Source organism: Staurois parvus, unplaced genomic scaffold (assembly GCF_062004578.1).
Source record: "Staurois parvus isolate SC_StPar_1 unplaced genomic scaffold, SC_StPar_1.0 ptg000756l, whole genome shotgun sequence".
Taxonomy (NCBI): domain Eukaryota; kingdom Metazoa; phylum Chordata; class Amphibia; order Anura; family Ranidae; genus Staurois; species Staurois parvus.
The window spans coordinates 263,548-335,636 of record NW_028318552.1 but is presented as its reverse complement, the minus strand read 5'-3'; the positions used below and the strand labels follow the sequence as shown (position 1 = coordinate 335,636).

Here is a 72,089-nt window from a genome sequence, read left to right as displayed (position 1 = left end):
ATGATGTGTACTAAAAGAAAGCTCTATTTGTGTGTAAAAAAAGGACATACATTTTATTTATGTACCGTATTGCATGACCGCGCAATTGTCAGTTAAACTAGCGCAGCGCTGTATAGCAAAAAATGGCGTAAATTGCAGTATCTATACCAGGGGTAGGCAACCTGAGGCTCTCTAGCTGTTGTGGAACTACATTTCCCATGAGGCATTGCAACATTACAAAACTGACAGTTACAGCTATGATTTGCAAAGGCATGATGGAACTTGTAGTCCTGCAACAGCTGGAGAGCCACAGGTTGCCTACCCCTGATCTATACCATAGTTTGTAGACGCTATAACTGTCACACAAAGCTATCAATATACACTTATTGGGATTTTTTTACCAAAAACATGGAGCAGAATACATTTTGGCCTAAATTTATAACTAACTTTGAGATTACTATATATTTTTTTTTATAGTCAAAATTAGAAAATATTGTTTGTGATCAAATACCACCAAAAGAAAGCTATATTTGTGTGAAACAAAGGACATAATTTTGTTTGGGTACAGCATTGCATGACCGCGCAATTATCAGTTGAATTAGTGCAGCGCTGAGTAGCAAAAAGAGGCGTGGTCATTAACCATTAGCCGCCCGGCCTATAGCCGTTTGGCGGCTGCAAAAATGCATCAGCTTTTTGGGTGCACGCCATTTGGCGTGCTCCCGCACATGCGCAGTTCACGCGGTTGCAGAGCCACGCATCGGCGCGATCTGTCACCGGCCGTGTACCTCGGACACGGCCGATGACAGATCTGAGTACCGGTCCCCGTTGCCGGTACCATGTGACCTGCTGTGACCAATCAGGTCACATGACAGTTGTATACAATGGATGGCTTCATTCATGCCATCCATTGTATACTAGTGTCTAGCTGTGGTCACAGCAGGTCACATGCACATGTCATGTGATTAGCTGTGGCCAAATCACAGCTAAGCACAAAAAAAAAAAAAAAGAAAAAAACCCTGAATGAATCGATTTCATTCAGGTAAATGCTTGCTTATAGCAAAGTAATTCTTTGCTATAAGCAAATTGTGTAAAAAAATAAAAAATACTGATCACTTCCCCAAAGTAGTACAATGTTGCTATGGTACTATGTTACTATGGTAACATTGTACTACTTTGGTCATAGTAAAATATGAAAAAAAAATCTTAAATTTTTTTTTTAAAAATGTAATAAAAAATTAAAAATAATAAAAAAATAAAAAAAAAAATATTTTTTTTTTTCATACTGTCACCAGTCAGTGTCCCTGTTCATTGCCATGCCAGTTATATGATGACGCTGTACTGCACTGGTGACAGTATGTAAAAAAAATATAGTGAAAATAATTTTTTTAATTTTTTAATTTTCCAAAAAATTATGATAAAAAAAATACAACTTCAAAAAACTCGCCATGCCTCTTATGAAGTACGTTGGACTGTCTACTCTGCAAAAAGGGGTCATTTGGGGGATATCTGTCCTGTCCTGACATTTGGGGGATATCTGTACTGTCCTGACATTTGGGGGATATCTGTACTGTCCTGACATTTGGGGGATATCTGTACTGTCCTGACATTTGGGGGATATCTGCACTGTCCTGACATTTGGGGGATATCTGTACTGTTCTGACATTTGGGGGATATCTGTACTGTCCTGACATTTGGGGGATATCTGTACTGTCCTGACATTTGGGGGATATCTGTACTGTTCTGACATTTGGGGGATATCTGTACTGTCCTGACATTTGGGGGATATCTGTCCTGTTCTGACATTTGGGGGATATCTGTACTGTCCTGACATTTGGGGGATATCTGTACCGTCCTGACATTTGGGGGATATCTGCACTGTCCTGACATTTGGGGGATATCTGTACCGTCCTGACATTTGGGGGATATCTGTACCGTCCTGACATTTGGGGGGATATCTGTACTTTTCTGACATTTGGGGGATATCTGTACTGTCCTGACATTTGGGGGATATCTGTACCGTCCTGACATTTGGGGGGATATCTGTACTTTTCTGACATTTGGGGGATATCTGTACTGTCCTGACATTTGGGGGATATCTGTACCGTCCTGACATTTGGGGGATATCTGTACCGTTCTGACATTTGGGGGATATCTGTACTGTCCTGACATTTGGGGGATATCTGTACTGTCCTGACATTTGGGGGATATCTGTACTGTTCTGACATTTGGGGGATATCTGTACTGTTCTGACATTTGGGGGATATCTGTACTGTTCTGACATTTGGGGGATATCTGTACTGTTCTGACATTCTTGGACCTCAAGAAATTAGATTGGCTGTCAGTACTTCAGGACTGATCAATATTCAGATATATCCCATAGTTTGTGAACTCTATAACTTTCCTACAGACCTAATAATACATCCTAATTTGGGTTATTTTCCCCAAAGACATGTAGCAGAATACATCTCGGCCTAAATTTATGAAGAACAATTATTTATTTGTAAACTTTTATAACAGAAACAAAGAAAAACGTGTTTTTTTTTTCAAAATTTTTGGAATTTTTTGTTAATTTAGCAAAAAATAAAAACCCCAGCGGTGATTAAATACCACCAAAAGAAAACTCTAGTTGTGTGAAGAAAATGATAAAATTTTAGTTTGGGTACAATGTTGTATGACCGTGCAATTGTCATTCAAAGTGTGAGAGCGCTGAAACGTGAAAAATGGCCTGGGCAGGAAGGGGGAAAATTGCCCGATATTGAAATGGTTAAGGGGGGTAAATCCTCTGGAGGTCAAGTGGGTAATATTATTATTATTATAATTTAAAAATATAATCCTTTTGATAGAAAATTTAAATATCAGTAATAATAAATAACTATATAATATTATTTTTTTACAGGCTGCTTATAAATTATAAGCATCATTATATAAAATTAAAGTAATTAATTAGGCAAAAATAAAAATATTAAACTTAACAAAGGAAAATAAAATTATAAGAAGAATAGAAGGATTTCATGTGCCTGCTTAAATTTTTTTAAAAATTGCAAAAATATCATTAAATTCTATTGTAATGCATGTGTTTTTTGTAATCATACACTGAATGAAAATGGAACATGATATGTTTAATAGGTTTTTGTATTTTGTAACTGTCTCTGTATTGTTGTTAATGTTTTGTAATAGGATGATTCATTTATTTTATTCAAACATCAGCAAACACAAGTATCATATAACATGTTAATTGATAGTAGACATTTTCTGAAGAGCGGCTGACCAAGCCCCAGGTTTATTGTCTTTCCTCGGGGGCTTTACCTAAACTTTCTTTGGAGGAGATCTGTTATTATTTGGTTTGTTTATAACCTTCATTGAAGAAATACCGCCTCTGCATCATAATTACACGTCTGACTGGCATTTCCTAAGGGAGGCTTGGATAGGTATCATGTTATTTAACAGAAAGCAGCGTCTGCGTTTCCCTGAAAAGCGATCACAAGAGACAGTGAGAATTGGATGACATCATCTGCCAAAAGTTAAAGCATTACAAAATACACTTTGATTTGCAGTACAAACTATGAGCTTTAACCTCCCTGGCGGTCTGATTATTTCAGATTTTTGGTGCTGAAAGCGGTACCATTATTTTGTATGGAAATATGTCGTTTTTTTATTGTAGGCTGTAATATTTAGGAATAACTCACTGAAATCTGTCCGAACAAGAGTCTAGTAAACATCCCGGGGAGGATAAAATTTGAAACACGAAATCATAAATTATAATTTAATAAATAATCATAAAAAATAAAAATAATACATTTAATTCAATAATATAATCAAACCAAAAACACTGAAATGTGAAATATAGCGCCAAGTTCGCACATCACTGAGCAAAGTCGCAGAATCGTTTTCAGTGTCTGATGAGGAATTTTCCCCACGAATCATTATCACTCAATTCTGCAAGTGGTTCTGATTTACTATCGCTGTTCTCTAGCCGGTCTAAAACCGCTTTTGACCTAAAGGGACGCTTTTTGGACGCCATGGACGTTTCTCAGTTACCAGGCAGAAAGAACAGTAAAAATGCAGGCAGGGCGCCGGACAAAGTACTCGGGACAAAATGTATGTGAAATGGGTTGAAACAGCAATGTTTTACTATGTAAAATCGTTTTGAAAAAAATGACATTTTTTAAAAATTTTCAAATTTCCCGCCGCCGCCGCCGCCCGTACGTCCCGACGTCACAGGAACCGGAACACAGGAGCAGGATGCCGGCATCAGCCGGAGGAGATGGCCGGGGACGCTGCAGGGGACACATCGCGGGAGCAAAGTGCTGCAGGGACCCCATGAGCAGCGCCGCATGGTAAGCCCGAGTGTAGCTCGGGGTTACCGCTTTTGGTACAGACATTTTACCCCGAGCTACACTCGGGAATACCGCCAGGGAGGTTAATGTAAATGACATAAAGACAGAATAAAAGAGTCACAAAATGATCATTTTCATAATTTTCAAAAGAAGTGTTGACACACGTTGATGATAATTTAATACATTTAATAATAATTTAATCTAACATTTTGATTTACAAAAAAATAATAATCAGTATTCATCTAATCCAAAATATATTTGTATATATATACAGTGTAACACCTTAAAGGTATTATAATTGTCTAGAGAGTCATCAATCCAGTATGTGCTTGTGCCGGGATATGCTTTGCTTCCTCACTAGGAGGGATACGCTGAATATTCCTGGGTTTGGGTCAATGAATTGTGCCAAAGTTCTGAACATTTATCCAATCCATATTGAAGTCAATGGGAGTCAAATCTTTAAAATTAGTTCTGGACATTTTCAAGAATACGAAAGAGATTATCAAACAAATCCCATGAGGGTCGGGGCTGGGCACTGCCATGGAGGGCATTACTATACAGCACTGTTTGGTGGGAAATAGAGACTTAATAATGATTAAAGTGAAAAAGGCTGAATTCCTTTATATAACATATTTGGAGGAAGCCCTAAACCTGCCTGGGAAGTGGCACACCTCTCTGATGTCTGTATATAATAATGTATAGAATTTACATTGCCATTAAATGACATTTCCCTGCAAGCTTGGTTTTCTTTGTCAAAATGCCATTGGGACCAATAAAAGAGCATACCAGGCCCTTAAAGGTCCGTCATGTGTTTTGGGGAACATTTGGGTGGGTTCTCGTGTTGTTTTTGCAAAAGGAGAATCTGGCAAGAAAATGTAATTCACTAGGAAATTATTTTTCTTTCTAAAATGTCTATTTTGCTGTAGTACATCATACAGCAAGAATGACAAAACAACGGCATCCCCTCCAATATGCACGCCAGAACCCTTTGCCTTGATGAGAGTCTGTTATAAATTCTAGGGGTGAGCCCCTCACAGAAACATAAAAAAGATGCCCCCCCCCCCCAAATATATAACAAAATCCCATTCAAGCATGCAGCCTGGCTGGACAGGAATGGGCAGCGGCACTAACATGCACCCCCTCTTGAATCGCACCAGGTCACATGTCCTCAAAGTGTAGCCACATGCCCCTCTATGGGAATGAGAAAGGGGTACCTAATACCCCTACTCATTCACAAAATATGTGAACAATAAATAAACTCACCACATATTTTTATTTTTCTATAATAATAAAACAACTACATTTAGCTTTGCTTTAAAAGAACAGCAACATGCCTATCTGATAATCGTGAATGGAGGAAGAAACAGCCACAACATATCTAAATGCTATAGGTTTACTTAAAAAAAAAAAAAAAAAAGCTGAAGCCCTCAACTTTGTACAGATTGGCCAGTGGCCAACCAATGTACTAGTATAATTTGTGAGCTTGCGTCACGTCCCTGGTGGAGGAGACTGACGTAATGAGGATGGCATGTCTTACACCTCCTGCTCAGGGCTTCTGGTAAAGCCAACTGGTGGCTCAATGGCACCCTAGTTCTTGCCAGCAGCTGGTACAGGTAGACAGGTGTATACAAACTGGTCATCACTGAGTAGCTTCCCCACATTCGGTGAAAGACTGAAGACGGGACACAAGGAGACCAGGCCATAACCAACAGCAATAAGTGATAATCACAGCAACAGTGGACAAGTGGTAGGCCGTCACGTAGACTGAGACCTGGAGGCAGGAATGTCCACTGAGAGACTGCAATATGGAGATGATTAAAGCATAGTAGCTCAGAGTTGTTCTGAGTCAGGCAAGCTGGGTTGGTAAGTAACGATCAGATCAAATATGATTCAATGCGATCAAATTTTGTAGAAGGGGACTGTAGAGAGTGAGACAGATGGAATGTCCTACATACAAGATGGATGGACTGTCCTACATATGAGATGGATTGACTGTCCTACATATGAGATGGGTGGACTGTCTTGCACAGGTGGACTATGCTACATATGAGATGGATGGACTGTCCTACATTTGAGACGGGTGGACTGTCTTGCACTGGTTTACTGTGCTACATATGAGACAGATGGACTGTCCTACATATGAGACAGGTGGACTGTCTTGCATGGGTGGACTGTCCTACATATGATACGGATGGACTGTCCTACATATGAGACGGGTGGACCGTCTTACATATGAGACAGGTGGACTGTCTTGCACGGGTAGACTGTCCTACATATGAGACAGATGAACTGTCCTACATATGAGATGGGTGGACTTTCTTGCACGGGTGGACTGTCCTACATATGAGAAGGATGGACTGTCTTGCACGGGTGGACTGTCCTACATATGAGATGGGTGGACTGCCCTACATATGAGATGGATGGATTGTCCTACATATGAGAAGGGTGGACTGTCCTACATATGAGATGGATGGACTGTCCTACATATGAGACGGATGGACTGTCCAACATATGAGATGGGTGGACTGTCCTACATATGAGATGGATGGACTGTCCTGCATATGAGATGGGTGGACTGTTCTACAAATGAGATGGATGGACTGTCCTACATATGAGACAGGTGGATGGTCTTACATATGAGACGGGTGGACTGTCTTGCACGGGTGGACTGTCCTACATATGAGACGGATTGACTGTCCTACATATAAGACGGGTGGACTGTCTTGCACAGGTGGACTGTCCTACATATGAGACGGCTGGACTGTCCTACATATGAGACGGGTGGACTGTTTTGCACGGGTGCACTGTCCTAAATATGGGACGGATGGACTGTCCTACATACGAGACAGGTGGACTGTTCTACATATGAGACAGGTGGACTGTCCTACATATGAGACGGGTGGATGGTCTTACATTTGGGATGGGTGGACTATCTTGCACGGGTGGACTGTCCTACATATGAGACGGATGGACTGTCTTACATATGAGACAGGTGGACTGTCTTACATATGAGACAGGTGGACTGTCTTGCACGGGTGGACTGTCCTACATATGAGATGGATGGACTGTCCTACATAGGAGATGAATTGACTGTCCTACATATGAGATGGGTGGACTGTCTTGCACAGGTGGACTGTGCTACATATGAGACGGGTGGACTTTCCTACATATGAGACGGCTGGACTGTCCTACATATGAGACGGGTGGACTGTCTTGCACGTCTGCACTGTCCTACATATGAGACGATTGGACTGTCCTACATACGAGACGGGTGGACTGTCCTACATACGAGACGGGTGGACTGTTCTACATATGAGACGGGTGGACTGTCCTACATATGAGACGGGTGGACTGTCCTGCATAGGAGACGGGTGGACTGTCCTACCTATGAGACGGATGGACTGTCCTGCATATGAGACGGATGGACTGTCCTGCATATGAGACGGATGGACTGTCCTACATAGGAGACGGATGGACTGTCCTGCATATGAGACGGATGGACTGTCCTACCTATGAGACGGATGGACTGTCCTACATATGAGACGGATGGACTGTCCTACCTATGAGACGGATGGACTGTCCTACCTATGAGACGGATGGACTGTCCTACCTATGAGACGGATGGACTGTCCTACCTATGAGACGGATGGACTGTCCTACCTATGAGACGGATGGACTGTCCTACCTATGAGACGGATGGACTGTCCTACCTATGAGACGGCTGGACTGTCCTACCTATGAGACGGATGGACTGTCCTACCTATGAGACGGATGGACTGTCCTACCTATGAGACGGATGGACTGTCCTACCTATGAGACGGATGGACTGTCCTACCTATGAGACGGATGGACTGTCCTACCTATGAGACGGCTGGACTGTCCTACATATGAGACGGATGTTGAGTACTTTTTGTGATACACTTCCAAATCACCCAAATTATCTCCAAATATCCCATAATCAAATAAAACCGCACATAATCTCAAATCAATAAAATAATAAGTATATCTAAATATTATTGAACCCCCAAAAAAATATTGAATAAAATAAAAATAATAAATAAAAGTTAAAATGTCCAAGTCCCAAAAATTATTTCCAAAGTATTTCTTTATACGTCCAGTGAAGCAAAACGATTCAAAATATTCCTTGATACCCTCAAAGAAAAAGAAAAATTCATAGTGTATTACCCTAAAATATAAATATATACTTCACTCTGTGCACACCTCAAATCACATCAAATAAGTGCAAATCCAATTAATTAAAAATTATATTAAAATAAAAATTAAAACGTGAAAAATCGTGATCACTCCAACCACAAGTGAATGGTGATACTAGGTACCAGTACCCTTTACACTCCAGCCAAAAATGATGCTAAATACCATTACCCTCTTTCAATATATTCAGGCATACACTGATATAAAGGAAAGGTATTTCTCCATCCTTCTTATCCAGGGGTGTTCCTCATATAGATAAAGAAAGGCTCTTTTAGGCAGATTTCCATATTTATTTTTATTTTAATATAATTTTTAATTAATTGGATTTGCACTTATTTGATGTGATTTGAGGTGTGCACAGAGTGAAGTATATATTTATATTTTAGGGTAATACACTATGAATTTTTCTTTTTCTTTGAGGGTATCAAGGAATATTTTGAATCATTTTGCTTCACTGGACGTATAAAGAAATACTTTGGAAATAATTTTTGGGACTTGGACATTTTAACTTTTATTTATTATTTTTATTTTATTCAATATATTTTTGGGCGTTCAATAATATTTAGATATACTTATTATTTTATTGATTTGAGATTATGTGCGGTTTTATTTGATTATGGGATATTTGGAGATAATTTGGGTGATTTGGAAGTGTATCACAAAAAGTACTCAATAGACTATATACTTTCTAGGGAGAAAGTAGTGATTTGTGGTAAGGGTGTAATCTAGGAGTTTTGATTGATATGAGACGGATGGACTGTCCTACCTATGAGACGGATGGACTGTCCCACATATGAGACGGGTGGACGGTCTTACATATGAGACGGGTGGACTGTCCCACATATGAGACGGTTGGACTGTCCTACCTATGAGACGGACATTACTGTATATCATTTTAAAAATGATTTTGCCCTGTATTTGAGTTGTTATTATTTTGCACAATGTAACTGGATGTTATATGATGCCGATATTTTGCAATATGTGTATATGTTGTACTTTATTTACATTTGCACATTAACCGCTTCCCCTCAGTCCTATAGCAGAAATACTGCTACAGGGCAGCAGGGGTGCTCAAAATCATGTATATATGGGTGACTTTGCAGTACCAATAGGGGGCGCACGTGTAGCCATTCGCGGCCTCGGCTGTCAATCACTGGGTCCCGGCCAGTGATTACTAGCTGGCACCCGGTGATCGCCGAGTATTACCGATGGGGGAGAGAACTGTACGTAAACAATACAGATCTCTCCCCTGTCAGCTCCTGCACACTGCTTTGTATGGCTCTGCATTGTGTATTTATAGTAATTTATGTAATCAAATAATGGTGTGCAGATTACAGGTGCCAAAAAATGTATGCACAAAAAATGCTACAGACAGTGTCTTGATTTGTGTCCAAAATGCATCCAACCGCAATGTAGCATGAATGGCAACCAAGTGACATAATAGGAAGGTGGAATGGTAAGACCTCTTCGGCCCGCCTGCTTGAATAAGACTTGCTTCTATTTATCATAGTGTCTGTTTATATGGGCAGCTACAGTATATACAGTATGTGTGTTACCTATACATGTCATGGTCACTGCACAGGGATTACAGGGGACGTATTCTGGCATTGCTCAGGAATGGTGGAAACTACAGTTTCTGGACAATTAAATAGCCAAGAGAAGGAGAATTTACAAATATTGATGTGACACATTTTACAAATGAAATGGCTGAGTAATGCAGAAGAAAGAAATCCCCCTCAGGTTATCCTTTATATCAATTACAACTGAAAGCCGAACTCCAGGCTTGGGTCCGCCCTCCCTCCATTTGTAAACCATCCCATGTTGCATCTCTGTCCCATGAAAACAAATCCCTGTGTATACCTTTTTTTCAAATGTGTTTGGCCGGGTCCAATGGACTCACAGGTCTTCTTCATCCTCTTCTTCCTATGGCGGTCTACATATCCTCATCGCTGTAGAGAGAGGCACCATGTAACGATGTGGTGTTGCTCTCTGCAGCATCCCTGATGTGAGTCCAGGGTGAGGGGAGGAGCCATGACACCCAGAGCTTCCAGACAGCTGCACAGTGTCACTGGATCAAAGAGTCTGTGGGAAAAGGCTCTGCAGTGCAGGTGAGAATAGCAGCTGGAGATGCCTTTTTATTATTAGGAGCTGCCAGGGACTGATAACATTACATTTTTGACCAGGCTGGAGTTGAGCTTTAAACTTAGAAATCACGAAATACACAACATCTTTTTCCTTTAACTTTTCTTCTTTATTTTTTTTAAACTGCAGAAACTAATTAGAATGGAGCAAAGCAATCCAAATTTATCAAGGAACCCTTATTCATCAATTCATAAACCAACATGCAGTAAACTTAAAGTGGAACCCCAGATATTTGTTTAAATATATTTGTTTAAATATATTCCTCAATAATGACCCTCCTAGGCTAGTGTAGGCCGGAAGGGAAATTGATTTTGCTCCCCTGTACTCAGAAGCACAGGGGTTGATTATTTAGGGCTGCTCAGAGTTTCACAGGCTGCTGCTCTGCTGCTTCTCCCTGTCTTCTGGAGGATTCTAGAAGTACAGTGAGAGAAAGAGCAGAACAGGCAGCCTGAATATTTCTGGGACTCCAGCCAATCCCTGGAGAGGTGTGCCCAGAAGTTGGAAAGGGGGCCAATTAATAGTCAGAGGCTGGGCAGCAGTGTACGGGCTCTGCCCCGGGGTGTAGGATCCTTGAGAAGGCTTTAAGGAAGACACTGAGGTCAGTGCTAGGCTTAGCTGGTGGGCCTATTCGCAGATCTAGGTCCAGGATCAAGTTGCGTCAAGAGGAGACCACTGGAGAGAGCCAGGAAGAAGTTGGTGAGAAAGAGTCCAACTATCCTGTGGTGGTGTGAGTCTACATCTCCATCACTAGGAATTGCCTTTACATTCTAGAATGTAGGGGGCTGGAAGGGGCAGACCCATAGCCTAAGTATTTTTGTGGTCTTGGCCAATCCCTGGGGGAGGAAGCCCAGTAGGCAGATGGGGTGTGCATAAATAGTCTGAGGCATGGAGCTGCAGGGTCCTGTCCAGGAGAAGTTTCCTGCCTGAAGGGCTGCTGACCTTCTGGGCTTTACAGCTGAGGTTTCACAAGTGCCTACTGAGCCCCCAGCTTAGCTAGAGGAAGCCATCACTGTCCCAGCTCTGCCAATGGGGGGGCTGTTCTACTGGGTCTTGCTGGAACTGATTGAGGGATTTTCAGTAAATATCTAGTCACAGGAGAAATGTCTGGCTGATAGTGGAAGGAGGCATCCGGGTATCCAGGGACAATTTTGAGTACAGACCTACTTGTAGGATCCTAGTGACTGTGTGCTGTTTTTATCCCGTGTGCAGTGCCAGAGCTTGCCTAAAGTGGGACATTTCCTATGATGTCTCTGTATCGCTCTGTCTCTTAGTTGCTGCTGGAGGAACTATATTAAGATGTTTGAGACACAGTGAAAGTGAAGTATCTCCCCAGCCTCCCAGCACCCTATCCAAGTTCAACTTACAAAAAAGCATCAAAAAGATACCCCTAGACTGTACATTGTGCCAGACGTGTGACTGTTACTGGGTGCCTGGCTGATACTATATTAGTGTGGGAAAAGGACCCGGGACAAAAAATCAGAGGGCCCTTTCGGGGATGAGCGCTACATTTACAAAGTGATTTTTTTTGCCACATTTCACTCCATTCCCTTGCAAGGTAAAATTTCACTTTGCTAAGTAAACAACCTAAATCAGCCCCATTGTTTGTGGTATGGAAAGTTACAGGAACTACAGTTTCATTTTAGTTGTCATAGAGATAGAAGGTAGGGGTACATTTTCCAATCATGAAACCTGCTTTTGGTGACCACTGTCCAAGAGGAGATTTGTCCTTAAATTAGAGAGATACCTTTTCACTTTCTGTCATGTTTCTGGAATAGGAAGTCAAGGGAAATCACACAGATAGGATATAGACAGTAAAAAAAAGAGATGTGGTCTTAGCCATTGCATTAAGAAGTTTTGGCTTTACATAGACTAGCAAGACTCATATGTGTATACACAGGACTCACACCCAGGGGTGGACTAACCATTTGGAAACTCGGGCACTGCCAGAGGGCCCGATGTCAGTAGGGGGCCCCATGAGATGCCCCTGGTTTTCATAGACTTTTTTGAGTTTGGGCAAGGACACAGGGGCCCCATGATCCCCTATTGCCCGGGGGCCCCATGAGTTGTCAGTCCGCCCCTGCTCACACCCATACCTTACAATTCAAATTTAAAGTTGAGATTTTTGAAAGACAGGTAGGACTATAGAACCTTGAAAAGTTAAGCTACTTATTAATGCTTATGCTTCTGTTCACACGCGTTATTTTGTTTAGATTTATGTCGTACAATATACTGCATACTGCAACTATTTTGTTCTGCCACCAAGTAAACCTGTTTTTGTATTGAGGTCAGGTCTAAACAGAAGTATGTAACATTTTGGGAAAAATATACAGCCAAGAAGTCCAATACTTGATGCCATAATAGCAAAAATCTGCACAGCCACCATGTCTTTCCCTTTAGTGCTCAGATAGGCCGGGATCATGGCAATCCAGACACTGCAGAACACCAGCATGCTGAAGGTGATGTACTTGGCCTCATTAAAACTGTCCGGTAATGTCCTGGCTAAAAAAGCTATAATGAAGCTCACAGCTGCCAGAAGCCCCATATATCCCAGGACAGAGTAGAAGCCGATAACTGAACCCTCATTACACTGAATGATGATCTTTCCCTGATAAGAGTGAGTGTCTTCATCCTGGAAGGGAGGAGAGATAGACAACCAAGTGACACAGATTATGACTTGAACCAGTGAACACACAGACATTGTAAAATTGGGCAGCTTGGCTCCCATCCATTTCCTCCAGGGACTCCCAGGTTTGGTGGCTTTAAATGCAATACACACCATCATACTTTTTCCAAGTAGAGAAGAGACGGCAACTGAGAAGATGACACCAAAAGAGGTGACACGCAGCATGCAGGTTATATCTACTGGATGTCCGAGGAACAAGAAGATGCAGAGGAAGCTCAGCATGATGGAGACCAGGAGAAGGTAGCTCAGGTTCTGGTTATTAGCTTTAACAATGGGGGTGTCCTTGTAATGTATAAATATCCCCAATATTAAACCAGCCAAAAGGCAAAAAAATATGGAAACAAATGAAAATACCACAGAAATTGTATCTTCATTATAGGACAAGAATTCGAGCAGTTTGGGAATACACCGATCCTTATCTTCATTTGGCCATTCTTCATCAGGACATTTCATACAATTTTCACTGTCTGTGTGCAAAGAGAAAGAAATACAAAGTACTTACAGATCACTACAGGGATGATTTACAACAACTGGAAAGTGCAATATCTGGTGCAGCTCTGCAGAGAAACCAATCAGCTTCCAGGATTTATTGTCAAAGCTTCATTGAACAAACTGAAGTTAGAAGCTGATAATATGCACAGCTGCACCAGAGTTTGCATTCTCAAAGTTTAGTCAATCAACCCCCACGCAGGGGCGGACTGACAACTCATGGGGCCCCTGGGGAATAGAGGATCATGGGGCCCCTGTGTCCTTGCCCAAACTCAAAAAAGCCTATGAAAAAAGGTACCAGGGGCATCTCATGGGGCCCCCTACTGACCCCGGGCCCTCGGGCAGTGCCCGAGTTTCCAAATGGTCAGTCTGCCCCTGCCCCTGCATGTCTACTAGTTCTTTTATAGACTTAACCCCTTCACGCCTGAGGGTCAAACAAATCTTAATGCCTAAGCACAATTTTGCAACATTGACACGTGTTAGTAAAACCGTACTTATCATCACAGCAACCTTGTACATCCAGGTACATCATACCTTTTTTTTCAAATTATACCTTTTTTTTTCAGGACAAATTGGGCTTTCGTTTAGTGGTAAATGGTAATAGATATCTCCTAATTTTTTTTTATTATCAAAGGAAAAGTGGCCCAAAATAATTTATTATTATTATTATTATTAATAAATAATTTTTTTTTATTTAGCTGTGTGTTTCTTCTTACTACCATAACCTACCACCAAAGAACAACCCAAAATAAATTCTCCAGCTCTTGACGATCGCAGCGATACCATATATGTGTATGTTATTTGTTGTTTGTACCCGGAGTACAGCCCAGAAACATTAGTGCGCATTTTGTTTTTTATTGTTTTTTTTTTGTACCTAAAACACACTGACACTGACACTAACTGACACTGATGCCAATTTACCAACACACTGCATTTGAGTATGAGGTAAGATACAGCTTTTTTCCCAAAAAACCTACAAAAATACCGCATGAGTCAGTAGTGAAAGCATTCTTTAATATTTCATGAATGTAAAAAGAATTGCCGACAATTACAAAATTAGCAAAAAAAAGTTGTGCCCCCTCCCCCCCCCATTCATACCAAGCCCTGCGGGTCTTGTATGAATTTTGAGAGGAACCCCAATGCCAAAATTTAAAAAAAGTGGTGTGAGGGTCCCCTCCAAAATTCACAGCAGACCCTTATCCGAGCATGCAGCCTGGCAGGTCAAGAAAGGGAGGGGTGTCTTTCCCACAAACGGGGCTGGTGGTTATGGGGGTCTGCTGTAGGGGGGCTTATTTTAACAAGGGGGTCCCCAGATCCTGCCCACCCCCCATATGAATGATTATGGGGTACGTGGTGCCTCTACTCATTCACAAAAAAAAGAAGTGTAGTATAAACAATGACAGGAGACAGTCTTTGTCAAGTTCTTTATTAAAAACAAAAATAAAAAAAAGTCCCCCCGAAGTAGATCCAACATCAATCACAATGCCCGCCGGTGACCCAAAAAAAATAAAAAAACACCCTGCTCTCGATGCTGGCTCTGGCAGCTGCTCCAGCCTGACAGTTCTTAAATATCTAAGGGGTGGGGCCACTTGGTGATGTCATCATGCTCTGTGATCGGCCAAAGCATGGCACCTGATCTGTGGCCAATTACATTGCACAGTGCATTGTGGAGCACAGAGGGTGAAAAGCCCGCTGAATATCCCTTACCGTTCATGTGTTCCTCTCCTATCCTGCCCTGCCCTGCCTTGCCTTGCCCTGTTCTATCCTGTCCTGCCTTGCCCTGTTCTATCCTGCCCTGCCTTGCCCTGTTCTATCCTGTCCTGCCCTGCCTTTCCTTTCTCTGTTCTATCCTGCCCTGCCTTGCCTTGCGTTGCTCTGTTCTATCCTGCCCTGCCTTGCCGTGTTCTATCCTGCCCTGCCTTGCCTTGCCCTGTTCTATCCTGCCTTGCCTTGCCTTGCCCTGTTCTATCCTGCCCTGCCCTGCCTTGCCTTGCCCTGTTCTATCCTGCCCTGCCTTGCCTTGCCCTGTTCTATCCTGCCCTGCCTTGCCTTGCCCTGTTCTATCCTGCCTTGCCTTGCCCTGTTCTATCCTGCCCTGCCTTGCCCTGTTCTATCCTGCCCTGCCTTGCCCTGTTCTATCCTGCCCTGCCTTGCCCTGTTCTATCCTGCCCTGCCTTGCCTTGCCCTGTTCTATCCTGCCTTGCCTTGCCCTGTTCTATCCTGCCCTGCCTTGCCCTGTTCTATCCTGTCCTGCCCTGCCCCGTGCTATCCTGCCCTGCCTTGCCTTGCCCTGCTGTTCTTTGCCCTGTCCTATCCTGCCCTGCCTTTCCTTGCTCTGCCCTGCCCTGCCCTGCTTTGCCTTGCCTTTCCTTTCCCCTCTTCATGTTGAAGCTTCATGGGATTTGCTCATGCTTGATAATGCTGCTTTAGTTTTCTTTTAAAGGATAAGTTCACCTTTGGAATATGTTACATGTTCCACCCGTTTTCAGAGTGGAACATGTAACATTCTCCCATAACCACAGCTGCACCGGCTGCCCCCCTTCTCCCTCTGAGAGATAGTACAGGGAGAACTTTCCCCGTACTATCTGTCAGATTTGAAAACAGCGCGGCCGTGCGGGGCTCCGCCTACATGGTCGATTCACTCATTCACAGTGTTCTGTGAATGAGTGCCTACAAGTCCCGACAGCCTTAGTGGCTGTGGGTTTGTAGTGTTCAATGTTCTACCACGGCGCTGAGGAGTACCATGGTAGTTCATTGAAGCTTCCTGTCAGTATATCTGCTTGCTTGTATATCCCATATATCCCATACACCCCATACATCCTGTACTTCCCTTACACCCTGTATACACCGTAAATCCCATAATCCCATACACCCCGTACACCCCATACATCCCGTACATCCCATAATCCCATACACCCGTACATCCAGTACACCCCGTACACCCCGTACATCCCCATAAATCCCGTACATTCCGTACATCCCATACATCCCGTACATTCCGTACATCCCATTCATCCCGTACACTTCGTATATCCCATACATCCTGTACATCCTGTACACCCTCTACACCCTGTACACCCCATACATCCCATATACCCTGTACACCCCATACATCCCGTACATCCCATACACCCTATACATCCTGTATACCACATACATCCTCTATACCCTATACACCCCGTATACCCCGCACATCTCCTACATCCTATACATCCCGTACATCTTGTACATCTTGTACATCCTGTACACCCCATACATCCTGTACATCCCTTACACCCTGTATACACCGTACATCCCATAATCCCATACACCCTGTACATCCCGTACACCCCGTACATCCCGTATATCCCGTACATCCCATAATCCCATACACCCGTACATCCAGTACACCCCGTACACCCCGTACATCCCCATAAATCCCGTACATTCCGTACATCCCATACATCCCGTACACCCCGTACATTCCATACATCCCATTCATCCTGTACACTTCGTATATCCCATACATTCTGTACACCCTCTACACCCTGTACACCCCATACATCCCATATACCCTGTACACTCCATACATCCCGTACATCCCATACACCCTATACATCCTGTATACCACATACATCCTCTACACCCTATACACCCTGTATACCCCGCACATCTCCTACATCCCATACATCCCATACACCCCGTACATCCCGTACATCCCTTATGGCCAAGCAGATATTCTGACAGATCTACAGGAGACCTGCATGACAGCCAGCGAGGAGGGAGCTGGGGAGTGGGGCCAAGCCATGCTGTGTGTGTCCTATGGACAAACAGCAAGGTCCAGGAGCGAGCATGCACGAGTGCAAGGGGTCAGGCCAGGAGGGCCAGTGGGGGGGCCCAAGAAGAGGAGGATTGGGGCTGCTCTTTGCAAAACCATTGCAAAGAACAGGTAAGTATGACATGTTTGTTATTTTTAAAAAATAAACACTGTGTCTTACAATCACTTTAACTGTAACAGCTACAAAACTCAAGAAGAAATATAAACTCACTGGATGTGTTGGATATCTCTCCTTGTGGACACGTGACACACTCATAGCAGCAAATGTGCATTGACATTCCAAACTTTTTTCTGCTACCAGGCAAGCATGGACCTGAGCATCGAGACACTGGAATCTAAAAGTGAGAACAAGTGCAATTCATCAAAAAGTAAATGACTAAAGGAATATTTTTATGCTGATCCAATAAACCTATGAAAGCTCCTCATTTTATTGGCTTGCCAGTTCACATTTTTTCACATACAAGTTAAAATCTGCATTTTGTTGCTAGAAAATTACTTAGAACCAATAAACATTATTATTTTTAAACAGTATTTATAAAGTGCCAACAGTTTGCTCAGCGCTGTACATTACAATGGGAGACAATACATGCGACAGTACAGTAACAATACAATACAATACACGAGGGGTTCGAGGGCCCTGCTCCTTGGAGCTTACAATCTAGGAGGGAGGGGATAGTGGTATGGGAGGAAAAGCTGTGGGGGATGGAGTGGTAGGAAGAGTGGAGGAGATCGGCAATTAGCAGGGGGCAGGGTAGGCTTCCCTGATTATACATTTCCTGAAAGGAGAGGCCCTGGAGAATAAAGCTGCTTATTAAATACGTTTTTTTAAGGAAAAAAATACAAATATGTCATTTTTATTGAAATGATTTTTGGTGCACAAAAAAAAGACAATATAATACTAAATTGTTTGGTAACATATATAAAAGATGTTGAATTGAAGCTATGCTTTAAAAACTTCTAATTTCTTTTTTTAATTCAACTTTATTGCTAACAGAAGGGATGAACAACACCCCTTTTGATGGGCACAGCCAGGTACTCCATATGGAGAGATCTGATGTATATTAGACCCCTGATCCCTCCTCTGACCTGCAAGACAGCCGGTCAAACAAAAATCTGTCAGCTGCTTCCATGGCCAGTACTGCACTAAAACCAGGAAAGACAAAGTCCTCCTCACATCCAACTTAATTAGTGACAGAGGAAGTGGAAGAATAGATGTTCCTCCTTCCCTGCTGCCAACTCGACCACTTACAGCAGTCGGCGCCGGGGGAGTACTGTAAATGTGATCCAGCGGCTGTAAAGCCATTTGGATCACTTTTCCAGTAAAGCTGATCTCTGGCTGCAGCTGTAGTCATGATTCTGATAAAACCACATGCTCCCAGGGCCATATATACTGTATACAGCCTCTAGGCTGGAAGAAGTAAAGGGTAGATTTTTCTGCGCTACAACCGTATTGCTGTTCATATTTGGAAAAATTCCAAATGCTTCCCGGACACGACAAATAAAGTTTTAAAAATCTAGAACCAAATATTTATTTATTTATTAATTCGTAAGCTTTATTGGGTTTTGAGTGTATACACCATAGAAAATTACAGAAGGGTAGATAGGTGTATATAACATACATAATCATTCCAAATGCAATATAATCAACGCTATAAGTACAGATACAGACAAAGTGCGTTATACGGGACCTTTAAAGCAGCAGTTAACAGAGGATCTCAAATCATAAGAAATAAAAGTAAGAAGAAAATAAAAAGGATGACTTAGATATAAATAAATGAGCCAACACGATAATTATTGCACATGCCACTTATGGATATATTACCATTCCTATATCTTCAGTCTACTGGTACCAGTTAACCCATGGTTTCCAATTCTTGCCAAATGATGCACAAGATGCTGACCTAAAAGCTATGAGTCTTTCATACTGATAATTGAGGTTGACTTGTACCAGGACCGCCAAAGGGTTTGGAGTGAGATTGTTCCTCCAGTGTCTGCCAATGACCAGTTTGGCAGCCATTACTATATGAGTGACTACTATCCTACATGTGGGGGGAGACTTGTCTATGCCTATACAGTATGTAAAGTTGCAAGAGCAGGTTCTGGAGGTAATAGAATTCCAGTAATGTCTGCAATAATACTAAATATTTTTCTCCAGTAACTGGTAAGCTTTTTACAAGTCCACAAAATATGAAGAATGGTACCAGAGTGGCCACATTCTCTCCAACATAGGGGAGATAGTGAGGGGTAGAATTTTGCCAATTGATAAGGAGTTCAATACCACCTAGCTACTATTTTTGGGTTGGTTCCCAACGATTTATACAGTGGGAGGCTATCTACAGTTGCAAGAAAAAGTATGTGAACCCCTTGGGATTACGTGGAGTTTTGCATGAATTGGGCATAAAATGTGCTCTGAACGTCATCTAAGTCACAACAATAGAAGAACACAGTCTGCTGAACATAATACTACACAAACATTAGATGTTGCCATGGTTTAATTGCACATAACATGTAAACATTCACAGTGCAGGGAGGAAAAAGTATGTGAACCTTTGGACTTAATACCTGGTTGACCCTCCTTTGGCAGCAATAACCTCAACCAAACATTTCCTGTAGTTGCAGATCAGACCTGCACAATGATCTGGAGTCATTTTGGACCACTCCTCTTCATAAAAACTGTTTCAGTGTAGCAATATTCTTGGGATGTCGGTGTGAATCGCTCTTAAGGTCATGCCACAGCATTTCAATGGGGTTGAGGTCAGGACTCTGACTGGGCCACTCCAGAAGGCGTATTCTGTGCTGTTGCAGCCATTGTTTTGTTGAATGACTTGTATGCTTTGGGTCATTGTCCTGTTGCATCACCCATCCTCTGCGGAGCTTCAGTTGGCGAACAGACAGTTGTACGTTTTCCTGCAAAATGTCTTGATAAACTCTGGAATTCATTTTCCCATCAATGACAACAATCCGTCCAGGCCCTGAGGCAGCAAAGCAGCCCCAAACCATGATGCTCCCTCCGCCATGTTTCACAGTGGGGATGAGGTTTTGATGTTGGTGTGCTGTGCCTTTTTTTCTCCACACATAGTGTTGTGTGTTCTTCCCAAACAACTCAATCTTGGTTTCATCTGTCCACAGGATATTTTGCCAGTAGTGCTGTGGAACATCCAGGTGCTCTTTTGCAAACTTCAAACGTGCTGCAATATTCTTTTTGGACAGCAATGGCTTCCTCCGTGGTGTCCTCCCATGTACTCCATTCTTGTTTCATGTTTTCCTTATTGTAGATGTGTCAACAAAAATGTTAGCATGTGCCAGAGATTTCTGTAGGTCTTTAGCTGACACTCTGGGATTCTTCTTTACCTCATGCAGCATTCTGCGCTGTGCTCTTGCAGTCATTTTTACAGGACGACCTCGCCTAGGGAGAGTAGCAACAGTGCTAAACTTTCTCCATTTGTAGACAGTCTGTCTTACTGTGGACACATGAACATCAAGGCTTTTGGAGATACTTTTGTAACCCTTTCCAGCTTCATGCAAGTCAACAATTCTTGATGGTAGGTCTTCTGAGAGCTCTTTTCTGCGAGGCATGGTTCACATCAGACAGTGCTTCTTGAAACCAGTAAACCCAAAACAGGTGTGTGTTTTTTAAGGGCAGGACAGCTGTCAGCAACACATCCAATATCATCACACTGATTGGAGTCAAGGTTGGCTCACTCCTGGCTCCAATTAGCTCTGGGAGAAGTCATTAAGCTAGGGCCTCACATACTTTTTCCTCCCTGCACTGTGAATATTTACATGTTATGTGCAATTAAACCATGGCAACATCTAATGTTTGTGTAGTATTATGTTCAGCAGACTGTGTTCTTCTATTGTTGTGACTTAGATGACGTTCAGAGCACATTTTATGCCCAATTCATGCAAAACTCCACGTAATCCCAAGGGGTTCACATACTTTTTCTTGCAACTGTAGTTACTGTATATCTAAGGGCCATAGTACATTGTTGAGGTGAAAATATTGATTTTGGATCTAACATAAGGGGAGTTTTGATAAACTGTTGCTTGTGTTGGAGAATATTATAAAATAATGAGATACCTTTTTGTGTAGTGGAATTGGTGGTGTTGAAATTCCACACCTTGGAATTTTTTTATATCAAGGCAAGTAGGTTTAGACAAGAAGGTAGTGATACATGTGTGATTAAATTGACATGTTTCGGGAAGACTATATTGTCCAGTTAGGGTTGTCAAAGATTTGGGTGTTTCATTCTCCAGTAAGTCGTCTATCCACTGAATGCCATTCTCTACCTATTTTTGGACTGAAAGGTAAGGAATTTGTTTTTCTAGTACTTCTACTAGTAGTTTAAGTCTAGTTTGTGCGGGATCTTGTAACTGATGGAGAATTGTCCTCCAGGCTAGGATAGATGCCTGCATTGTTGGAGGACGGTTCAAGGGTATAAGTGGTGTCCACATGTCTATTAGTAATAGCAAACTTAGGTCAGAGATCTGTGAGCAGGCAGCTTCAATTTGCACCCACAAAGCTTCTAAACCAATGTTTAATTTGTGCTAGCAATGTAGCTAGGTGATAATCCGTAATGTCTGGTGGGCTCAGGGATCCTACTTTTCTGTGTTGAGTGAGGTGTTTATGGTCTTTTCCTCTGCCATATAAATTGTTTAATCATTCTGTTGAGTTCTCTCAGATGAGATGTTTTTAACAGAATTGGAAGCGTATGGAAGAGGTACAATATTTGTGGGAGGACCATAATTTTAATAGAGGCGATTTTGCCTACCCATGATAATTAGAGATGAGCGAATTATTCAAAAATTCGATTCGGCTGATTCGCCGAATTTGCGGAAGAAATTTGATTCGATGCGAATTTATTCGCTGCGAATTTAACTTATTAAAAGGGTTTCTAGGCTTCAGAGAGCCTTTATATTAGTGCAGAACACTGTACCTTTAATTTAAATGCCCTTGGAGTCTGCTGGGGAAGAGAAATAATACTGTCAGTCAGTATGACATGCAGATGAGTGCCGTCGATCTTAGAATCACCGCACACTTCACTCATTTGGGCAGTCATGGGGCACGACGAAGAAGAAGAAGAAGAAGAAGAATGAAAAGAAGAAGAAGAAGAATGAAAAGAAGCATGAAAAGAAGAAGAAGAAGAATGAAAAGAAGAATGAAAAGAAGAAGAAGAAGAATGAAAAGAAGAAGAAGAAGAATGAAAAGAAGAAGAAGAAGAATGAAAAGAAGAATGAAAAGAAGAAGAAGAAGAATGAAAAGAAGAAGAAGAATGAAAAGAAGAAGAAGAATGAAAAGAAGAAGAAGAAGAATGAAAAGAAGAATGAAAAGAAGAAGAATGAAAAGAAGAAGAAGAAGAATGAAAAGAAGAAGAAGAGGAATGAAAAGAAGAATGAGAAGAAGAATGAAAAGAAGAAGAAGAATGAAAAGAAGAATGAAAAGAAGAAGAAGAAGAATGAAAAGAAGAATGAAAAGAAGAAGAAGAAGAAGAATGAAAAGAAGAAGAAGAAGAATGAAAAGAAGAATGAGAAGAAGAATGAAAAGAAGAATGAAAAGAAGAATGAGAAGAATGAAAAGAAGAATGAAAAGAAGAAGAAGAAGAATGAAAAGAAGAAGAAGAAGAATGAAAAGAAGAATGAAAAGAAGAAGAAGAAGAATGAAAAGAAGAAGAAGAAGAATGAAAAGAAGAATGAAAAGAAGAAGAAGAAGAATGAAAAGAAGAAGAAGAAGAATAATGAAAAGAAGAATGAGAAGAAGAATGAAAAGAAGAATGAGAAGAATGAAAAGAAGAATGAAAAGAAGAAGAAGAATGAAAAGAAGAATGAAAAGAAGAAGAAGAAGAAGAATGAAAAGAAGAAGAAGAAGAAGAATGAAAAGAAGAAGAAGAATGAAAAGAAGAAGAAGAAGAATGAAAAGAAGAATGAGAAGAAGAATGAAAAGAAGAATGAGAAGAATGAAAAGAAGAATGAAAAGAAGAAGAAGAAGAATGAAAAGAAGAAGAAGAAGAATGAAAAGAAGAATGAAAAGAAGAAGAAGAAGAATGAAAAGAAGAAGAAGAAGAATGAAAAGAACAAGAAGAAGAATGAAAAGAAGAAGAAGAATGAAAAGAAGAAGAATGAAAAGAAGAAGAATGAAAAGAAGAAGAAGAAGAATGAAAAGAAGAAGAAGAAGAAGAATGAAAAGAAGAATGAAAAGAAGAAGAAGAAGAATGAAAAGAAGAAGAAGAAGAAGAATGAAAAGAAGAATGAGAAGAAGAATGAGAAGAATGAAAAGAAGAATGAAAAGAAGAAGAAGAATGAAAAGAAGAATGAAAAGAAGAAGAAGAAGAAGAATGAAAAGAAGAAGAAGAATGAAAAGAAGAAGAAGAAGAATGAAAAGAAGAATGAGAAGAAGAATGAAAAGAAGAATGAGAAGAATGAAAAGAAGAATGAAAAGAAGAAGAAGAAGAATGAAAAGAAGAAGAAGAAGAATGAAAAGAACAAGAAGAAGAATGAAAAGAAGAAGAAGAATGAAAAGAAGAAGAAGAAGAATGAAAAGAAGAAGAATGAAAAGAAGAAGAAGAAGAAGAAGAAGAAGAAGAATGAAAAGAAGAATGAAAAGAAGAAGAATTCCAGTACAGCAAAAAGTGTATCTGCAGAGAGCTCCGCTATTTCTGACAGTTCTCTGACAGTTCCTTCACATTTACAGCGGTTTAAACATTGTATCTATTTGTTTCCGAATAAAAACATCTGTATCCTAAATGGAAACAAATAGATACAATGTTTCAAACGGTGTAAATGTGAAGGAACTGTCAGAGAACTGTCAGAAATAGCGGAGCTCTCTGCAGGGACACTTTTTGCCGACTGTAGAAGGGATGAAAATTGGCCGATCGGGAAAAATTCGATTCGCGCATCCGAAGTTTGCTAATATTCGGATTCGGTGCGAATCGAATTTTTCCTAATATTCGAAACGAATTCCACTTCGCCAAGTTCGATTCGCTCATCTCTAATGATAATTCATATTTTGCAATGCATGAAAGGTCCTGGTGAATGTTACAGAGTAGTGATTTGAAATTGAAGTCTGCCAAAAGAAACGTTTTCGCAGTCAAGGTGATACCTAAGCAGGGTATTGATTTGTCCGACCATCTGTACGGAAGACGAGATTTTTAATGAGATGGGGCATGTGTGTTGATCCCTAGGTCCGAAATTAAGGATTTATTGAAGTTAACCTTGTAATATGACAACGTACTAAAGTATGTGAGGACTTCATGAGCAAATGGGAGTGAGATGGTAAGATTGGTCAGAAGACGTATTACGCCATCTGCAAATAAGTTGATAATGTGTGACTTTTGATGACATTTAAAACCTGAGATATGAGGGTGTGCATGGATGGCTTCGGCCAGCGGCTCTATCACAAGATTGATGGGGAAGTTGGGAATCTCTGGCGAGTGCCATTGGTAATATTGAATGTTTTGGAAAGCAGACCATCAGTAAAGATTTGGGTAGAGAGTTGAGAATACAAGGCTAAAATAGCAGAGAAGATTTGTCCCTGAAATCCAATTTTCTCGAGTACAGCAGACATGTATCCCCAGGGAACTCTGTCAAATGCCTTGTCTGCAGCTATGGAGAGAATCAGAGAAGGCATTCGGTGAGTTTCAGCATAATGGATAATGGATATAATTAATCTGGTAGCATCAGGTGCCTGGCAGCCTTTGGTGGATCCAAGTTGGTCGGGTTTCACCATGGCCAGAATGGTATCTATCAAACTTTCGGCCAAGAGTTTCACGTAGATTTTAACATCCAAATTGAGTAGTGTCACAGGGCGGAAATTAAATGGTATAGTAGGGGATTTGCCCGGCTTGGGGAGAGTGACAATGTGTGTTTTAAGCGTTTTTGTTGGAAAGGAACCTGATGATATTGCTTGATGGAAATGGGAAGGAGATGCTGAGTTAAAATATGTTTAAATGTTTTATAATATTCATTTGTGAGGCCATCAGGGCCATCAGGGCCAGGGGATATACCATTGGGGAGGGATGATATAATGTGTGCTATTGCTGCTAATGTCACGTAAGTATTTAGTATAGCTAAGTGATCTGTTGACAGAGAAGGTAAATGTAATTTAGACAGAAGGCCTTTGATAGAGGGTTGAGAGGTGTTGGAGTCATGTTTTAAGTTGTAAAGTGAGCTGTAGCAGTCAGCAAAGGCATTAGCTATTGTTTGTGGGTTTGTGAGTTTAGCTTCCATAACTGGATGAATAATGTGTGGGATTTTAGTCTTCACTCTGTGAATTTTGAGTCTATTGGCTAAGAATGTAACCCCCTTATTATTATTAGCATAGTAGTTTAATGTAAGTCTGTGCATGTAGTGGTCATTTTGATTGAATAACAATTATCTACGGCTATGGCAAATCTTAGACAATTTTATAGCTAATGTGTGTGAGGAAGCTGATTGGTTTGTATATCTAAAGTGCAAATTTCAGATAGTAAGGCATCCATGTTGGCTGTGTGAGTTTTCCTTAGGAGCCAATCTTAATAAGCACACCCCTCATAAAAGCTTTATGGGCGTTCCAATCAGCAAAAGGTCCTGTGACTTTTGGATCATTAAATTGAAGAAAACTCCTGTAAGTGTTGAGTGATTTCTTTCTTATTTTCAGGACCTTGTATTATTGAGTCATTACGTCTCCAAAAACGTGTGGTTGCAGGGGTGTTCCGCTCTTCCAGCTATAGCACGATAGGCGTATGGTCAGACCATGTGATATCTTGAATGGAGGGGCTTGATAACCTCTGCAATAATATTTTATCTATAAGAAAGACAAGAGTAAGAGTTATGTCTAGGCCTCTAGCAGAAGACTAAGTAAAGTTTATTCATTTAGCATGGTGGCAACACCATGCATCATAAAGGTCCTCACCAAGTAGGAGGTGAGACCTCTAAGCAGGGAAGAGTTATCAAGATTAGGATCTACAGTGGTATTGAAATCTCCACAAATCGTTAGAACTCCAACTCTCAATTGTGAAATCCTCGTAAAAACCTTCCAAAGAAATCTGAGCTGGTGAGAGTTGGGATTATATATTGTTGTTGAGGTAAAGGGTAGATTATTAATGAGACATACTAAAATGATATACCAACCCTCATGGTCAACCATACAGTCCTTAAGATCGAAGGATACAGATTCATGTATGGCAATAAGCACTCCCCTTTTCTTTGCCACAGTAGATGCTGTAAAAATATGGGGCTAGTTGTGATGGGAACAATTATGGGCAGCGTTCTTGTGGAAATGTGTTTATTGCCAAAGAGATCTTCTTGTTCAAACAATTTTATTTTTAACATGGAACAGTATAAAATAATAAGCAAAAGTATGGGTCATTGAAGGTGTACATTAATTGCACAGAAAGAAACCCAATATTACAAGGTCAGGCATCACTAATAAAGAGGACTATCAAATGGCAGTTAAGGCCTAACAAAATGGGGGGGGGGAAGGATGGGAAGGGGCATACGGCTGCACAGTAGGGGGAGAAGGGGGAAACCCGCTGTATGGTGAAGGATTGGTACCGTCAAACAAAAGATGCAGATTACGGATTGAGAAGGGAGTCATCAAAATTGGATGGGATGAAATGCTCTACCCAGGGATTCCAAATGCCAAAGAGATCTTCATTGAGCCGGGATGAGGCCTCTTGTATTGATGGAAAGGACTTTAAGACCCATATTGGTGTCGCCAGATGATATAGATATCCATGGGAATGGGATCGGGAGACTATTGCAAAGGATGGCCGCTGTAACAGTCATTCACGGCGGTCACATGATCATCTGCCTCTCAGCATCATAAACTCCTTAACCACTTGCCTACGAGGCACTTAAACCCCCTTCCTTACCAGGCCAATTTTCAGCTTTCAGCGCTGCCGCACTTTGAATGACAATTGTGCGGTCATGCAACATTATACCCATATGAAATTCTTAGCATTTTTTTCTCACAAATAGAGCTTTCTTTTGGTGGTATTTACTTGCCGCTGGGTGTTTTACTTTTTGCACTATAAACAAAAAAAAAGCAAAAAATTAAAAAAAAAAGTTTCTTTGTTTTTATTATAAAATTTTACAAACAGGTAATTTTTCTCCTTCGCTGATGTGCGTTGATTAAGCTGCACTGATAGGCGGCACTGATAGGCAGCACTGAGGTGGCACCGATAGGCGACACTTATAGGTGGCACTGATGAGCTTGCACTGATGATGGGTACTGAGAGTCAGCACTGATAAGCGGCACTGACTGGTGCAACTGCTGGGCACTGACTGGCAGCACTGCTGGGCACTGACTGGTGGCACTGTTGGGCTGCACTGATGGGCACTGGTGGGCACTGATGGGCACTGGTGGGCACTGGTGGGCACATGTGGGTGGCACTGCTGGGCACAGGTGGGTGGCACTGATGGGCACAGGTGGGCACTGCTGGGCACAGGTGGGTGGAACTGGTGGGTGGCACTGCTGGGCACAGGTGGGCGGCACTGCTGGGCACTTGTGGGCAGAACTGGTGGGTGGCACTGCTGGGCACCGATCATCAGGGCACTGATCATCAGTGCCCTGATGATCAGTGCCGACCCCTGCTCTGGCATCTGCCGGTTCTCGGCAGTACTTTCCTCACGCACTGACAGAAACCAATGAACTTACACGTATTGGGATTTTTTGTAGCAAAGACATGGAGCAGAATACATTTTGGCCAAAATTTATGATGAAATTAGATTTTTGAAATGTTTTTTACTAGACATGTTTAATAGCAAAAAGTTAAAAACATTTTTTTTCCCTCACAAATGTAAGTTTTTTTTCATATTGCAAAAAAAAAAAGAAAAGCCCAGGTGATAAAATACCAAGAAAAGAAAGCTCTATTTGTGTGAAAAAAAAGATATAAACTTTGTTTGGGTGCAGCATTGCAGTTAAAGTAGAGCAGTGTCAAATAGCAAAAAAACGGCCTGGTCATAAAGGAGGTAAAACCTTGCCGGAGGGCAAGTGGTTATAGAATACTTTATATCTACTGTGAAAAAAATACAATGTATGTATTATTTTATTATCTTAAAGTGTTACTAAACCACGGACCCCACATTCACTATATCCGGTCTCCCCGGACCCCGCATTCACTATATCCGCTCTCCCCGGACCCTGCATTCACTGTATCCGGTCTCCCCAGACCCTGCATTCACTATATCCGCTCTCCCCGGACCCTGCATTCACTATATCTGGTCCCCCCGGACCCTGCATTCACTATATCTGGTCTCCCCGGACCCTGCATTCACTATATCTGGTCTCCCCGGACCCTGCATTCACTATATCCGCTCTCCCCGGACCCTGCATTCACTATATCCACTCTCACCGGACCCTGCATTCACTATATCTGGTCTCCCCGGACCCCGCATTCACTATATCCTCTCTCCCCGGACCCTGCATTCACTATATCCGCTCTCCCCGGACCCCGCATTCACTATATCCGCTCTCCCCGGACCCTGCATTCACTATATCCGCTCTCCCCAGACACTGCATTCACTATATCCGCTCTCCCCGGACCCTGCATTCACTATATCTGCTCTCCCCGGACCCTGCATTCACTATATCCGCTCTCCCCGGACCCCGCATTCACTATATCCGCTCTCCCCGGACCCTGCATTCACTATATCCGCTCTCCCAGGACCCTGCATTCACTATATCCGCTCTCCCCGGACCCTGCATTCACTATATTCGGTCTCCCGGACCCTGCATTCACTATATCCGCTCTCCCCGGACCCTGCATTCACTATATCTGGTCTTCCCAGACCCCGCATTCACTATATCTGGTCTTCCCAGACCCTGCATTCACTATATCCGCTCTCCCCAGACCCCGCATTCACTATATCTGGTCTCCCCAGACCCTGCATTCACTATATCCGCTCTCCCCGGACCCTGCATTCAATATATCCTTGTCTCCCTGGACCCCGCATTCACTATATCTGGTCTCCCCGGACCCTGCATTCACTATATTCGGTCTCCCCGGACCCTGCATTCACTATATCCGCTCTCCCCAGACCCTGCATTCACTATATCCGGTCTCCCCGGACCCCGCATTCACTATATCCGCTCTCCCCAGACCCTGCATTCACTATATCTGGTCTCCTCGGACCCTGCATTCACTATATCCGCTCTCCCCGGACCCTGCATTCACTATATCCGCTCTCCTCGGACCCTGTATTCAATATATCCTTGTCTCCCCGGACCCAGCTTTCACTATATCTGCTCTCCCTGAACCCTGCACTCACTATATCTAGTCTCCCCTGACCCTGCATTCACTATATTTGGTCTCTTTGGACCCTGCATTCACTATATCCGCTCTCCCCGGACCCTGGATTCACTATACCCGCTCTCCCCGGACCCTGCATTCACTATATCCGCTCTCCCCCCGGACCCTGCATTCACTATATCCGCTCTCCCCAGACCCTGCATTCACTATATCCGCTCCCCGGACCCTGCATTCACTATAGCCGCTCTCCCCAGACCCTGTGTTCACTATATCCGCTCTCCCCGGACCCTGCATTCACTATATCCAGTCTCCCCGGACCCTGAATTCACTATATCCGCTCTCCCCGGACCCTGCATTCACTATATCCAGTCTCCCCGGACCCTGCATTCACTATATCTGGTCTCCCCGGACCCTGCATTCACTATATCCGGTCTCCCCGGAACCTGCATTCACTATATCTGGTCTCCCCGGACCCTGCATTCACTATATCTGGTCTCCCCGGACCCTGCATTCACTATATCTGGTCTCCCACAGTACACAGAACATGAAAGTGCAATTATTTTAGTAAATATAAACTGCTAAATACCAGCATATACTAGTAGTATACAGTAGTCTTGTGACTTCTATTAGTGTCCAGCAAAACACTGGTTACAGCTTGTAAGAGACCTTTTCATTCTTCTGTAGGAGGATGCAGGACCACTGACTCCACTTGGGGAGTTCTGATTGGCCCTGTGCTGATCACATGCACTCTCCCCAGGAAAAAAAACAAAAACTCTCTAGCAGGGCGGACTGACAACTCATGGGGCCCCCGGGCAATAGGGGATCATGGGCCCCCTGTGTCCTTGCCCACACTCAAAGCACACTCAAAAAAAACCCTATTAAAAGGTAGCAGGGTCATTTCATGGGGCCCCCTACTGACCCCGGGCCCTCAGGCAGTGCCCGATTGCTCAAATGGTCAGTCTGCCCCTGCTCTCTAGCAATACACACCAAACTGAGCATGTGCAGCTTGCTCCGAGCCTTTGTTCTATCGATAGATATTTAGGAGACACTTGAAGAAGAGGAGGATCAGAGAAGAGAGGATAAAATGTCCTTTTTACACAATGCCGAGGATTATCCCCTTAGGTTCCACAGTGAGTATAACAAACATGCTTTACTGCATATACAGACAGGCTTTACTGTTGGGGGTTTAGGAACACTTTAACCACCTCCCGTCCGGCCGCTGTTTATAAACGGCAGGACGGGACACCTCTAGGAGTGGGTTGCCGTTTCTGAACGGCACCTTGTATCTGAGGCTCGTGCGCGGCTCCTAGAGCGCGCACCCGCGAGCCCGATGATCGCCGAGTCCGACGGACACGGTGGATTACGTGACATGGTATGGGACCAATGAAATCGGTCCCATACCATGTGATCAGCTGTGTCCAATAAGGACACATCTTAAGTGTAAACAAAAGCCGCATGGTGCGGCTTCCGCCTCCTTCTCCTCACACGGAGTTGTCTGTGAGAGGAGAAAGAGCGAAGAATAGGTGGTAGCCAACTGCCCTCCACCTCAGTGACACCTGATCACCCCTAAAGTGTCCCTGATTGCCCCTAAAGTGTCCCTGATCGCCCACAAGTGTCCCTGATCACCCACAAGTGTCCCTGGTCACCCACAAGTGTCCCTGATCACTCCAAGTGGCCCTGATTGCCCCACGTGTCCCTGATCACCCCAACAAGTGGCCCTGATTGCCCCACGTGTCCCTGATCACCCCAACAAGTGGCCCTGATTGCCCCACGTGTCCCTGATCACCCCAACAAGTGGCTTTCATTTCCCATAAGTGGCCCTGATCGCCCACAAGTGGCCCTGATTGCCCCACGTGTCCCTGATCACCCACAAGTGTCCCTGATCGCCCACAAGTGGCCTTGATTGCCCACAAGTGGCCCTGATTGCCCAACAAGTGGCCCAGCAGTGTCCCTGATTGTCAGTGTCCCTGATCGCCACATAGTGGCCCAGCAGTGTTCCTGATTGCCACAGTGTCCCTGATCGTCGCAGTGTTCCTGATCGCCACACAAGTGGCCAAGCAGTGTCCCTGATCGCCGCAGTGGCCAAGCAGTGTCCCTGATCGTCACAAAAGTGGCCCAGCAGTATCGCCGCAGTGGCCAAGCAGTGTCCCTGATTGCCACACAAGTGGCTCAGCAGTGGCCCTGATTGCCGCAGTGTCCCTGATCACCGCAGTGTACCTGATTGCCGCACAAGTGGTCCAGCAGTGTCCCTGATCGCCGCAGTGTCCCTGATTGCCGCACAAGTGGTCCAGCAGTGTCCCTGATCGCCGCAGTGTCCCTGATTGCCGCACAAGTGGTCCAGCAGTGTCCCTGATTGCCACAGTGTCCCTGATTGCCGCACAAGTGGTCCAGCAGTGTCCCTGATTGCCGCAGTGGCCCAGCAGTGGCCCTGATCACCACACAAGTGGCCCAGCAGTGGCCCTGATCACCACACAAGTGGCCAGCAGTGTCCCTGATCGCCGGACAAGTGGTCCAGCAGTGTCCCTGATCACCGCAGTTGCCCAGCAGTGTTTCTGATCGCCACACAAGTGGCCCAGCAGTGTCCTGATCATCGCAGTGGCCCAGCAGTGTCCATGGTCGCCGCACAAGTGGTCCAGCAGTGTCCCTGATCGCCACAGTATCCCTGATTGCCGCAGTGTCCCTGATTGCCGCACAAGTGGTCCAGCAGTGTCCCTGATTGCCGCACAAGTGGTCCAGCAGTGTCCCTGATCACCGCAGTGGCCCAGCAGTGTCCCTGATCACCGCAGTGTCACTGATTGCCACACAAGTGGTCCAGTAGTGTCCCTGATCGCCGCAGTGGCCCTGATTGCTGCAGTGGCCCAGCAGTGTCCCTGACCACCACACAAGTGGCCCAGCAGTGTCCCTGATCACCGCATTGGCCCAGCAGTGTTCCTGATCGCCACACAATTGGTCCAGCAGTGTCCCTGATCGCCGGACAAGTGGCCCAGCAGTGCCCCTGATCACCGCAGTGTCCCTGATCACCGCAGTAGTCCATCAGTGTTTCTGATCGCCACACAAGTGGCCCAGCAGTGTCCTGATCATCGCAGTGGCCCAGCAGTGTCCCTGATCGCCGCAGAAGTGGTCCAGCAGTGTCCCTGATCGCCGCAGTGTCCCAGCAGTGTCCCTGATCACCGCAGTGTCCCTGATTGCTGCACAAGTGGTCCAGCAGTGTCCCTGATCACCGCAGTGTCCCTGATTGCCGCAGTGGCCCAGCAGTGGCCCTGATCACCACACAAGTGGCCAGCAGTGTCCCTGATCACCACACAAGTAGCCAGCAGTGTCCCTGATCGCCGGACAAGTGGTCCAGCAGTGCCCCTGATCACCGCAGTGTCCCTGATCACCGCAGTTGCCCAGCAGTGTTTCTGATCGCCACACAAGTGGCCCAGCAGTGTCCTGATCATCGCAGTGGCCCAGCAGTGTCCATGGTCACCGCACAAGTGGTCCAGCAGTGTCCCTGATCGCCACAGTGTCCCTGATTGCCGCAGTGTCCCTGATCGCCACACAAGTGGCCCAGCAGTGTCCCTGATCACTGCAGTGGCCCAGCAGTGGCCCTGATTGCCACACAAGTGGCCCAGCAGTGTCCCTGATCACCGCAGTGGCCCAGAAGTGTCCCTGATTGCCACACAAGTGGCCCAGCAGTGTCCCTGATCACCGCAGTGGCCCAGCAGTGTCCCTGATCGCCGCACAAGTGGTCCAGCAGTGTCCCTGATCACCATACAGTGGCCCAATCAGTGTCCCTGACCACCTTACAGTGTGCCTGTTCATACAGTGTCCCTGATCTCTGCCACACCAGTGGATCCTGTTCACTGCCATCGTCTGTGAGGAGAGAGATCCAGTACAGCTAACTGTGAGTAATTTTCAGCCTTTGCACAGTTTTTTCCAAAACAGCAATAGGTAGTTAAGAAATTAGATGTGTGATTTTTGCCCTTAGAACGCTTGTCACAATGCAAGCATAATGAATACAAAATGGTATACCTGAAGCATGAGCCTTAGCTCATTTGTCCCACAACGCTAACAGGTGCTTTTTGGATGTGGAGCCCCTCTATGTGGCCAGACTGTGAAAAAGTCTCACACATTTGGTATCACCATATTCAGGAAGAGTTAGAGAATGTGTTTTGGGGTGTAATTTTAAGTATGCCTATGCAGTGTATTAGAAATATCTCATAGATTGACAACTTTGTGTAGAAAAAAATACATTTTCATTTTCTTTTCGCATTTTCCAAAAACTTGTGGCAAAAAATGAAGTCTTCAGAAGACTCCGCATGCCTCTTAAAACATACCTTGGGGTGTTTGCTTTCCAAAATGGGGTCATTTTGTGGATAATTCCATTGCCCTGATGCTCCAGGAGCTCCAAAAACAGCAATAGGTAGTTAAGAAATTAGATGTGTGATTTTTGCCCTTAGAACGCTAACAGGTGCTTATTGAATGTTGAACCCCTCTATGTGGCCAGACTGTGAAAAAGTCTCACACATTTGGTATCGCCATATTCAGCAGGAGTTAAAGAATGCATTTTGAGGTATCATTTTAAGTATGACTATGCTGTGTAATAGAAATATCTCATAGATTGACAACTTTGCGTAAAAAAAAATACATTTTCATTTTCTTTTCACATTTTCCAAAAACATGTGGCAAAAAATGAAGTCTTCAGAGGACTCCCCATGCCTCTTAAAACATACCTTGAGGTGTTTTCTTTCGAAAATGGGGTCTTTTTGTGGGTAATTCAATTGTCCTGGTGCTCCAGGACCTCCAAAACTGTGATAGACAGTCAAGAAATTAGATGTATAATTTTTGCCCCTAGAACGCCTAAGGGTGCTTATTGGATGTGGGGCCCTTCTATGTGGTTAGGCTGTGAAAAAGTTTTACACATGTGGTATCGCCATTAGAGATGAGCGAATCGAACCAGGCGAACCGGAATTCGATACGAATTTCAGGAAAAATTCGCGTCGAATCCGAAATTTTGCCTACTTCGGGTGCGCGAATCGAAATTTTCCCAATCAGCCGGCAAAAGTGTCTTCTTCTTCTTCTTCTTCTTCTTCATCCTCATCCTCATCCTCAGAAGAAGAAGAGGATGAGGATGAAGAAGAAGAAGAAGAAGAAGTAGGATGAAAATAAGAATAATTCCAAGTCGGCAAAAAGTGTATGTGCAGAGTTCCTCTATTTCTGACAGTTCTCTGACAGCTTCTTCACATGTACATCTGTATCCTAAATGGAAACTAATAGATACAAATTGTATCTATTAGTTTCCATTTAGGATACAGATGTTTCAACCGCTGTACATGTTCAGAAGCTGTCAGAGAACTGTCAGAAATAGAGGAACTCTGCACATACACTTTTTGCCAGCTTGGAATTATTCTTATTTTCATCCTACTTCTTCTTCTTCTTCTTCTTCTTCTTCTTCATCCTCATCCTCATCCTCTTCTTCTTCTTTTGAGGATGAAGAAGAAGAAGAAGAAGAAGTAGGATGAAAATAAGATTAATTCCAAGCCGGCAAAAAGTGTATCTGCAGAGCTCCTCTAAGTGTATCTGCAGAATGTCATTTATGGAAAAAAATAGATACAATGTTTCAACCGCTGTATGGAGTGAATGTCCCAGAACTGTCAGAAATAGACTATTTCTGACAGTTCTGGGACATTCCCTCCATACAGCGGTTGAAACATTGTATCTATTTGTTTCCATAAATGGATCCATTTATGGAAACAAATAGATACAATGTTTCAACCGCTGTATGGAGTGAATGTCCCAGAACTGTCAGAAATAGTCTATTTCTGACAGTTCTATGACATTCCCTCCATACAGCGGTTGAAACCGCTGTATGGAGTGAATGTCCCAGAACTGTCAGAAATAGACAGAAACTGTCACAGAACTGTTCTTCTTCTCATCCTTCTCCTTCTTCTCATCCTTCTTCTCATCCTTCTCCTTCTTCTCATCCTTCTCCTTCTTCTTATCCTTCTTCTCATCCTTCTCCTTCTTCTCATCCTTCTCCTTCTTCTCATCCTTCTCCTTCTTCTCATCCTTCTCCTTCTTCTCATCCTTCTTCTCATCCTTCTTCTCATCCTTCTCCTTCTTCTCATCCTTCTCCTTCTTCTCATCCTTCTCCTTCTCCTTCTTCTCATCCTTCTCCTTCTTCTCATCCTTCTCCTTCTCCTTCTTCTCATCCTTCTCCTTCTCCTTCTTCTCATCCTTCTTCTCATCCTTCTTCTCATCCTTCTCCTTCTCCATCTTCTCATCCTTCTCCTTCTCCTTCTTCTCATCCTTCTCCTTCTGCTTCTCCTTCTTCTCATCCTTCTCCTTCTTCTCATCCTTCTCCTTCTTCTCATCCTTCTCCTTCTTCTCATCCTTCTTCTCATCCTTCTTCTCATCCTTCTCCTTCTTCTCATCCTTCTCCTTCTCCTTCTTCTCATCCTTCTCCTTCTTCTCATCCTTCTCCTTCTCCTTCTTCTCATCCTTCTCCTTCTCCTTCTTCTCATCCTTCTTCTCATCCTTCTCCTTCTCCATCTTCTCATCCTTCTCCTTCTTCTCATCCTTCTCCTTCTGCTTCTCCTTCTTCTCATCCTTCTCCTTCTTCTCATCCTTCTCCTTCTTCTCATCCTTCTCCTTCTCCTTCTCCTTCTTCTTCTCATCCTTCTCCTTCTGCTTCTCCTTCTCCTTCTTCTCATCCTTCTCCTTCTTCTCATCCTTCTCCTTCTTCTCATCCTTCTCCTTCTCCTTCTTCTCATCCTTCTCCTTCTTCTCATCCTTCTCCTTCTTCTCATCCTTCTTCTCATCCTTCTCCTTCTTCTCATCCTTCTCCTTCTTCTCATCCTTCTCCTTCTTCTCATCCTTCTCCTTCTTCTCATCCTTCTCCTTCTCCTTCTTCTCATCCTTCTCCTTCTTCTCATCCTTCTCCTTCTTCTCATCCTTCTCCTTCTCCTTCTTCTCATCCTTCTCCTTCTCCATCTTCTCATCCTTCTCCTTCTTCTCATCCTTCTCCTTCTCCTTCTTCTCATCCTTCTCCTTCTCCTTCTTCTCATCCTTCTCCTTCTTCTCATCCTTCTCCTTCTCCTTCTTCTCATCCTTCTCCTTCTTCTCATTCTTCTCCTTCTCCTTCTTCTCATCCTTCTCCTTCTTCTCATCCTTCTTCTCATCCTTCTCCTTCTTCTCATCCTTCTCCTTCTTCTCATCCTTCTCCTTCTCCTTCTTCTCATCCTTCTCCTTCTTCTCATCCTTCTCCTTCTCCTTCTTCTCATCCTTCTCCTTCTCCTTCTTCTCATCCTTCTCCTTCTCCATCTTCTCATCCTTCTCCTTCTCCTTCTTCTCATCCTTCTCCTTCTCCTTCTTCTCATCCTTCTCCTTCTCCTTCTTCTCATCCTTCTCCTTCTCCTTCCTCATCTCCAAGGGCATTTAAATTAAAGGTACAGTGTTCTGCACTAATTTAAAGGCTCTCTGAAGCCTAGAAACCCTTTTTATAAGTCATCTTCGTAGCGAATAAATTCGCATCGAATCGAATTTCTTCCTGAAATTCGCCGAATCAGCCGAATCGAATTTTTGAATACTTTGCTCATCTCTAATCGCCATACTCAGGATGAGTAGCAGAATGTGTTTTGGGGTGTAATTGCAAGTATGCCTATGCCGTGTGAGAGAAAGAACTTGTTAAATGACAACTTTGTGGAAAAAAAAAAATAATTTTGTTTACTTTCATCAATTCCTTAAAAAATTGGCAAAAAATGACAACTTCAAAAAACTCCCCATGTCTCTCATTAAATACCTCAGACTGTCTACTTTCCAAAAAGGGGTAGTTTGGGGGGTATTTGTACTGTCCTGGAATTTTAGGGCCCCAAGAAATTATATAGGTAGTCCGTACATCAGGATTGATACATTTTCAAATATATCAAATATATATACCGTGGTCTGTGGACTCTATAACTTTCACAAAGACTAAATAATACTGATTTGGGTTATGTCTACCAAAAAAATGTAGCACAATGGATTTTGGCCTAAATTTATGAAGAAAGTATATTTATTTGCAAAATTTAGTATCAAATACTAAGAAAAACATGTTTTTTTTCAAAATTTTCAGTCTTTTTCTTCTTCTTCTTCTTCTTCTTCTTCTTCTTCATCCTCATCCTCATCCTCTTCTTCTTCTTTTGAGGATGAAGAAGAAGAAGAAGAAGAAGTAGGATGAAAATAAGATTAATTCCAAGCCGGCAAAAAGTGTATCTGCAGAGCTCCTCTAAGTGTATCTGCAGAATGTCATTTATGGAAAAAAATAGATACAATGTTTCAACCGCTGTATGGAGTGAATGTCCCAGAACTGTCAGAAATAGACTATTTCTGACAGTTCTGGGACATTCCCTCCATACAGCGGTTGAAACATTGTATCTATTTGTTTCCATAAATGGATCCATTTATGGAAACAAATAGATACAATGTTTCAACCGCTGTATGGAGTGAATGTCCCAGAACTGTCAGAAATAGTCTATTTCTGACAGTTCTATGACATTCCCTCCATACAGCGGTTGAAACCGCTGTATGGAGTGAATGTCCCAGAACTGTCAGAAATAGACAGAAACTGTCACAGAACTGTTCTTCTTCTCATCCTTCTCCTTCTTCTCATCCTTCTTCTCATCCTTCTCCTTCTTCTCATCCTTCTCCTTCTTCTTATCCTTCTTCTCATCCTTCTCCTTCTTCTCATCCTTCTCCTTCTTCTCATCCTTCTCCTTCTTCTCATCCTTCTTCTCATCCTTCTTCTCATCCTTCTCCTTCTTCTCATCCTTCTCCTTCTTCTCATCCTTCTCCTTCTCCTTCTTCTCATCCTTCTCCTTCTTCTCATCCTTCTCCTTCTCCTTCTTCTCATCCTTCTCCTTCTCCTTCTTCTCATCCTTCTTCTCATCCTTCTCCTTCTCCATCTTCTCATCCTTCTCCTTCTCCTTCTTCTCATCCTTCTCCTTCTGCTTCTCCTTCTTCTCATCCTTCTCCTTCTTCTCATCCTTCTCCTTCTTCTCATCCTTCTCCTTCTTCTCATCCTTCTTCTCATCCTTCTTCTCATCCTTCTCCTTCTTCTCATCCTTCTCCTTCTCCTTCTTCTCATCCTTCTCCTTCTTCTCATCCTTCTCCTTCTCCTTCTTCTCATCCTTCTCCTTCTCCTTCTTCTCATCCTTCTTCTCATCCTTCTCCTTCTCCATCTTCTCATCCTTCTCCTTCTTCTCATCCTTCTCCTTCTGCTTCTCCTTCTTCTCATCCTTCTCCTTCTTCTCATCCTTCTCCTTCTTCTCATCCTTCTCCTTCTCCTTCTCCTTCTTCTTCTCATCCTTCTCCTTCTGCTTCTCCTTCTCCTTCTTCTCATCCTTCTCCTTCTTCTCATCCTTCTCCTTCTTCTCATCCTTCTCCTTCTCCTTCTTCTCATCCTTCTCCTTCTTCTCATCCTTCTCCTTCTTCTCATCCTTCTTCTCATCCTTCTTCTCATCCTTCTCCTTCTTCTCATCCTTCTCCTTCTTCTCATCCTTCTCCTTCTTCTCATCCTTCTCCTTCTTCTCATCCTTCTCCTTCTTCTCATCCTTCTCCTTCTCCTTCTTCTCATCCTTCTCCTTCTTCTCATCCTTCTCCTTCTTCTCATCCTTCTCCTTCTCCTTCTTCTCATCCTTCTCCTTCTCCATCTTCTCATCCTTCTCCTTCTTCTCATCCTTCTCCTTCTCCTTCTTCTCATCCTTCTCCTTCTCCTTCTTCTCATCCTTCTCCTTCTTCTCATCCTTCTCCTTCTCCTTCTTCTCATCCTTCTCCTTCTTCTCATCCTTCTCCTTCTCCTTCTTCTCATCCTTCTCCTTCTTCTCATCCTTCTTCTCATCCTTCTCCTTCTTCTCATCCTTCTCCTTCTTCTCATCCTTCTCCTTCTCCTTCTTCTCATCCTTCTCCTTCTTCTCATCCTTCTCCTTCTCCTTCTTCTCATCCTTCTCCTTCTCCTTCTTCTCATCCTTCTCCTTCTCCATCTTCTCATCCTTCTCCTTCTCCTTCTTCTCATCCTTCTCCTTCTCCTTCTTCTCATCCTTCTCCTTCTCCTTCTTCTCATCCTTCTCCTTCTCCTTCCTCATCTCCAAGGGCATTTAAATTAAAGGTACAGTGTTCTGCACTAATTTAAAGGCTCTCTGAAGCCTAGAAACCCTTTTTATAAGTCATCTTCGTAGCGAATAAATTCGCATCGAATCGAATTTCTTCCTGAAATTCGCCGAATCAGCTGAATCGAATTTTTGAATACTTTGCTCATCTCTAATCGCCATACTCAGGATGAGTAGCAGAATGTGTTTTGGGGTGTAATTGCAAGTATGCCTATGCCGTGTGAGAGAAAGAACTTGTTAAATGACAACTTTGTGGAAAAAAAAAAATAATTTTGTTTACTTTCATCAATTCCTTAAAAAATTGGCAAAAAATGACAACTTCAAAAAACTCCCCATGTCTCTCATTAAATACCTCAGACTGTCTACTTTCCAAAAAGGGGTAGTTTGGGGGGTATTTGTACTGTCCTGGAATTTTAGGGCCCCAAGAAATTATATAGGTAGTCCGTACATCAGGATTGATACATTTTCAAATATATCAAATATATATACCGTGGTCTGTGGACTCTATAACTTTCACAAAGACTAAATAATACTGATTTGGGTTATGTCTACCAAAAAAATGTAGCACAATGGATTTTGGCCTAAATTTATGAAGAAAGTATATTTATTTGCAAAATTTAGTATCAAATACTAAGAAAAACATGTTTTTTTTCAAAATTTTCAGTCTTTTTTCATTTTTCTAGCAAAAAATAAAATCCCCAGTGATGATTAAATACCACCAAATTAAAGCTCTATTTGTTTGAAAAAAATGATAATAATTTCATTTAGATACAGTGTTGTATGCCTGAGTAATTGTCATTCACAATGTGAGAGCGCTGAAAGCTGAAAATTGGCCTGGACAGGAAGGGGGTAAAAGTGTCCGGACAGGAAGTAGTTAAGTAAAGCCCATAGCAGAAATGTACAAATTGCTCTGGTTCATAAGGAATACACAGGTATGAGACATCAGACAAACATCAGGGTACATTTTGCTAGCTATGCTCATGTATCAGGTGTGATGTTCATACGCACAATCATTCAGCACACACGTCCTTCTATGGGCCCAGCATGCAATGGTCGGTTCCTTTTCTTTTAGTAAACCGGCTCAAATGCTTCCACTTTGTTATTGATTCCAGTGTATATGAGAAGCCTACCTCATTTCCAGTCCTCCAGGTTATGGCTTCAGTATTCATTTGAAATTGGCGATCTCCTGGTGCCCAGGGTGTAAAATTCCCCACATCATTATAAATCGCAGTGCCGTCATCATCATATATCCGATTTGTTATTATGTAGTGATAAACCAATTCTCCGTACTCATTAAAAAATGGCGCCGGCTCATTCAAACCAAATGCATATTTAATTTCTTTTAAATGGTGACGCACCTTCAACATGATGATATAAAACATGGTGTTAAGTAAGGAAAAGGCAAACTGTCACAGGAAAAGAAATATTTAATGCCCACCTCTGAGCTTCATATCTTCCCTCCTCTGGCCTCCATTCTCCATTGAAGTGGGGGCCAAAGGAGGCCCCAGATGCTAAGATTGAGAAGATATAACTCTGACCGGGAAACAGCTGATCATCAATACAAGTTAGTGCCGAAGTACCATAAAAATACTGAGGTTTATGTGGGTCTGTGAGATGCTCACTTCTTGAAGAGTAATTAAAGTGTTTTATGGGTACAAAGATTGCAGAAAATGTATACAATAATAGGTTTAGACCAGCCATTCTCTACCAGGGTTCCATGGGACCCTAGGGGTTCATCCAGAGATTGTTAGGGGTTCCTTGAGTTATGAACGATTGACCTTCCATTTGATGATACCTCCATAGTTGCAGGGCCAAAACAAATGGGCAGAGCCAGCTGCATGACACCAATGATGTTTTCAGCTGTCTGTAAGGTTGGCATCCTAACCACCAATGTAGGGAGGGCAATGTTACCTACTGACCACCAATATTATTATACAGGATTTATATGGCGCCAACAGTTTGTGCAGCGCTTTACAATATAAGGGAGACAGTACAATTGCAATACATTTCATGACTAGAGCACCAGTGATAGGTCATCCAAATCCCCCCCCCCCTTTTGGCTATACTTAAAGAAAAACATGACGCCAATTTTGGAGTAAATGGCCAACATGGCCTTTTATTAACAAACATTTTAACACATCAACCATTCCTTATAACAGAAACATATAGAGATGTTGTTGGTCTTCGAAGGCACCCCCCAAAAATGATCTGAAATGCTTCTGCGGACAACCATTTTACACAAGGCCTCCAGCCGCAACCAACCAGCTCGGAGACAACCATACCGTCCGCAGTGCAGCACCACCACCTTCCAGTTAAACCTTGGTTAACTGGAATGTCCCCGGGCACACCATACCAACGATGGGTCCCACACCATTATCTGTACCTCCAAGATAAGAACCACCTCCAAAGACCAACAACCGCCCAAGACAGAAATAACCCCCCTTTCTCCCCGAGAGGAACACAATACTCCCTAAAATAGGGACGACGGGAGGGAAGCTCACTCACCAACGTCCAGCTCCGACTGACGCCCCCCCCCCCACCGGGACACCCCACCCTAAGGTGCGGCAGAGCCCACCCACGCTCTCCCTCTACCAACCAGCACCCCCAGCTATACTTTCCACACCCCCTGGCACATAATTAACCCCTTTCTATTCTCCTTCCCACTCTAGGCCTAGTCATGCCTGCCCTGCGCTAATTTTCTTTTTTCCTTTCCGCTACGGGCATTTCTGTACAGAAGGAATAGGAGGGCCTGGCTCATGGAGCTTACAATCTAAAGGAAGGGGGACGTGATAAAAAAGGTGATAGCTGTGGGGGATGATCTGGCGGAGGTGATTCAAGTACAGTACTTAGGTGGAGGTGGGGTAGGCTTCCCTGAAGAAGTGAGTTTTCAAAGATCGCCTAAAGGCAGACAGGGTGGGGGCTGACTGGACATGCTGTGGTAGGGAGTTCCAGAAGATGGGAGAGGCTCTGGAGAAGTCCTGGAGGCGAGCGTGGGAGGAGGAGATGAGGGAGCTAGAGAGGAGGATATCATCGGAGGAGCGGAGTGGACGATTTGGGTGGTATCTGTGGATGAGGTTGGTGATATACCTAGGGGCAGTGTTGTGGATGGCTTTGTAAGCTGTGGTTAGTATTTTGAATTTTATACGTTGGGTTAGTAGAAGACAGTGGAGGGATTGGCAGAGAGGGGCGGCAGTCGCTGATTGGTTGGTAAGGTGTATGAGTCTAGCAGCAGCATTCATAATAGACTGAAGGGGGGATAGCCTGTGTAACGGTAGACCAGTGAGGAGGGAGTTGCAGTAATCGAGGCGGAACATAACCAAGGCGTGGATAAGTTGTTTTGTGGTGTCATTGGTCAGGAAGGGGCGGATTTTGGAAATGTTCCGGAGGTTGAGGCGGCAGGATTTAGCCAGTGAGTGGATGTGGGGCCCAAAGGAGAGCACCCTGGCATGAGGGGAAGGACCAATGGTAGTTCTGTTGATCTTAATGGTAAAGTCATGAGTGGGGGATCGGGGGGGAGGAAATATTACAAGCTCAGTTTTTGAAAGATTGAGTTCAAGGTAGTGATGTGACATCCATGCTGATATGTCGCTTAGTAGATTTGTGATGCGTGAGGAGATTGAGGGGGTGAGCTGGGGAGTGGAGAGATAGATCTGGGTGTCATCAGCATAGAGGTGGTATTGGAAGCCATGGGAGGTTATCAGTTGGCCCAGGGAGGAGGTATAGAGAGAGAAAAGGAGGGGACCAAGGACAGAGCCTTGGGGTACCCCAACAGAAAGAGGAAGTGGAGGAGGAGGAGTTGTATGTGACACTGAAAGTGCGCTGAGAAAGGTAAGAGGAGAACCAGGAGAGAGCAGAGTCATGGAGGCCGATGGAGTGGAGTTTAGTGAGGAGGAGCGGGTGGTCAACTGTGTCAAAGGTCAAGGAGTATGAGTATGGAGTAATGGCCGTTGGTTGGGATGAGTATGGAGTAATGGCCGTTGGTTTTAGCAGTTAGTAGGTCATTAGTATAAGGGGGAATTTTTATATATTATAAAGGGGAATTCTTCCCACTGACCACCAATGGCCACCTATGCAAGGAGCACTTTTACCACTGACCCACCACAAAAATTGGTTTTAGCATGGGGTTCCCTGAGAATTATTTAAAGGGTTCCTCTGGGCTAAAAAGGCTGAGAAAGGCTGGGTTTAGACTCCATCAAGCAACCATTTTTAGCCTATACAATGTAGTCTACTTCTCCTGCCACTTTGCATATCCTATATACTGTATATACAGAATGTGGATTGGTTGCACATATTGGTGAAGGGCACCTTGATTAAGTGACTTGCGTCCCATGGAAATGTTGTTTAAGCACTTTCCACCGCCGCCTCCCTTCCCTTTAAGAGTTTCTACATGCCGGGAAGCAGAGGCATGCATTCCAGTCATGTGACCGCTGTGATTGGCTGACACATCAGTCACATGATCGGAAAGTTCCCAATCGCATGTATGCATCGGGAGCTTTCTGGTAACCACTGGTAACTGCTCTGGGAGCATGGCAGAGCACATGCTTTATTCATATATGTGCCCTCTCGGCGCTAAAGCCCACCCGCCGAGAGGCTGCGTTTATGCGTATGACTGGCGGGAAGAGGTGAAAAAAACAGATGTGGTCAGCGCTGCTTCATGCTTTTGTGCAGTGCTCTTCTTTAACAGTTCTTGTTCCCCAACGTGCAAATTCCCCCTCATCCTCCGATTATATCAGCGTCCTCCAAAAACTATTCCACTGCAAGCCAAATGTTTTTACATGTTTTGGACTATTTGTAATGTCATTACATCACTTTTTAGGTTGAATGATCATTAATTCTAATAAGGAATGATTTTATACATTTTATAAATCCCCAAAGAAGATGATGTACTCTACCATATGCCGGTAATAAGGCTGCTTATCATACAGTTTTCCTTTAAGATGTACATTTATATCATGCAGCGCTTTGGCCATAGCTTCTACCGCATAATAAATTCTTGGAGAGAGTCCTTGATGGATAAAATTAAATAAATTTGGAAGCAATTGTTTTCTTATAGAACCATTGTATTCAGGTAACAGACATAATATTGTACTGTTTCTATTCTCTTTGTTTTCAGACATACACTTTGCATTGGATAAAATAACCAAGGACTGGATTGAATCAATTAAGCTACGCGTTTTGTCAATTCCATCAAAAAAATGTTCTTTATCTGGGAGGAATAAAGGGGATAACTCCACAGCCAAGCTACAATTAAAGACATACATTATATTATTGAAATAACTTCTGAGAGACCTCAGAGGAGGAAAAATAAATGTTTTATCATAGATAGCAATATTATCATCAAAATCGTAATCGAACAATGTATGAAATATATCCTGACTGATATAAGATCCACATAATACAATAACTTTAGCTCCGGAGTTTTTAACAGTTCTTAAAATGTTATTTTTTATATTTTTCTCTCCATGACTTTGATAATTATGCATATAAGTCCCAAATGGTATGGTATAGTTAGCACAAATACCATGACTTCTCATGTACTTTATTAATATCTCTTTATCTTTGTCTCCGGCATCATCTTGTGATGTAAATATTCCAACCCACGTCCAGCCAAAATGTTTCAGCAACTTAGTTACAGCCATTAAGTGAACATGGTCATTCTGAACTGTCCGGAATACGTGAGGATAGAGAAGCTTATTGGTTAGAGAATAGTCTGCAGCTCCGTTACTGATCTTCAAAATAGAAACACAATCATTATTTTCCAGGTTTGTAGCCAGTATTAACCTCTTGCCGCCCAGCCACTGCATTAAAACTGCGCAAAACTTGCTCCGCGCTCCCGAGGTTTTCGTGGGCAGGGGGGGCGCGTGTGCGCCCCCGCTGACCCGCGGCTGTCACCATTTGATCCCCGAGGGATCAATCATTTGGTTTCAGCCAGTGATGTCTGGCTGAAATCAGATGATCGCTCCCTGTCCTATCCCGTCCTGTGTTGACAGTTACACAGGACAGGATATGATGTCATTCTTCTCTGCCCGGGGACATTCCGTCCCAGAGAGAGAAGAAGACACAGAAAAGTGAGTAAAACAGTACACATTTACAGTTAGAACACACCTAGGTCACATTTAACCCCCTAATCGCCCCCCCCCAGTTAACCCCTTCACTGCCCTGTCACCAGTGTCATTGATCACAGTGAACAGATTTTTACTGATCACTGTATCAGTGTCGCTGGCGACATCCGATAACATTAGCGCCCCTCCCAGATAGCGCCAGTTTGCCTGCTAGTACACCAGTAATCCCATTTAACCCCTTGATCGCCCCCCCCCCCCAGTTAACCCCTTCACTGCCCTGTCACCTGTGTCATTGATTACAGTTAGAGATGAGCGAAGTATTCAAAAATTCGATTCGGCTGATTCGCCGAATTCGCGGAATAAATTTGATTCGAGTCGAATATATATTCGCTGCGAATTTAACTTATAAAAAGGGTGTTTCTAGGCTTCAGAGAGGCTTTATATTAGTGCAGAACACTGTACCTTTAATTTAAATGCCCTTGGAGTCTGCTGGGGAAGAGAAATAATACTGTCAGTCAGTATGACATGCAGATGAGTGCCGTCGATCTTAGAATCACCGCACACTTCACTCATTTGGGCAGTCACGGGGCCAAAACCAGAGTGTGGAGCCACAGTGTGGCAGTGGAGGCAGCAGCAATGGGAGGCCATACAGCACCCTATGACAAAATGGAACCCACCAGCAGTGTGAGGAGACCTGAAAGTGGCACATGGCAGAGTGTGGCGATGGAGACAGTAGCAATGGGAGGCCGTACAGGGACCCATGACACACTCTGGACCTGGCAGCAGCATGAGGAGGCGGTACAGGGGCCCATGACAGATTACGGGCCTGGCAGCAGCATGAGGAGTTGGTACGGGGGCCCATGGCAGATTACGGGCCTAGCAGCAGCAATGGGAGGCCATACAGCACCCTATGACAAAATGGAACCCACCAGCAGTGTGAGGAGACCTGAAAGTGGCACATGGCAGAGTGTGGCGATGGAGACAGCAGCAATGGGAGGCCGTACAGGGACCCATGACACACTCTGGAACTGGCAGCAGCATGAGGAGGCGGTACAGGGGCCCATGACAGATTACGGGCCTGGCAGCAGCATGAGGAGTCGGTACGGGGGCCCATGGCAGATTACGGGCCTGGCAGCAGCAATGGGAGGCCATACAGCACCCTATGACAAAATGGAACCCACCAGCAGTGTGAGGAGACCTGAAAGTGGCACATGGCAGAGTGTGGCGATGGAGACAGCAGCAATGGGAGGCCGTACAGGGACCCATGACACACTCTGGACCTGGCAGCAGCATGAGGAGGCGGTACAGGGGCCCATGACAGATTACGGGCCTGGCAGCAGCATGAGGAGTCGGTACGGGGGCCCATGGCAGATTACGGGCCTGGCAGCAGCAATGGGAGGCCGAACAGGGACCCATGACAAACTCTGGACCTGGCAGCAGCATGAGGAGGCGGTACAGGGGCCCATGACAGATTACGGGCCTGGCAGCAGCATGAGGAGTCGGTACGGGGGCCCATGGCAGATTACGGGCCTGGCAGCAGCAATGGGAGGCCCGTAATCTGCCAGCACCCTATGACAAAATGGAACCCACCAGCAGTGTGAGGAGACCTGAAAGTGGCACATGGCAGAGTGTGGCGATGGAGACAGCAGCAATGGGAGGCCGTACAGGGACCCATGACACACTCTGGACATGGCAGCAGCATGAGGAGGCGGTACAGGGGCCCATGACAGATTACGGGCCTGGCAGCAGCATGAGGAGTCGGTACGGGGGCCCATGGCAGATTACGGGCCTGGCAGCAGCAATGGGAGGCCGTACAGGGACCCATGACACACTCTGGACCTGGCAGCAGCATGAGAAGGCGGTACAGGGGCCCATGACAGATTACGGGCCTGGCAGCAGCATGAGGAGTCGGTACGGGGGCCCATGGCAGATTACGGGCCTGGCAGCAGCAATGGGAGGCCCGTAATCTGCCAGCACCCTATGACAAAATGGAACCCACCAGCAGTGTGAGGAGACCTGAAAGTGGCACATGGCAGAGTGTGGCGATGGAGACAGCAGCAATGGGAGGCCGTACAGGGACCCATGACACACTCTGGACCTGGCAGCAGCATGAGGAGGCGGTACAGGGGCCCATGACAGATTACGAGCCTGGCAGCAGCATGAGGAGTCGGTACGGGGGCCCATGGCAGATTACGGGCCTGGCAGCAGCAATGGGAGGCCATACAGCACCCTATGACAAAATGGAACCCACCAGCAGTGTGAGGAGACCTGAAAGTGGCACATGGCAGAGTGTGGCGATGGAGACAGCAGCAATGGGAGGCCGTACAGGGACCCATGACACACTCTGGACCTGGCAGCAGCATGAGGAGGCGGTACAGGGGCCCATGACAGATTACGGGCCTGGCAGCAGCATGAGGAGTCGGTACGGGGGCCCATGGCAGATTACGGGCCTGGCAGCAGCAATGGGAGGCCATACAGCACCCTATGACAAAATGGAACCCACCAGCAGTGTGAGGAGACCTGAAAGTGGCACATGGCAGAGTGTGGGGATGGAGACAGCAGCAATGGGAGGCCGTACAGGGACCCATGACACACTCTGGACCTGGCAGCAGCATGAGGAGGCGGTACAGGGGCCCATGACAGATTACGGGCCTGGCAGCAGCATGAGGAGTCGGTACGGGGGCCCATGGCAGATTACGGGCCTGGCAGCAGCAATGGGAGGCCGTACAGGGACCCATGACACACTCTGGACCTGGCAGCAGCATGAGGAGGCGGTACAGGGGCCCATGACAGATTACGGGCCTGGCAGCAGCATGAGGAGTCGGTACGGGGGCCCATGGCAGATTACGGGCCTGGCAGCAGCAATGGGAGGCCGTACAGGGACCCATGACACACTCTGGACCTGGCAGCAGCATGAGGAGGCGGTACAGGGGCCCATGACAGATTACGGGCCTGGCAGCAACATGAGGAGTCGGTACGGGGGCCCATGGCAGATTACAGGCCTGGCAGCAGCAATGGGAGGCCCGTAATCTGCCAGCACCCTATGACAAAATGGAACCCACCAGCAGTGTGAGGAGACCTGAAAGTGGCACATGGCAGAGTGTGGCGATGGAGACAGCAGCAATGGGAGGCCGTACAGGGACCCATGACACACTCTGGACCTGGCAGCAGCATGAGGAGGCAGTACAGGGGCCCATGACAGATTACGGGCCTGGCAGCAGCATGAGGAGTCGGTACGGGGGCCCATGGCAGATTACGGGCCTGGCAGCAGCAATGGGAGGCCCGTAATCTGCCAGCACCCTATGACAAAATGGAACCCACCAGCAGTGTGAGGAGACCTGAAAGTGGCACATGGCAGAGTGTGGCGATGGAGACAGCAGCAATGGGAGGCCGTACAGGGACCCATGACACACTCTGGACATGGCAGCAGCATGAGGAGGCGGTACAGGGGCCCATGACAGATTACGGGCCTGGCAGCAGCATGAGGAGTCGGTACGGGGGCCCATGGCAGATTACGGGCCTGGCAGCAGCAATGGGAGGCCGTACAGGGACCCATGACACACTCTGGACCTGGCAGCAGCATGAGGAGGCGGTACAGGGGCCCATGACAGATTACGGGCCTGGCAGCAGCATGAGGAGTCGGTACGGGGGCCCATGGCAGATTACGGGCCTGGCAGCAGCAATGGGAGGCCCGTAATCTGCCAGCACCCTATGACAAAATGGAACCCACCAGCAGTGTGAGGAGACCTGAAAGTGGCACATGGCAGAGTGTGGCGATGGAGACAGCAGCAATGGGAGGCCGTACAGGGACCCATGACACACTCTGGACCTGGCAGCAGCATGAGGAGGCGGTACAGGGGCCCATGACAGATTACGGGCCTGGCAGCAGCATGAGGAGTCGGTACGGGGGCCCATGGCAGATTACGGGCCTGGCAGCAGCAATGGGAGGCCCGTAATCTGCCAGCACCCTATGACAAAATGGAACCCACCAGCAGTGTGAGGAGACCTGAAAGTGGCACATGGCAGAGTGTGGCGATGGAGACAGCAGCAATGGGAGGCCGTACAGGGACCCATGACACACTCTGGACCTGGCAGCAGCATGAGGAGGCGGTACAGGGGCCCATGACAGATTACGGGCCTGGCAGCAGCATGAGGAGTCGGTACGGGGGCCCATGGCAGATTACGGGCCTGGCAGCAGCAATGGGAGGCCATACAGCACCCTATGACAAAATGGAACCCACCAGCAGTGTGAGGAGACCTGAAAGTGGCACATGGCAGAGTGTGGCGATGGAGACAGCAGCAATGGGAGGCCGTACAGGGACCCATGACACACTCTGGACCTGGCAGCAGCATGAGGAGGCGGTACAGGGGCCCATGACAGATTACGGGCCTGGCAGCAGCATGAGGAGTCGGTACGGGGGCCCATGGCAGATTACGGGCCTGGCAGCAGCAATGGGAGGCCGTACAGGGACCCATGACACACTCTGGACCTGGCAGCAGCATGAGGAGGCGGTACAGGGGCCCATGACAGATTACGGGCCTGGCAGCAGCATGAGGAGTCGGTACGGGGGCCCATGGCAGATTACGGGCCTGGCAGCAGCAATGGGAGGCCGTACAGGGACCCATGACACACTCTGAACCTGGCAGCAGCATGAGGAGGCGGTACAGGGGCCCATGACAGATTACGGGCCTGGCAGCAACATGAGGAGTCGGTACGGGGGCCCATGGCAGATTACGGGCCTGGCAGCAGCAATGGGAGGCCCGTAATCTGCCAGCACCCTATGACAAAAATGGAACCCACCAGCAGTGTAAGGAGACCTGAAAGTGGCACATGGCAGAGTGTGGCGATGGAGACAGCAGCAATGGGAGGCCGTACAGGGACCCATGACACACTCTGGACCTGGCAGCAGCATGAGGAGGCGGTACAGGGGCCCATGACAGATTACGGGCCTGGCAGCAGCATGAGGAGTCGGTACGGGGGCCCATGGCAGATTACGGGCCTGGCAGCAGCAATGGGAGGCCGTACAGGGACCCATGACACACTCTGGACCTGGCAGCAGCAAGAGGAGGCGGTACAGGGGCCCATGGCAGAGTGGCGAAGTGTAAGCAGCTTAAATTGAAGGCCATACAGAGGCCTATGTTAAAAATAATAACATGTTTTAGGCATGATTCATGGTGGATTTAGTCAGTTGTGTCAGGAACTGGTGGTTTGAAATCCAGACTAATCCACGCCTGATTCATTTTCACAAACGTGAGTCTCTCCACACTTTGGGTGGACAGTCGTGTCCTCCGCGGAGTTCCAATACCTCCTGCCGCACTAAACACGCGCTCCGATGCCACGCTACTGGCCGGGCATGACAGCCTTTCAAGGGCAAATTCAGCTAGTTGGGGCCAACGGTCAAGTTTCGTTGCCCAGTAGTCAAGGGGATTGTCTACCTCGGTTGGCAGGGTGCTGTCCAAGTAGGCCCAAGCCTGTTGTTTGAGGTCCTGCTTCAGGTCCACCTGATGCTGCTGCTGCTGCGGCTGGTTAGTAGTTTCCTCACTGCGCTGGTGAAGAAAGCTACTCATCATCGACTGCAGACTGAGGCAGCCGCTGCTGGTGGAGCTGCCACTGCTCCTACCACCCCACCCCTCCCCTGCTGCCATGGCAGCGGAACGCGAGCGCACAGGGCCCACAGTGTCTGAGGATGGACGTTGGCTCAGAAAGGCAGAGACCAACTGACTACATAGGTGGTTTTTATAGTACGTTATTTTGGCCTCCCTCTCAGCAGGTGTGAAAAAGGCCACCATTTTTGAACGGTAGCGAGGGTCCAACAAGGTGGACAGCCAAAAGTCATCCCTCTGTCTGATGGTTATTATTCGGCTGTCGCTACGCAAGCAACCGAGCATGCTATGGGCCACTTGTGCCAGGGAATGCGAGGGACTCCCTGCCTCCATCTCCACAGCATACTGCCACGGTGCGTCTGGGTCCTCTGTCTCCTCCTCCTCCTCTACCAGATGCTCCTGCTCCTCCACTCCTGTCCGCTGAGTGGAAAAACCACCCATTTCACTCAATAATTCCTGAGCACAAATGTCCTCCTCTACCTCCTCCTCTTCTTCCTGTCCTGCCCCCACAGGGGTCATGTGGCGTTGAGATCTGTGCGCCACGTCTACCGCACCCTGACCAGCCATTGTTAACAGCATTTGTTCCAGGACGTGCAACAGAGGAATGACGTCGTTCATCCCATAGTCCTGCCGACTCACGAATAGCGTGGCCTCCTCAAAGGGCCTGAGCAAGCGGCAGGTGTCACGCATGAGCTGCCAATGGCTGACATCTAAGTTACACAGGGAGTACCTTTATCCGCTTGTAACATCAGGAAATCGGTGATGGCCTTTCGCTGTTCGTAAAGGCGGTCTAACATATGTAGGGTTGAATTCCACCTTGTTGCAACGTCGCAGATTAGGCGATGCTGTGGAATTCCGTTCTGCCGCTGCAGCTCAAGGAGGGTGTGCTTTGCGGTGTAGGAATGGCTGAAATGCATGCAAAGTTTACGTGACATTTTAAGGATGTCTTGCAGTGGGATGGTGGATTTTAGGAACCGCTTGACAACCAGATTGAACACGTGAGCCATGCATGGCGCATGGCACAACCTTCCTTGACGCAGGGCAGACACCATGTTCTTTCCGTTGTCGGTCAACATGGTTCCGATTTTCAGTTTGCGCGGAGACAGCCATCTGTCGATTTCTCTGTTCATTACACTCAGAAGTTCCTCCCCTGTGTGACTACGTTCGCCAAGGCATACCAGGTGCAGAACAGCGTGACACCATTGCGCCCTGCACATGTGATATGACGGTCGGGTAATGGGACTTGGCACGGGGGTGGCGGCTGAGGACACGGCGGAAGAAGAGGTGGTAGAGGCGGACATCTTTGCTGGACCAAGGACGTGCAAACGTGGAGGCAAAAGCGGCGTGACCTGTCCAAGTTTCTGGTGCGGCTGTGCCGGCACCACGTTCACCCAGTGGGCCGTAAATGACATGTACTGTCCCTGACCGTAGTTACAGCTCCACACGTCGGCGCTGCCGTGCACTTTGGAAGAGACCGACATGCTCAAAGACTGGCCCACCATCTCTTCTACATGTGAATGCAGGGCTGGCACTGCCTTTTTGGCGAAGAAATGCCGGCTTGGCACTCTCCACCGCGGCTCGGCACAAGCCATCATTTCTCGGAAAGGTGCTGAGTCCACCACTTGGAAAGGGAGGGACTGCAGCACCAGCAACTTGGACAGGAGGACGTTCAGCTTCTGCACCGTCGGGTGTGTGCTCGCAAACTGTTGTCTCTTGGAAACGGATTCCAAGAAAGACTGCTGACGGAATCCGTGAAGAGGAGTAGCAGGAGAAGGAGCATCTGAACGAGCGGAAGATGCCAACGAGCGACAACTCCCCTCAGCAGAGGTGTTGGAGCCTTGACTGGCTGATAGAGGGCGATTGACGTCGGGTGACGGAGCAAGTAACGGAGCGGGTGATGGAGTGGGGGCTGGGGCAGGCAGAACCACTGTATCTTTATCACGGTTTTCCCAGGCCACCGAATGGCGACGCTGCATATGCTGACGCAACGCTGTAGTCCCAACATGGGCCCCCTGGCCACGTTTGACTTTCTGGTCACATAGTCGACATACGGCTACGTTTACTTCCTCGGGCGGCTTGACGAAAAATTGCCACACCGCCGAGTAGGAAACTTTGCCCCCGCTACTCCTCACTGGCTGACTGCTACTTCCTCCGTGCACACCGGCACCACTACTGGCCGTGGTGGTAGGCAGCAGTGGAGCTGGTGCTGTACTCCGTGGCCGTTTGCCTCCACTGACACTGCTGCGACCCTGCTGCCTCCTGGGCAACCCACCGACTGTTTTGCTCGCTGCCAAGCTGGCACCCTCTTCTCCTGATGATGCGAAAGCAATAGCCTGATGACGACGAGGCTGCCAAGTGCGATCAGCCTCATCATCATCAGTTAGGGTCTCCGCCTCACTACTAGCCCCCTCGGCTCCGTGTGGGTCAGGAGACAGACCTGTCTCTAGACCGGCTACCGAGCCACTCTCCTCGCCAGTACTTCTTCGCCTGGCTGCTGAAGAGGCGGATGTCTCCCCCCGTTCCTGACCGCCCTCTGTTAGCTCTTCCTCACTGTACAGTGGGGCTGAGCCCACAGCATGCGATACTTCGCTTGGTGAGGGAACACCAAAGGACAGGGGCAGGTAGAGGACATGTGATTTCAGTGGGCTTGTTCCCGGGCCATGCCAACTAACGGTTGTGTCTGACGTACCCACCGACCGTTGGCTGTAGGTGTCAGAGGTGACCTGGGAAGAGGAAGACGACCGAGCCAACCAATCGATGACGGCAGGGTTGTCGGTGGAGACACGACCGCTGGATGACACCGGGAGCACTGGCCTCTGGCTGCGACTAGTGCTGCCTCGACCCCTTCCTCTGCTGCCACGTCTGCCCGCTCCTGAAACATTGCCTCCTCTGCCACTCCTCTGCGTGTTGTCTGACATACTCTTTAATTCAATGATTCTGTGTCCCTGAGTAACGATTCTGTGTCCCTGAGTAACAATTCTGTGTCCCTGAGTAACGATTCTGTGTCCCTGAGTAACGATTCTGTGTCCCTGAGTAACAATTCTGTGTCCCTGAGTAACGATTCTGTGTCCCTGAGTAACGATTCTGTGTCCCTCAGTAACGATTCTGTGTCCCTGAGTAACAATTCTGTGTCCCTGAGTAACGATTCTGTGTCCCTCAGTAACGATTCTGTGTCCCTGAGTAACAATTCTGTGTCCCTGAGTAACAATTCTGTGTCCCTGAGTAACGATTCTGTGTCCCTGAGTAACAATTCTGTGTCCCTGAGTAACAATTCTGTGTTCCTGAGTAACGATTCTGTGTCCCTCAGTAACAATTCTGTGTCCCTGAGTAACAATTCTGTGTCTGTCCCTGAGTAACAATTCTGTGTCCCTGAGTAACGATTCTGTGTCCCTGAGTAACGATTCTGTGTCCCTCAGTAACAATTCTGTGTCCCTGAGTAACAATTCTGTGTCTGTCCCTGAGTAACGATTCTGTGTCCCTGAGTAACAATTCTGTGTCCCTCAGTAACAATTCTGTGTCCCTCAGTAACGATTCTGTGTCCCTCAGTAACGATTCTGTGTCCCTGAGTAACGATTCTGTGTCCCTGAGTAACAATTCTGTGTCCCTCAGTAACGATTCTGTGTCCCTCAGTAACGATTCTGTGTCCCTCAGTAACGATTCTGTGTCCCTCAGTAACGATTCTGTGTCCCTGAGTAACGATTCTGTGTCCCTGAGTAACGATTCTGTGTCCCTCAGTAACGATTCTGTGTCCCTGAGTAACGATTCTGTGTCCCTCAGTAACGATTCTGTGTCCCTGAGTAACAATTCTGTGTCTGTCCCTGAGTAACAATTCTGTGTCCCTGAGTAACAATTCTGTGTCCCTCAGTAACAATTCTGTGTCTCTGAGTAACGATTCTGTGTCCCTCAGTAACGATTCTGTGTCCCTGAGTAACAATTCTGTGTCCCTGAGTAACAATTCTGTGTCTGTCCCTGAGTAACAATTCTGTGTCCCTGAGTAACGATTCTGTGTCCCTCAGTAACAATTCTGTGTCCCTGAGTAACAATTCTGTGTCCCTGAGTAACAATTCTGTGTCTGTCCCTGAGTAACAATTCTGTGTCCCTGAGTAACAATTCTGTGTCCCTGAGTAACGATTCTGTGTCCCTCAGTAACAATTCTGTGTCCCTGAGTAACAATTCTGTGTCCCTGAGTAACAATTCTGTGTCTGTCCCTGAGTAACAATTCTGTGTCCCTGAGTAACGATTCTGTGTCCCTGAGTAACGATTCTGTGTCCCTCAGTAACAATTCTGTGTCCCTGAGTAACAATTCTGTGTCCCTGAGTAACAATTCTGTGTCTGTCCCTGAGTAACAATTCTGTGTCCCTGAGTAACAATTCTGTGTGCCTGAGTAACGATTCTGTGTCCCTGAGTAACAATTCTGTGTCCCTGAGTAACGATTCTGTGTCCCTCAGTAACAATTCTGTGTCCCTGTGTAACAATTCTGTGTCTGTCCCTGAGTAACGATTCTGTGTCCCTGAGTAACAATTCTGTGTCCCTGAGTAACGATTCTGTGTCCCTGAGTAACGATTCTGTGTCCCTAAGTAACGATTCTGTGGCCCTAAAGTCTCTGAGGCCCTAACTCTGTCCCTAATACAGAGAGGTCTGTCTCTCTTGAATGACCGGAGGCTAATGGAGAATTCTAAGATGGCCGTGATTTATAGCTCCACCATTACACAGTGCTGGCTGGCTGGCTGCTGATTGGCTAATGCGATCACATGTCATGAATGAATGCATTATGGGTCAGCGCGCCTTGTCTGCGCGCCTTCCCAGAGATCCCCGCTCCGTTGCCACACATGTCGCCGCCATTTTTGGGAAAATTCGATTCATGCATCCGAAGTTGGCTAATCTTCGGATTCGTCGCGAATCGAATATTTCCCAATCTTCAAAACGAATTCCACGATTTTTACTGATCACTGTATTAGTGTCACTGGCGACTTCCGATAACATTAGCGCCCCTCCCAGATAGCTCCAGTTTGCCTGCTAGTACACCAGTAATCACATTTAACCCCTTGATCTCCCTCCCCCCAGTTAACCCCTTCACTGCCCTGTCAACAGTGTCATTGATCAGTGAACAGATTTTTACTGATCACTGTATTAGTGTCACTGTTGACATCCGATAGTGTTAGCGTCAGTTAGCTCCCCTCCCAGATAGCGTCAGATTGCTGCTAGTACACAAGTAATCACATTTGACCCCTTGATTGCCAGGAACACGCTCACTTGCAAGCTAAACCTCCATTGCTAGTATAGTGTCTGATTGGATCAATATCTTTGATCAGATCAGCGCTATACCAGCGTTCACATTACTATAGTATCCCCAAAAACGCAGCGTTAGCGGGATCAGTTCCGACACCTGCCAGCACCTGCGTTTAGCCCCTACGACCCCTCCCCCCTTCTCCCCCAGCAAGCGCAGTGTCAGTAGATAACTGTCACTTGATACATTGCACACAAAACCGCAGTGTTCACAGAATCAGGCCTGATCTCTGTTAGCACTTGTCGAAAAATTTTTTGTAGCGGTTCAAGCAGTCCCTGACAGCCAGGTGCTCTTTTTCCCGTGAGCCGCACTAGGTACCTATAAATTTAGTGGCCAAAATGGCTGTATAGCAAAAAATGGCATAAATTGCAGTATCTATACCATAGTTTGTAGACGCTATAACTTTCGCACAAAGCAATCAATATACACTTATTGGGGTTTTTTTTACCAAAAACATGGAGCAGAATACATTTGGCCTAAATTTATAACTAACTTTGAGTTTACTATATATTTTTTATAGCCGAAAGTAGAAAATATCAGTTTTTTTTTCAAATTTTTCGTGGTTTTTTTGTTTATAGTGCAAAAAATAAAAAGCGCACAGGTGATCAAATACCACCAAAAGAAAGCTCTATTTGTGGGAAAAAAAGGACATAAATTTCATTTATGTACAGCATTGCATGACCGCGCAGTTGTCCATTAAACTAATGCAGAGCTGTATAGCAAAAAATGGCTTAAATTGCAGTATCTATACCATAGTTTGTAGACGCTATAACTTCACACAAAGCAATCAATATACACTTATTGGGATTTTTTTTACTAAAGACATGGAGCAGAATACATTGTGGCCTAAATTTATGACTAACTTTGAGTTTACGATATCTTTTTTATAGCTGAAAGTAGAAAATATCGTTTTTTTTCAAACTTTTCGTGATTTTTTGTTTATAGCGCAAAAAATAAAAAGCGCAGAGGGGGTAAAATACCACCAAAAGAAAGCTCTATTTGTGTGAAAAAAAGGACGTAAATTTCATTTGGGTACAGCATTGCATGACCGCGCAATTATCAGTTGAATTAGTGCAGCGCCAAACAGCAAAAAAAGGCGTGGTCATTAAGGGGGGTAAATCCTCAGGAGTGCAAGTGATTAAGAAATGTTTTCAAAGGATAAATGGAGTTGAAAAAACAACTAAAGTCTTCACATATACACTATATTGCCAAAGGTATTGGGCCGCCTGCCTTTCCACACACATGAACTTCAATAGCATCCCAGTCTTAGTCCGTAGGGTTCAATATTGAGTTGGCTCCGCCCTTTGCAGCTATAACAGCTTCAACTCTTCTGGGAAGGCCGTCCACAAGGTTTAGGAGGGTGTCTATGGGAAGGTTGGACCATTCTTCCAGAAGCACATTTGTCAGGTCAGGCACTGATGTCGGACGTGAAGGCCTGGCTCGCAGTCTCCGCTCTAATTAATCCCTACGGAGTTTTGTTGGGTTGAGGTCAGTCAAGTTCCTCCACCCCAAACTGGCTCCTCCATGTGTTTATGGACCTTGCTTTGTGCACTGGTGGGCAGTCATGTTGGAACAGGAAGGGGCCATCCCCAAACTCCTCCCACAAAGTTGGGAGCATGAAATTGTCCAAAATGTCTTGGTATGCTGATGCCTTAAGAGTTCTCTTCATTGGAACTAAGGGGACAAGCCCAACCCCTGAAAAACAACCCCACACCATAACCCCCCCTCCACCAAACTTTACACTTGACACAATGCAGTCAGGCAAGTACCGTTCTTCTGGCAACCACCAAACCCAGACACATTCATTGGATTGCCAAACAGAGAAGCGTGATTGGTCACTCCAGAGAACACCTCTCCACTGCTCTAGAGTCCAGTGGTGGCATGCTTTACACCACGGCGTCCGAAGCTTTGCATTGCACTTGGTGTAAGGCTTGGATGCAGCTGCTCGGCCATGGAAACCCATTCCATGAAGCTCTCTGTGCACTGTTGTTGTGCTAATCTGAAGGCCTCATTAAGTTTGACTCTGCAGACAGTTGGTGTCTTCTGCGCACTGTGCGCTTCAGCATGCGCTGACCCCGCTCTGTCATGTGACGTGGCCTACCACTTGGTGGCTGAGTTGCTGTTGTTCCCAGTTGCTTCCACTTTGTTATAATCCCACTAACAGTTGAGCGTGGAATATTTAGTAGCCAGGAAATGTCACAGATGGACTTATTGCACAGGTGGCCACCTATCACGGGACCACGCTTGGAGTCACTGAGCTCCTGAGAGCGACCCATTCTTTCACCAATGTTTGTAGAAGCAGTCTGCATGCCTAGGGGCTTGATTGTATACACCTGTGTCCATGAGGGGGATTGGAACACCTGAATCAAATAATTTGGAGGGCGGGGCCAATACTTTTGGCAATATAGTGTATATTTGAAGCAGACAGAGCTTTCTTTTGGTGATATTTAATCACCACTGTTTTTTTAATATAAAAATGATAAAAAAATTTAAATGTTTGAAAAAAATGTTTCCCGTAGTTTCTGCTATAAAACTTTTAAAAAAATAATCTTTTTTAGGCCAAATGTATTCTGCTACATTTCTTTGGTAAGAAAAACAAAATAAAATAAATAAGTGAATATTATTTAGAGACTTTGATAGTTATGGAGTCTTTAAGCTATGGTATTTACTGTATAAAGGAATTGTATCAACCCTGATGTTCTGTTTGCTTCTCTACATTTCTTGAGGCCCTACAATGCCATGAGAGTACATGCACCCCCAAAATAAACCATTTTTCCAATGTAGACAGTTCAATGTATTTAATAGGAGGCATAATGAGTTTTTTCAAAGCTGTAATTTTTTGCCACAATTTTTTGGAAAATGAAGTAAATATAATTTTATTTTATTTTGCAGTTGTCATTTTTCTGCACGTTCCTTTAAAACTGTTTAAGAAAAGAGGGAGATAATAAGGAGTTCCATGCACAAACTGGTTATTCATCTCTGTAATTTCAGTGGCGTTGCTGTATTAGAATTTTGCATATGATGGTCTTTGTTGCAAACTTGCGCATCAGAGATGGACGCGGTTCAACTATTTTGTTAGTCATCTCCATTTTCTTACTTAGCCTTCCCCTTCCCCCTCCTTTCCTGAGAGGCACAGTGATAGATGTGTGTGGGTTAAAAGTGTCACAGGCCAGATCCCAGCAGGGAGCCACGTGGTGCCACACTGTCTGGAGAACCTGTGTAATTTCACGCCTCGTAAAAAGATAAGGGAGCCTTCCCCTGAGTTCAAGCCTTTCCCAAGAAGCCCACACCAGATAAAATTTTTAAAAGATCAATTTTTCCCCTATGTCTCATATCTTGGAATATGAGAGACTGACATAAAAGCCGGACATATCATCGGATGGACGATGAGCAGGCGAACAATTTGATGGGTCACTCGCCTTATCTCGGGTGCACGGGAAGGCAGAGAAATAGATCTCGCGAACCGTGTAGCATACAATTTCATAATTCATATCTAAATGATCCCCAGGCTTGTCTGTATAATAATATACCCGCGGGTGGACTGTCGCTGGTGCAGATGGGAAGTTATGAACCAGAATATGAATTATGAAAGATGTGGGCTCCAGGTAAGGGTTCCCCCGACGATCCCTCCCTAAACAGGGGATTGGTCTTTTACTTCAGAACCACCCCCTGCTGGGAAACTTTAAAGCAGGCTGTCAAGCCTAAGAGAAGTGAGTTGAAGAATTCTCCCATTTTTCCATCGTAACATAGGGAGATCAAAGCACCCTCCTGCTCTGACTTGGATCTGCTAAATCCAGGACTTTGGCAAGTACTTTAACCCTTTCAGCTCTCTCTGATATCTCTTTACTGTGCTATGGTTCTCTGTATATTTATATATATATCTTAGTTACATCTTCTCTGTAAATATTTTTACTGCACCTGTTTGACCCTTTTAGTAATAAATCTTTCTTTCTGAAAATGTTAAACTGTTTCTACAGCTCCTAATTGCAATTTACGAATCCCTGCCTTTTAAGTGACACTACTGTTTGTTTAAACCTCTGTATAACCGGCCTGCGGAGCGTTTTATACAGACGATTATTTCAATCATTATAGTGTTATAACTGATAACGCGAGTTTCCTCTTTCTCTGTCCAAAAAGGAGGTGGTGGCAGTGTGGAGGGTTAGTTGCGTAATTAACCCGACCCAGTAACAATCTGCTGCTGGAAAATCATTGTGCAGGGTATGGCATTGTTACACACGTCACATCGCGGTTTTAGATTGGCTAGTCCTTCGGTCACGAGTTTGGTGAGAGGGTCTGGGGTCTGACGCCGCAATCGTGACAGTCTTGATGGCAAAATTTAAAGGCTTAGCACCTACCTGTGTATATCCATAGATTCCGAGTATTTCTGCCATCGGAGTTGTTGTTACTGAATAATGATCGCCGATAAAACCCACCAGCTGACCTTCTCCAGAACATGAGTAATTTGGAACTGTTTTCTCTGGTCCCGATAAAATATTTAGAACATTCCTCACAGCCATACTAGGATGTAAACATGAATCTAGAACATGAAATCCCAGTGTAATATTGGGCAAAATGTCTGGATTCTGGTTAACATTGTGAATAGCAGAAAGAAAAGCCAAAACGTATGTAGATGTTTCTATATTCCAACTGTAACAACAAGAATATATAAGGGAAGTAAGGTTACATTTAATAAAGGGTTTCTACTAACTGACCTCCAGTGGCTTCCTTCACACACCTGACAATTCCGACAATTAGCTGTCTCTCCTCCACTGAAATGAGCAAAGGACCAGCTTTTCACTGGAACAAATACAGATTGTGGAAGGTTTTCATAGGAGAAGTAGAACATCGCTTTCAAAGAAGGATGAGTGTCAGGGCTGTCAAAAGTACTGGGAGAAGGGAGGAGGGCAAGAGGCAACTGGAGGTCAGTACTCATAAGTTCACTAAATATGACCTTCATGACTGTATCTCAATTCAGCATATGAATAATTATCAACAAGAAATAAATGAACATTCAAAAATCAATTCTGACTACCAAGTGAAGATTGGAGACATCTAAGTAATAACCTGGCTCTGTAGTCCTGTTTATTAGTTTAAATAAAAATAACAAATAAATTAAAACCAGCGGCGCTCTTATCTGTAACCTACATACTCATGATAAAAAAATAAATAATTAAGAATGTCCATAGGAAGTCCAAACAAAATCCATAAACCAATCTAAAAAAAAAGTCCATAAGGAATCCTAGATTGGGTGCAGTCTATATAGGCAAGGTGAAGGTAGGACCATCAGGGGTTAAAGTAAGAGCTCCTGCAGTGCCTTGAAAAGGATCAGAGATCATCCAGCTCAGGGGCGGACTGACCATTTGGAAACTCGGGCACTGCCCGAGGGTCCGGGGTCAGTAGGGGGCCCCATGAGATGCCCCTGGTACCTTTTTCATAGGCTTTTTTGAGTTTGGGCAAGGACACAGGGGCTCCATGATCCCCTATTGCCTGGGGGCCCCATGAGTTGTCAGTCTGCCCCTGATCCAGCTGGTGTAAGAAGCAAAGAAACAGGGTACAGGGGTATATTGATAAAAGGAAACACTTTCCCCCCCTTCCAGTCCGGACACTTTCCCCCCCTTCCAGTTCGGACACTTTCACCCCCTTCCAGTCCGGACACTTTCACCCCCTTCCAGTCCGGACACTTTCCCCCCCTTCCAGTCCGGACACTTCCCCCCCTTCCAGTCCGAACACTTTCACCCCCTTCCAGTCCGGACACTTTCCCCCCCTTCCAGTCCGGACACTTTCACCCCCTTCCAGTCCGGACACTTTCACCCCCTTCCAGTCCGGACACTTTCCCCCCTTCCAGTCCGGACACTTTGCCCCCCTTCCAGTCTGGACACTTTCTCCCCCTTCCAGTCCGGACACTTTTACCTCCTTCCCGGCCAGGCCAATTTTCAGCTTTCAGCGCTATCACACTTTGAATGACAATTGCGCGGTCATGCAACACTGTACCCATATCAATTTTTTAGCATTTTTTTTAAACAGATAAAACGTTATTTTGGTGGTATTTATTCACCACTGGGATTTTAATTTTTTGGGTATATAAATGAAAAAGTCAAAAAAATTTGAAATGAAAGTGTTTTTCTTATAGAATCGTGCAAATAAATAATTTTTCTTCATAAATCTTCACCAAAATGTATTCATCTATCTTTTCAGTAAAAAAAAAATAACCCAAATTAGTTTATAACCAAAAATTATAATTTTACATTTTTATTTTATTTTTTTATATTATTATTTATGTGGGTTTTTTTTTTAACATACTGTCACCCTAGCAGTGTAGTGTCACCATAGTGACATTGTACTACTTGTGGGGGGTGATGAAGATTTTTTTTTCTTTTTTTACACTGATTGCTTTTACACCCATAAAGGCTGTAAAAGCGATCATTTCTCCTTCTCTCTGGCTGCATTCTTGCAGCCATTGAGAAATACTCTGAGAGCTGTGATTGGTCAAATTGGACAAATTCAATGGAGCTATTTGGATGGAACAACGCCTAAGAATGATTGATGTATAAAGTTCAGGAATTGTCTGGTAAGCTGCATGAAGAGTGGGGAGCACATTCACACATGGTGGATACGAGGGGCGGACTGACAACTCATGGGGCCCCCGGGCAATAGGGGATCATGGGGCCACTGTGTCCTTGCCCAAACTCAAAAAACCTATGAAAAAGGTACCAGGGACATCTCATGGGGCCCCATACAGACCCCAGGCCCTCGGGCAGCGCCCATGTTTCCAAATGGTCAGTCCGCCCCTGGTGGATACTTTATTTGGCACTAGGGATCTGCACATTATAATATCGTATGTCGTAAGAATGTGAGAAGAGAGATTATTAATATTGTAAGGAAGTATTGGGTTTAGGACAGGGGTGGACTGACAACTCATGGGGCCCCCAGGCAATAGAGGATCATGGAGCCCCTGTGTCCTCGCCCACATTCAAATCACACCCAAAAAAGCATATGAAAGGTACCAGGGAAATCTCCTGGGGCCCCCTACTGACCCCGGGCCCTCGGGCAGTGCCCGAGTTCCCCAATGGTCAGTCCGCCCCTGGTTTAGGACTTACATTCTGTCCAACCAGGAATTGGATCATTTTGATGCTATCACAGAAATTCATCTCTTTGCACGCAAACTCACATATACATTTTTATTTGACAAGGAATGTAAAAGGAAAAATAATGGCAAGGTCCTGCCTAGAGGACATGTGGAAGGATCTTTCCATCTCAGACTTTGTAACCAAACGCCAGTTTTGGTGTAGAATTAAGGACCATGTGTATTATGGTAAATCTCATAAATTGTCCACACAATTCTGGTGGAACGTGCTGGAACGGCGTCCTCTCTCTGTCGTTTACTGTGTGCTGCTGCCTGAAAAAAAAACGACCACAGCCATGAAGGGATCAAACACCGGCAGCCTGAGAGAGCGGAAGGGAGAGGGATCTGCGCCCCACTCTGCCTCTCCCTGCAGACCGACCGGAAAATTATTATGGCGCCTGTCAACTTGCTGTGTAAGAGCGAGGTGTGGAACGGCCACGTGGATGATCCTTACATTGGGTGTGAGTAGCTAGCCTGTCCTCCTCCTCCTGTTAACTGTTGTGTGCTGTGGAGACACTTTTTCTGGTGACAATGCTGCTGAATGGGGGTTGTGCTGTGCCTGCGGTGACTATCTCTTTGACACGATGGGCTGTCTCGCTAATGTGCTAGGCTGCCTCTTTGCTAGACTGAACTGTCTCTTTGCTAGTGTGAACTGTCTTTTTGCTGAAATGGGCTGTCTCTTTGCTGAACTGGGCTGTCTCTTTGCTGAACTGGGCTGTCTCTTTGCTAGTCTGAACTATCTCTCTGCTGCACTGGGCTGTCTCTTTGCTGAATGGGGCTGTCTCCTTGCTGAACTGAACTGTCTCTTTGTTAGTTTGAACTGTTTCTTTGCTGAATTGGGCTGTCTCTTTGCTAGACTGGGCTGCCTCTTTACTAGACTGAACTGTCTCCTTGCTTAATTGTGCAGTCTCCTTGCTGAAATGGGCTGTCTCTTGTCTGAAGTGGGCTGTCTCTTTGCTGGAATAAACAGTCTCTTTGCCGAAGTGTGCTGTCTCTTTGCTGGATATTTGGAAATGTCTCTTTTTTCAATATATGGGGATGTCTCTGCTAAATTTCTGAATATTTGGAGATGTTGCTTTGCTGAATATATGTGGATGTTTGAATATGTGGAGATGTCTATTGCTCAATATATGGGGATATCTATTTTTGCAATATGTGGGGATGTCTCTTTGGATATTTTGGCATGTCTTTTTGGATATTTGATTTTGTCTCTGCTGGATATTTGGGGCTGTCTCTTTGCTGAATATATGAGACTGTCTCTTGCAGGATATTGGTGCTGCCTATTGCTGGACATCAGACTGTCTGTTGCTGGATATTGGGGATGTCTGTTGCTGGATATTGGGAATGTCTGTTGCTAGATATTGGGGATGTCTGTTGCTGGATATTGGGGATGTCTCTTGCTGGATATTGGGGATGTCCCTTGCTGGATATTAGGGATGTCTTTTGCTGGATATTGGGGCTGACTCTTGCTGTATAGGGGGATTGCCTCTTTGCTGGATATTTGGGACTGTCTCTTGCTGGATATGAGGCCTGTCTCTTGCTGGATATGAGGCCTGTCTCTTGCTGGATATGAGGGCTGTTTCTTGCTGGATGTGGGGGCTGTCTCTTGCTGGATGTGGGGGCTGTTTCTTGCTGGATGTGGTGCTGTATCTTGCTGGATGTGGTGCTGTATCTTGCTGGATATGGTGCTGTCTCTTGCTGGATATGAGGGCTGTTTCTTGCTGGATGTGGGGGCTGTCTCTTGCTGGATGTGGGGGCTGTCTCTTGCTGGATGTGGGGGCTGTTTCTTGCTGGATGTGGTGCTGTATCTTGCTGGATATGGTGCTGTCTCTTGCTGGATATGGTGCTGTATCTTGCTGGGTACGGTGCTGTCTCTTGCTGGATATGGTGCTGTATCTTGCTGGGTATGGTGCTGTCTCTTGCTGGATATGGTGCTGTCTCTTGCTAGATTTGGGCAGGAAGTGCCTCTGAGCTTACTTTCAGTGCTGGATATTTCTAATGATTTGTACATTTTACTACATTGCCTTTTATTAACAAATTTCATATAGATTACTTGTATAGCCCCCAAATGATATTTGGTTCCCTGTTCTCTAAAGGGGGTGGTGCTAGGTGTGTAGGGGTGGAGACAATGGGTGGACCTAGGGGTGGGTAGGGGGTGTCAACAGGCATGGCCTAGGGGAGGGGGGTGAGTTCCTGTACCTTTTTCTCTGAGAAAAAAAGCCCTGGGCAGACATGTAGGTTTGATTCACAACAATGACACAAGTGTCATCATATTTGCAGCACTGGAACATGTTGTACCCAATCCCGGAGGAGGAGACTGGGACAAAATGATTTTGCACGTGGTGAATGTAGATGGATTCACAAGTTTGCTCTGCATAATACAGCAATACAAAGCAGAATGTTTACACAGTAAAACAGCACACAGTTAACCCTTTGATCGCCTCAGATGTTAACCCCTTCCTGTCCAGTGCCATTAGTACAGTGTCACTGTTTTTATTAGCACTGATCACTGTATTAGTGTCACTGGCGATGTCAGTGACACCAAGTCAGTTCCCCCCCAGTGTCAGAATGCCTGCCGCAGTCCCGCTACAAGTCGTTGATCGCCGCCATTACTAGTATATTAACAAAAAAAAAAAATACACTATATACTGTTTGTTATTTGTATGCTATAACTTTCACATGCAACCAATTAAATTACACATATTGGGATTTTTTTTAGCAAAGACATGGAGCAGAATACATTTTGACCTAAAATGATGACGAAATTTGAATTTTTACATTTTTAATTGGATATGTTTTATAGCAAAAAGTCAAAAATATTGTTTTTTTTTTTTCAAAATTGTCTTTTTTTGTTTATAGCACAAAAAATAAAAATGCAGAGGCAATCGAATGTCACCGAAAGAAATCTCCATTTGTGGGAAAAAATAACATAAATTTCATTTGGGTGCAGCGTTGCATGACCGTGCAATTGTCAGTTAAAGTAACGCAGTGCAGTATCGCAAAACATGGCCCGGTCAGGAAGGGGGGTAAATCCTCAGAAGGGCGAGGGGTTAAGATATTTAGTGGTCATATCCTGCTATTTTAGATATTTGTGTCCTTATGTGGCCCTTGGCGGCTCTCTGCCATATGCAGGACACCCTTTGATCTACTACGCTAGTGTGAGCACAACTTACAGTTGTGGCCAAAATTATTCAACCCCCACTGAAATTGAGTGTTTTGGCCAGTTTGACATTGCTTTTGATCATTCAGTCATCTTGCTTACATTTACATTAAAGAGGCACTTGTAGGTCAGACAAATATAACATAACAGTTATAATGAAATAACCACAAATGTCTTTTCTGTGCTCACAGCATTATCAGTTTTATTCAACCCCCAAGTGACATTCAATCTTAGTACTTAGTACAGCATCCTTTTACAGTTATAACAGCTTTTAAACGTGAAGCATAGCTTGACACAAGTGTCTTGCAGCGATCTACGGGTATCTTCGCCCATTCTTCATGGGCAAAGGCCTCCAGTTCAGTCACATTCTTAGGCTTGCGCACTGCAACTGCTTTCTTTAAGTCCCACCAGAGGTTCTCAATCGGATTTAAGTCTGGTGACTGCGATGGCCACTCCAAAATGTTCCAGCCTTTCCTCTGCAACCATGCTCTAGTGGACTTGGAGGTATGCTTGGGATCATTGTCCTGTTGAAAGGTCCAACGTCTCCCAAGCCTCAGGTGTGTGACGGACTGCATCACGTTTCCATCCAATATCTCCTGGTACTGAAGAGAATTCATGGTACCTTGCACACGCTGAAGCTTCCCTGTACCTGCAGAAGCAAAACAGCCCCAAAGCATGATTGACCCTCCACCATGCTTCACAGTAGGCAAGGTGTTCTTTTCATCATAGGCCTTGTTCTTCCTCCTCCAAACATAGCGTTGATCCATGGGCCCAAACAGTTCTAATTTTGTTTCATCAGTCCACAGAACACTATCCCACAACTTTTGTGGTTTGTCCACATGGCTTTTGGCATACTGCAGTCGACTCTTCTTATTCTTTGGAGACAGCAAGGGGGTACGCCTGGGAGTTCTGGCACGGAGGCCTTCATTACGCAGTGTGCGTCTTATTGTCTGGGCTGAAACTTCTGTACCCACATCTGACAAATCTTTTCTCAGTTCCTCAGCAGTCACACGGGGACTTCTCTCCACTCTACGCTTCAGGTAGCGCACAGCAGTCGAAGTCAGCATCTTCTTTCTGCCACGACCAGGTAGCGTTTCAACAGTGCCCTTTGCCTTGAATTTGCGAATGATGCTTCCTAAGGTGTCTCTTGGTATGTTTAACATCTTTGCAATCTTCTTATAGCCATTGCCCTTCCTGTGAAGAGAAATCACCTCTTCTCTTGTCTTCCTGGACCATTCTCTTGCCTTCACCATGTTTGTAACCACACCAGTAAATGTCTAGAAGGAGCTGAGTATCACAGTCATTTTAAAGCTGCCTAATTGGTGCTTATTATGCTTGATTGCTGCTCGGTGACATCCACAGGTGTTTTCAATACCTGATGGAAAGCACCTGTATGAACCTCTGTTCTTCAGAGTGGTAGTCTTTAAGGGGTTGAATAATTGTGGCAATGAAGAAACCACATAAGAACCATTTACTACTGTATTACATAAACAATTGATGTCATTTTAGTTGCATTTGGGTAGTTACAACGTCCTTGTAGGATTTGATTCTGAATACAATTCCAAATGTACACTATAGTCCCTAAACCCCTTTACAGCATTGGGGGTTGAATAATTTTGGCCACAACTGTATGTATACATTTTATGTGTATTATTGGGTGTTATGTCTGTTACTGATAATAATGTACTACTCTTTATATACAGTCATGTCCTGCCACTATACTGGGTCCTGAAGAAGCCAGAATTGACAAAACACGTTGACTCTTATCCGGAAGCCTACAGATTCTGCATCTACAGTGCAGCACAGTGGCTAAATGGTTAGTACTTTTGCCTGGAAGTACTTGGGTCGTTGGTTCAACTCCCAGCCACAGCATCACCTGCCTGGAGTTTCCATGTCCTCTCTGTGACTGCGTGGGTTTCCTGTGGGTACTCTGCTTTCCTCCCACACTACAAAGACATGCTGGTAGGTCAATTGGTTCCTGTCTAAATTGGCCCTAGTACGTGTATGTATGAATGTGAGTTAGGGACCTTAGATTGTACGCCCCTTGAGGGTTAGAGACCTTAGATTGTACGCCCCTTGAGGGTTAGGGACCTTAGATTGTACTCCCCTTGAGGGTTATGGACCTTAGATTGTATGCCCCTTGAGGGTTAGGGACCTTAGATTGTACTCCCCTTGAGGGTTAGGGACCTTAGATTGTATGCCCCTTGAGGGTTAGGGACCTTAGATTGTACTCCCCTTGAGGGTTATGGACCTTAGATTGTATGCCCCTTGAGGGTTAGGGACCTTAGATTGTACACCCCTTGAGGGTTAGGGACCTTAGATTGTACGCCCCTTGAGGGTTAGGGACCTAAGATTGTACGCCCCTTGAGGGTTAGGGACCTAAGATTGTACACCCCTTGAGGGTTAGGGACCTTAGATTGTACGCCCCTTGAGGGTTAGGGACCTTAGATTGTACTCCCCTTGAGGGTTATGGACCTTAGATTGTATGCCACTTGAGGGTTAGGGACCTTAGATTGTACACCCCTTGAGGGTTAGGGACCTTAGATTGTACGCCCCTTGAGGGTTAGGGACCTAAGATTGTACACCCCTTGAGGGTTAGGGACCTAAGATTGTACACCCCTTGAGGGTTAGGGACCTTAGATTGTACACTCCTTGAGGGTTAGGGACCTTAGATTGTACACTCCTTGAGGGTTAGGGACCTTACATTGTACGCCCCTTGAGGGTTAGGGACCTCAGATTGTACACCCCTTGAGGGTTAGGGACCTTAGATTGTACTCCCCTTGAGGGTTATGGACCTTAGATTGTACGCCCCTTGAGGGTTAGGGACCTTAGATTGTACGCCCCTTGAGGGTTAGGGACCTTAGATTGTACGCCCCTTGAGGGTTAGGGACCTTAGATTGTACGCCCCTTGAGGGTTAGGGACCTTAGATTGTATGCCCCTTGAGGGTTAGGGACCTTAGATTATACGCCCCTTGAGGGTTAGGGACCTAAGATTGTACGCCCCTTGAGGGTTAGGGACTGATGTGAACGTTGAGGGTTAGGGACTGATGTGAACATTGAGGGTTAGGGACTGATGTGAATGTTGAGGGTTAGGGACTGGTGGGAATGTACAATATATATGTAATGAGCTGCGTACATTGATGACACTATATAAGTACCTGTAATAAATAAAAATAAATGACTCTGCTGTATTTGCCATTGTGTACATTGAGTTCATGCATAGACTTCCAGTATCTGGGGTAGGGTACTGTTTGTAAATCCAGCAAAGCTGTTGGCATTTTTTATGCTTGTATTTTATTTATAATTTTAGCGTATATAATAAAATGTATTTTGTTTTATATATTTGTGTGGTCTCCCATATTGAGCCAACAAAGGCCGGTCTTTCTATTTTGGGTTCACTCTTGTGTACACTTTGTGAAAAAGAAATCAAAGAAGCAAGAGATGTTTTGAACTTGTATGCACACTCTTTATTGAATATTAAAGATATTGGTTCAGTTTCAAAGGGTTTTACCTCATTGACAGTGCTGGGGATACTATTGGCAAGCACAGGTTTTGAATGTGTAACACGGGGACACGGCAGAAATACCTGTTGGGTACTTGCCCACTAGTAACCTTCTGGCATTCTAAAGGGCAAAAATGAAAGCGGAAAAGATCAATTGTTCCAGTTGAGTTGGTTAGGATGTGTATATCCACATACTGGGGAATCCCCCTTCATATGAACATGAAACCAAAAAAAGTGCACTATAAACCTATAAACCCATCTCTAGCTGTGCGTCCATAACTCTCTGCTATACTTGGGAGCTATAGAGAGCCAAAGCTGAATGGGATGGATATCAGATTTGTGACATCCATGGAGTTCATTATTTTCTCCGTATTTTGACAGCGGTTTGTGGCCGACCCATGTTGGATCTATAGATTGCTGGATGTAAATGGACTTGTGGCTACATCTGATTCATCACATTTAGGTCCAAAAAAATGGAAAAGGATGCAGTCCTTTTTTTCCTTTTTTTTTTCTTGACCTGGACATAGTTGGGCGAATGTAAATGGACACAAGTTCATTTACAGTTGTCTGCCCATAGACTTGCATGGATCTTCTGATAAGTTCTGCCCTACAAACTGACAGGCAGACTTGATTAGAAAGCCTGTGTGAAAGGACCCTGAAGCCAGGGGCAGATTGACCATTTGGAAACTCGGCCACTGCCCGAGGGCCCGGGGTCAGTAGGGGGCCCCATGAGATGCCCCTGGTACCTTTTTCATAGGCTTTCTTGAGTTTGGGCAAGGACACAGGGGCCCCATGATCCCCTATTGCCCAGGGGCCCCATGAGTTGTCAGTCCGCCCCTGCCTGAAGCCCATACAGGTTGACTTTCTAACGGCAAAAAAAGTTTCAGATTGCAAAGGAAGTTGCACTTTTCAAGTAAGGTTTCCCCCAGGGGCGGACTGACAACTCATGGGGCCCCCGGGCAATAGGGGATCATGGAGCCCCTGTGTCCTCAAACCACACCCAATAAAGCCTATGAAAAGGTACCAGGGGCATCTCATGGGGCCCCCTACTGACCCCGGGCCCTCGGGCAGTGCCTGAGTTCCCGAATGGTCAGTTCACCCCTGGTTTCCCCAGAGCTTAGTGAATGATGTAATGCTCTGCTGACTTTCATCATCCAATCAAGTGCAAGCAAAATTCTGTTTTCGAATTTTCGTTATGAATAGGAATAGTGAAATTTTATCACATTTACTATGCTCTGAGAAGTTCCCTTGCAAAATGAACAGCCTTTATCCCTTTAGTAAATCAACCCCAAAGGGATAAATTCAGTGCTGGTCAGGATGGCCAGATGTTTTGAAAGC

At 45.1% G+C, this 72,089-nt stretch overlaps 1 protein-coding gene across 1 annotated transcript; it reads right to left on the bottom strand.

Annotated features, from left to right (window-relative positions):
- Nucleotides 1-12,912: 12,912 nt before the first annotated feature.
- LOC149444988 (vomeronasal type-2 receptor 26-like) lies at nt 12,913-66,100 on the bottom strand. The gene is made up of 3 exons (XM_089654331.1): nt 65,654-66,100; nt 45,535-45,742; nt 12,913-13,820 (listed from the first exon to the last, which is right to left on the bottom strand). The coding sequence occupies exons 1-3, from the start codon at nt 66,098-66,100 to the stop codon at nt 12,913-12,915; spliced, it is 1,563 nt and encodes a 520-aa protein (XP_089510457.1).
- Nucleotides 66,101-72,089: the final 5,989 nt, after the last annotated feature.

What these genes read in the sequence shown, in the direction of transcription:
- LOC149444988 (XM_089654331.1), bottom strand. Translation starts at nt 66,100, where the DNA reads ATGTACAAATCATTAGAAATATCCAGCACTGAAAGTAAGCTCAGAGGC. An exon ending in AGAAACAGCCCTCATATCCA is followed by an intron (nt 45,743 to 65,653) that starts GCAAGAGACAGG and finishes TCTATTTTGAAG; the next exon opens with ATCAGTAACGGAGCTGCAGA. An exon ending in AAAGTACATGAGAAGTCATG is followed by an intron (nt 13,821 to 45,534) that starts GTATTTGTGCTA and finishes CTTTGCACACAG; the next exon opens with ACAGTGAAAATTGTATGAAA.